Source organism: Oncorhynchus masou, chromosome 29 (assembly GCF_036934945.1).
Source record: "Oncorhynchus masou masou isolate Uvic2021 chromosome 29, UVic_Omas_1.1, whole genome shotgun sequence".
Lineage (NCBI taxonomy): Eukaryota > Metazoa > Chordata > Actinopteri > Salmoniformes > Salmonidae > Oncorhynchus > Oncorhynchus masou.
Genome location: NC_088240.1, coordinates 7,475,781 through 7,529,646, shown reverse-complemented (window position 1 = coordinate 7,529,646; position 53,866 = coordinate 7,475,781). Strand labels below are relative to the sequence as shown.

The 53,866-nt window shown below is 43.0% G+C and overlaps 2 protein-coding genes across 6 annotated transcripts in view; one reads left to right on the top strand and one right to left on the bottom strand.

Moving 5' to 3' along the window:
* Positions 1 to 8,080: 8,080 nt before the first annotated feature.
* On the bottom strand, positions 8,081 to 12,708 carry LOC135518945 (exosomal polycystin-1-interacting protein-like). Of its 4 annotated transcripts, XR_010452236.1 has the most exons (4): positions 12,552 to 12,708; positions 12,311 to 12,436; positions 8,472 to 9,365; positions 8,081 to 8,382 (listed from the first exon to the last, which is right to left on the bottom strand). XR_010452236.1 is itself a non-coding variant. In XM_064943918.1 (3 exons), exon 3 carries the CDS (start codon positions 9,300 to 9,302, stop codon positions 8,568 to 8,570), a length of 735 nt encoding a protein of 244 aa, XP_064799990.1. In that variant the 5' UTR covers positions 9,303 to 9,365; positions 12,311 to 12,436; positions 12,552 to 12,708; the 3' UTR covers positions 8,081 to 8,567. The 4 variants fall into 4 exon arrangements, 3 of the variants coding, with proteins under 3 accessions (XP_064799990.1, XP_064799991.1, XP_064799992.1); XM_064943918.1 differs by having other exon boundaries at positions 8,081 to 9,365; XM_064943919.1 differs by having other exon boundaries at positions 8,081 to 9,365; positions 12,311 to 12,403.
* Positions 12,709 to 48,117: 35,409 nt separating this feature from the next.
* LOC135518941 (CD276 antigen-like) overlaps positions 48,118 to 53,866 on the top strand; it is an 11,202-nt gene continuing 5,453 nt past the window's right edge. The window contains exons 1-7 of one of the 2 annotated variants that reach the window (XM_064943910.1): positions 48,118 to 48,378; positions 48,960 to 49,018; positions 50,442 to 50,810; positions 50,994 to 51,263; positions 51,942 to 52,031; positions 52,140 to 52,214; positions 52,333 to 53,415. In XM_064943910.1, the coding sequence (XP_064799982.1) occupies positions 48,961 to 49,018; positions 50,442 to 50,810; positions 50,994 to 51,263; positions 51,942 to 52,031; positions 52,140 to 52,214; positions 52,333 to 52,427 (957 nt within the window). In that variant the 5' untranslated portion in view covers positions 48,118 to 48,378; position 48,960 and the 3' untranslated portion in view covers positions 52,428 to 53,415. Of the gene's footprint in view, positions 48,379 to 48,959; positions 49,019 to 50,441; positions 50,811 to 50,993; positions 51,264 to 51,941; positions 52,032 to 52,139; positions 52,215 to 52,332; positions 53,416 to 53,866 lie in introns of those variants that run through there. The other variant, XM_064943911.1, reaches the window with a different exon arrangement.

The following is a 53,866-nucleotide window of genomic DNA, read 5'->3' as shown; positions in this document are numbered from 1 at the left end:
CGTGATCAGAAATCTCAATTTGCAAGCAAATCGCAGCAATGAAGAATTGAGTGCGTGCGCGTTCACGCGAATAGGGGATTCTGGCAGGGGGGAGATTTTCGGCACAACACCGGTCCTTGCTGTTATGCCGGAATAGGCGAGACCAAAAAAATTCGCCCCCGTACAAAACTCGAATAGTCCCAGTAAGCATAATGACGTTAAAGGACGTCTAAAATACGTATTTACAAGACGAAGTTAGGTTCAATTTAGGTTCTGAATGGAAGGTGAAAAGATATTTTCCATATGTTTAAATAACATTTTCCAGGATTTTGAAAAGGCATCTTTTCCAGAAAAAAACAAACATATTTTATGGATGTTGAAATCAGGTTCATTTTCGGTGCTGAATGAAAGTTGAAAATAAGTAATTTATATACATCTATGTTTGGGCCAAATCAAGAATTCTCTAGACTGGACAAAAACTGAGCCTAACATATGATTGGTTCAAATTTGGTCCAGATCAAAAATCTATGTCCGTGGACGTCGAAATCAAGGCCTGTTTGGAACTGCACCAAAAAATACACCCTCCTGTGCTAACTGAGGTCTAACTTACAATGTTGCCTAAAATTACATGTTTATGAATGCCCATCCATGTGATAAACTTAGATGTCGGCTTGTGCTTACTGGGGTGTGGCCTACAATGTCATCCAGCAATGGAATTTTATGAATGCCCATCCATGTGGTAGGCCCACCATTTGTAAAACAGGAAGTTGTATTGGCTTTATTAGTTCTGATTCCTGTGACTAATTCGTTTGTCTAAGCTCTGAAATCAGCTACCCAACTTCATCAGGAGTTCTCAAGCCTATTTGCAATGTGTTTACACATAGTGGGAAATGGAGAAGTATATGTCTTGTTTCGCTATGATCAGCTTGTCAAACATTGACCGATACAAACTTGAAACCACTGATCATGACAACGGGAGTGAAACTCCTGGACAACAGTTGTGATTGGTCCATTCCATATTGTCCATTTCACTTTGACCTGTCCTGTTTTTAGGATATGTTATTTTGTTAACATGACGTCACATTTTTTATTTGATTGAGTGCCATTTAGGTTCCGGTATTTGATCTGGAGAAACCTGCACGATGTAAAACAAAAGTGTCTGCATGCTGATATATTTTTATTTCCAGGCTGTAGGCTATAGAAAAGGCCACACTCTTTCTACCATATCCTATATCTGCTACATGATTTACGTTAGATGAATGAAAAACATTGGTGGAGCGCTTAAGAGATGCGTCCCTCCACCCTGGAGAGGTGCGCAGGGAATGGACAAGCAAAATATGTTGCAGTGGGTACTGCTTATCAAATGCGGCATAAGCACACACCTAAAAAGCCCATATGCCACTGGTTGAGAGAAATTGTAATTGTTTGTGGGCAGAATTATGTGAGGTTTTGTGTGTTGTTGTTGGAGGTGCATCTTGGTCAGTCTCGTTGATCTGTCGCAATATTCGGCCGCCTAATGCCCCATGTACACTATGAGCGTGCCCGACAAGCTCTTTATCAAAAAACGACAGGTCCCTCAGACTTTCTTTTTATTCACCCAGTGGCAGACACCGGGACACCGGGAACCAACCACAGCAGGAGACCCGGGAACCAACCACAGCAGGAGACCCGGGAACCAACCACAGCAGAGTTTTCTTCAGGTAAATGGTATTCAAACTGAACATCTGTCGTCACCCTTGAGATGACTCCTTTGACGGGTGCTCTCCAGCGAAGTTCAAAACCCAACACTTCTGTTGTTCGGATTCTTTTCAGGCTCACTGCAATCTTCCTCTGTTCTTCAGAAAAACAATGAATACATTTGTACTCCACTTTTTCTCAGCATTTTCACAATTTTCGACATCTCAAACGGGTTTCCCACATATGCATCCCAACAAGAAACGATTCATTATCATTCATACACATATCCTCCACTCCAATTTTAGCCAATTTCCTTTTTGTTACAGTTTTCACTACTACCGTTGTCCATTCAGAACATTCGTCTTCATCAACTTGGCTTGACGCGCTGCTTGATTCGAACTCAGGATCCACTTCCGCCATCTTTTTCTTTAGCCGGAACCATAGTCCACAACGAATGGACTTCTTCATCGACGATATAATGACGGTCCGCAAACCAACGTTAAAGGTGCACGCCGCCTCCTACTGGGCTGGAGTGTGTGGTCAATCACGGTTTGCAACATTTCTAAATCCTCCTACCTAACTCAGTACTTCTGAGAAAATACAAAATAACCCTACCAACTTCTAATAGACCCTCCCAATCCCACGAATGCCTTCCAACCCCCCCCCCCCCCCCAACCCCATCCGACCTCAATGACCCCACACTTCAATCTTTCCCTCTCTGCAACATACTTACAACAATATAACAACACATGCTCCACCGTTTCGCGACCATACACTTTAGACACAAACCATTTGCATGCTTGCTAACCAGTTGTAATGACGAGTTCAATGTACAATGTCCTAAGCGCTGTCGAGCAAACACCACCTCTTCCTTCCTGATCTGACCTTTGAATCTTGGTCCACCGACATTTCTTTGGAGGGCATATAAATGCCGGCCATTGGGCTCAGAGTCCCATCTCTTCTGTATCTCTCAAAATGTCTCTGATCTTACATTTGGTCTCACCTCTACCCAGTGGAACATCAATATCAATTATATCTCGTTTCAAAGCTCTTTTAGCTAACTGGTCTACAATTTCATTCCCTTCCACACCTGAATGTGCTGGGACCCAGCAGAATCTCACTATCACACCCAGTGTCTCAACTCTCCATAATAACATGAATACCTCCAATAGTAAATCCCTCCCATGACATTTTCCAGATGATAAACTATTCAATACAGACAGAGAATCTGAGCATCCTATAATTCTAACAGGTTGTACGTCCTCCACCCACCAGAGGGCAACTATTATCACCAACAGTTCAACTGAGTGTTCTGACAGTTCATCTGTTAGTCTTCTACATATCTGACCATCACATCCAGGAAGGTAAACGTCTGCTCCTGGGCTCCACTATCTGGGTTCTTGGATCCATCTGTGAAAGGCGTTAAAAAAGCATAAAAACTTCTACCAATGTAAATGTCAACCAGTTTCCCTTCATCACTGACTTCTGACCAATGTTTCCTTTTCTCTCCCAAGGTCAGATCAACAACAGGATCTGGGAGTAACCATGGAGGAACATCCCCTATCACCACAGAAGAGCCAACCTCCAACTCCCTCAAACCACTGTCATCAGCAAGCTTTCCAACTGTCCAACCAAAACCACTGCCTTGTCTACTAGTATATTCCCAACAGTCATCTAGAACAGTAGCAGTGGGATGCTCAACCTCACAGCCTTTCAACCCAATAAGCTAATGACAATTTATTACACCATATATCCAAAGGCATCTCACCTGCCTCCACTAGTAAGACACATACAGATGTTGATTTAAATGCACCAATACGTATCCTTTAAGCTGTATACCAGATTATGTCCAGCTTTGCTGCTGTTCCATAAACTATACACCTGGAAAAGGGAATGGATTTGAGTTGGTGCCCCTCAAAACATTGAATGTTTTTGTACTTTGCTGTTTGTGGAGCTCCAAGTTGCCCTCTATGGGCCATACACTGACACCTGTAAATGTGTGCGCACATCGACACAGAAATAATTGCCTTTTAGACATTGTCACTTTAATTGGTTTTAATAACATAATACTAATAATAATAATATATTCAACATTAATGGAGTGTAGACAGAGGCCATAACCCACACGCACCTATATAAACAAATTATTTCTACCTTATAAAACAGTCAATAATCTGCCTTGAACCAAATTATACACAAATCAAAGCCACCAAACTGTGATAGGTGATTTATTGATGACGTAGTAAATATGTAATTGAAGGCTTGTACCCAGAGCAATTTATACAGCCAGTCCCAACACCAGAGAGCCTGTACTTATCTATATGTGATTTATACACGTTTCTGCAAAGCATACAGTTGAAGTCGAAAGTTTACATACACTTACGTTGGAGTCATTAAAACTAATTTTTCAACCACTCCGCAAATTTCTTGTAAACAAACTATAGTATTTGCAAGTCGGTTAGGATATCTACTTTGTGCATGACACAGGTAACTTTTCCAACAATTGTTTACAGACAGATTATTTCACTTATAATTCACTGTATCACAATTCCAGTGGGTCAGAAGTTTACATACACTAAGTTGACTGTGCCTTTAAACAGCTTGGAAAATTCCAGAATATGATGTCATGGCATTAGAAGCTTCTCGTAGGCTAATTGACATGATTTGAGTCAATTGGAGGTGTACCTGTGGATGTATTTCAATGCCTACCTTCAAACTCAGTGCCTCTTTGCTTGACATCATGGGAAAATCAAAAGATATAAGCCAAGACCTCAGAAAAAAAATTGTAGACCTCCACAAGTCTGGTTCATCCTTGGGAGCAATTTCCAAACGCCTGAAGGTAACAAGTTAATCTGTACAAACAATAGTACGCAAGTATAAACACCATGGGACCACACAGCTGTCATACTGCTCAGGAAGGAGACGCCTTCTGTCTCCTAGAGATGAATGTACTTTGGTGCAAAAAGTGCAAATCAATCCAAGAATAAGAGCAAAGGACCTTGTGAAGATGCTGGAGGAAACAGGTACAAAGGCATCTATATCCACAGTAAAACGAGTCCTATATCGACATAACCTGAAAGGCGACTCAGCAAGGAAGAAGCCATTGCTTCCAAAACCGCCATAAAAAAGCCAGACTACAGTTTGCAACTGCACATGGGGACAAAGATCATACTTTTTGGAGAAATGTCCTCTGGTCTGATGAAACAAAAATATAACTGTTTGGCCATAATGACCATCGTTATGTTTGGAGGAAAAAGGGGGAGGCTTGCATTCCGAAGAACACCATCCCAAAAATGAAGCACGGGGGTGGCAGCATCATGTTGTGGGTTTGCTTTGCTGCATGAGGGAATGGTGCACTTCACAAAATAGATGGCATCATGAGATAGGACAATTATGTGAATATAATGAAGCAACATCTCAAGACTTAAGTCTGGAAGATAAAGCTTGGTCGCAAATGGGTCTTCCAGATGGACAATGACCCCAAGCATACTTCCAAAGTTGTGGCAAAATGGCTTAAGGACAACAACGTCAAGGTATTGAAGTGGCCATCACAAAGGCCTGACCTCAATCCTATAGAACATTTGTGGGCAGAACTGAAAAAGTGTGTGCGAGCAAGGAGGCCTACAAACCTCACTCAGTTACATCCGCTCTGTTAGGGGGAATGGGACAAAATTCCCCCAACTTATTGTGGGAAGCTTGTGGAAGGCAACCTGAAACGTTTGACCCAAGTTAAACAATTTAAAGGCAATGCTACCAAATACTAATTGAGTGTATGGAAACTTCTGACCCACTGGGAATGTGATAAAAGAAATAAAAGCTGAAATAAATAATTCTCTACTGTTAATTTGACATTTCACATTCTTAAAATAAAGTGGTAATCCTAACTGACCTAAGACAGGGAATTTTTACTATGATTAAATGTCAGGAATTGTGATAAACTCAGTTTAAATTTATTTGGCTAAGGTGTATGTATACTTCAAACTTCAACTGTAGCTACCTTCAAAAAATGTCCTGATATGATACAGTGAAGAAAAAAAGTGCTTGAATCAAAAGGTGCTTTAAAATCAAAGTAGCAACACTAGTTAATAAACATGACATGAAACACAAACACCCATCGCCTACTACGGAGGCTCATGGATCGTTCTGCCCGGATTGTGAGTGACTGAGATATACATTAGGGTGCAGACAGTGAGCGTGAGGAGCGACACATTTTGTGATGACCTAGCCTAAATGTTTAATCCACAGTAAATGGTTCCCCAGAGGTGTGACCTAAATTCCCCAAATGGGAAGCACTAACGTCAGATTTCTGTCTCTACAGAGAGAGCCTGTGCTTGAGAGATTGTATCCGAGATGTGTTCGCTCCTCATTAACATGACATAGGAAATGTTTTAATATTCCACTGGAATATTTCACTAATGCTATGTAACGGAATGTGTAGAATTAGAAACCATATTCAACATTCCCAGCTCTCTTAAATACATGGATCTGGTTGGGATCTGATGCATCTGAATGTTGTAGTGTCATGTCAATGTAGAATAATCTAGAAAACTTCATTTCACAAACAGACATTAGTGAGTGTGTTCTGGAGTGACCTAATCTAGAAAACTTCATTTCCCAACTGTCATTAGTGAGTGTGTTCTGGAGTGACCTAATCTAGAAAACTTCATTTCCCAACTGTCATTAGTGAGTGTGTTCTGGAGTGACCTAATCTAGAAAATACCCACCATTGCTCACCACAGGGCAGGCAGAGGAACTGAAGCGTCACGTCACCCATCTTCAACAATTAAAGACGTATATAAGAATATGCATGTACACTTGCACGCCTAGGCACACGCACACGCACACGCAGAACAGAAGTGTTGGCTGCAGTCGGTTTGTGGGGGTGGTTTTAGATGAATGATATGACTATGTCTCTCTCCAGATGTCAGCTGAAAATAAAATTTGTTTTTTTGAGTTGGAGATCAGAAAATATTTCCTAACACCTCTTGTGATGTTCCTTCTTCCCCCTCTTATTGTTATTCTTTTTTAAAACCAAGGGTAAGATGTGTTAACTTTTACTAACAAGGTCTAATCCCTGGCCAGGGTACTACTTAAAAACTAAAAGGGTACAGACATGCTCATTCTAGAACATGAGCAGAATTACATATTGTGGACCATAGGGGTGAGACCAAGGCCGTTCCAAGTGAAGCCTGTATTCTAGAACACCAGAAACACAGTGATGTAATCAATCCAGCATGGGCCGGACGGACCCAGTCACCAGAACACACCAGTCCACCAAAAGGCTTCTACGTCAGCTTCATCTTGAATTACAAACCCAACCAAGTCCAGCTTAAGGTGGGTCCACAACCGTACAGTTCAACTAAGAACAGTCTCATGACCTGACGATCCATTAGGGTTCCAACCAGGAAGACCCATTTATAGGGGAGCCATAGTAACCTGCTTCAAAACAACATGCCTTAATAGGCCATCTGCACCGAATAACTGAAGAAAAGAGCAGCTGGCAAAGCTAACTGTCAGATAGCTTGTAGGCCTGCTGTTTTGAATGCTAACTGTCTGATAGCATTCATAACAGCAGGCCTACAAGCTAACTGTCTGATAGCATTCATAACAGCAGGCCTACAAGCTAACTGTCTGATAGCATTCATAACAGCAGGCCTACAAGCTAACTGTCTGATAGCATTCATAACAGCAGGCCTACAAGCTAACTGTCTGATAGCATTCATAACAGCAGGCCTACAAGCTAACTGTCTGATAGCATTCATAACAGCAGGCCTACAAGCTAACTGTCTGATAGCATTCATAACAGCAGGCCTACAAGCTAACTGTCTGATAGCATTCATAACAGCATTCAATAACTGTCAGCAGGCCTACAAGCTAACTGTCTGATAGCATTCATAACAGCAGGCCTACAACCTAACAGCAGGCCTACAAGCTAAAGCTAACTGTCTGATAGCATTCATAACAGCAGGCCTACAAGCTAACTGTCTGATAGCATTCATAACAGCAGGCATTCAAGGCCTACAAGCTAACTGTCTGATAGCATTCATAACAGCAGGCATTCCTACAAGCTAACTGTCTGATAGCATTCATAACAGCAGGCCTACAAGCTAACTGTCTGATAGCATTCATTCAATAACAGCAGCAGCCTACAAGCTAACTGTCTGATAGCATTCATAACAGCAGGCCTTAACTGTCTGATAGCATTCATAACAGCAGGCCTACAAGCTAACTGTCTGATAGCATTCATAACAGCAGGCCTACAAGCTAACTGTCTGATAGCATTCATAACAGCAGGCCTACAAGCTAACTGTCTGATAGCATTCATAACAGCAGGCCTACAAGCTAACTGTCTGATAGCATTCATAACAGCAGACCTACAAGCTGATACTGTCTGATAGCATTCATAACTGTCTGATAGCATAACAGCAGGCCTACAAGCTAACTGTCTGATAGCATTCATAACAGCAGGCCTACAAGCTAACTGTCTGATAGCATTCATAACAGCAGGCCTACAAGCTTTCTGTTAGTCTTTAGAGCAGCAGACGGATGCCGTCCTTGTCTCGTTCTCTGTCTCGTTCTCAGTCTCTTTCCATCTCTTCTTCTCTGCCTTGCTCTTGCATTGATACTGCAAGATGCCTCCTTCTTCTTCTCAGAGATGGTTGTCTTGTCTTGTCCAGAGTCTTCTTGTGGATATTGGAATAGTGTTTTCTGCAGCGTAGAAACTCACTATATAGAAACAAATTGAAAAGCAGCATAGCTCTCTGCACATCAAGTCCATTCAGTAACATCAGGGTGAATGGAGCTCTTGCACTTACCACTTCAGTGTTATCCATCCAGCCCAGTCTAGTTTCCATAGATCTATTTAGCTGAGGGACTGACCCAGCCCTGCTCTCTGCTCAGAGTCTACAGGTCTAGTAGATGAAGGTGATGAGGCAGTCCTGTTGGGGGTCTGGGGGCTGGTCCAGAGGGGTGGAGGGGTACAGGGGCAGGTGAGGGAAGTACTGGGAGAGGGTGGGCATGGGAGGGGCGCTCACACTGTAGGCCTTTAGGGACGATAAGCCATTAAGCAACGCTACATCCAGGAAGGAGACATGGAGGATAGAAGACGAGGGGTCAGTGGAGGCTAGGGACCCCATCCCGTCTATATCCTCAGTCCCAGAGGCGATTGTGAGGACCTGCTCCGGGTGTGGGGCACCCTGGGCAGCGCTGTGGACCCTCAGCCTACGGAGACCGAACAGGGCCAGGTACTGGGTGGGGATGGCCAGGGACCCGGGTCCACAGTAGGACAGGCTCAGGTCTGGCACCACACTCCCATTCAGTAGCTCTGTGAGGACCCAAGGCTCTCTGAGCCACATGGTCAAGCTACCCTGCTCCCTCAGGCCCCCAGGGGTCAGCTCTGAGTGCGACATGGTGCGGCAGCTGCACAGCAGGTTTGCCAACGCCTCGTCACAGTCCTGGATGTGGGCGGAGCAGCTGCATTTACGCAGGCTGTTGCCGTGGGCGGCACTGTTGAAGAGCAGGGTGCTGTTGCCAGGGCCGGTGGTCGAGGCGACGGTCGTGGGGAGGAGTAGAACACACAGAGTCCACAGTAGCCACGACAACAGGGCAGGAGGGAAGCGACAAGAGGAGGCCCTGTTTAGAGACATCTCCACGGAAACCAAATGGACTACATCTTCACCGAGTGGATATCCTGAAGCCTGTAAGCAAATCTGTAGGATGGGAGGTGAAAGTTATGCAGTGTACTTTGAGATAGATTTCAACCTAATATAGACAAATCAAAAACAAAGCAAAATTAAAACCAAGACAAGTCCTACCAGTTTCTCAGATAGCCTTCTGCCTCAGAAGAACTCAATTGCTCAGAATAAATAGCTGTTCTGTCCTACTGTAACTAGGCAAGTCAGTTAAGAACAAATTCTTATTTTCAATGACGGCCTAGGAACAGTGGGTTAACTGCCTGTTCAGGGGCAGAACGACAGATTTTGTGCCTCGTCAGCTCGGGGACTTGAACTTGCAACCTTGCGTTTACTAGTCCAACGCTCTAACCACTAGGCTACCCTGCCGCCTAGCTGCTTGTTATTTAAAATTCAACTTTATTGGTTGGAGGTCCGTGAGAGACAGCCAGCTGAATTCAGCTCTTTATTTCCAGGCGCCCGTAATTTAGCCATTTTTTTTATTTTTTTTGCTCTCTAACTTTATTGGGGAGAGGTCCTTCAGGCCTTGGGCTACTGCGGATGGCATATGACTGTCTATAAAAATGCCTGCACCGTGCTGCGGTAAAGGCAGAGGCCAGCCACATTAAAACTGTCAGGAAAAATAAAACACTGCCTCTTTCTTTCCCCATTGAGGAGCAGAGGAAAAGTGCAATGAATAAAGGACTTCCAGAATAACTTTTTCCCTCTTTGTTTTTAAAGGAGAGGACTTTCCGATGTTGTGATTGGCATCACAGTTGGACAAAATGTACTTAGTTGTCTGAAACAAGTCTGGAAAAAAAAAATAGAAGGATGGATCTGGTCACAAAGAATCCTATTTATTTATCTCTTATATAACCAGCATATAGCGCTGATGATAGTCTGCCAGTCTGGCACTGTACTGAAGCGATGTAAGAGGATATGTTTGGTTGAAAACCCAGACTAACAGAGGATTCGGCTATGTCGATCCCCACTCCTCAGCCGAGCATCAAACATCTCTTATCCATCACAAAACATCAAGACATTCTCAGTCTTTAAACGGAATATACCGTAGACCTTAAACCTAAACTAGAAGCTCAGCAGCCATGACTCCATACAACACTGTGTCAACTTACTCCCACTCTGTGTTAAGGTGTCTGACTGCTCCATGTAGCCTCTGTATCCTTCAGTCACCGGATCCCTGCTAAGTACACAGACTGCAGCCCAGTCTACATTACCGGAGCCCAAGCTCTACAGACTACTGTTCTGTTCCATTCCTATACAGACCTCAGCCATGACTCACAGGTCTATAAATGACTTTAGAGCTCAGTGCAGCTTTATAGACTACTGTTCTGTTCCCTTCCTTCCCACTCCTTTACTGTCCCAGTCCAGCTTATCCCCCTCTCTTTATGTCACACCAAACTTTGCCTCTCCCTCTGTCTCTCTCCCTTTTTGCCTCCCTTGCTCCCTTCTTCCCTTCCACTCCCTTCATTAGCTTCAAGCTCCAGCTGCTGGGCCGGATGCTGAAGGAAAGGGAGACGGGGAGGGAGAGAGAGGGGAAGGTGGCTGCTGTTCCAGTCAGCTATGAGGAGCGGCGCAGGGCATTCCTCTGACATCATGTTCCGCATGCGGCCGCAAGCACCCAACCGAATCCTCCCTCTCTTTCTCTCTCTCTGCCTCTCCAAATCATCCCTCTTTCTCTCTCTCTGCCTCTCCAAATTATCCCTCTTTCTCCCTCTCTGCCTCTCCAAATCATCCCTCTTTCTCTTTCTCTGCCTCTCCAAATCATGCCTCTTTCTCCCTCTCTGCCTCTCCAAATTATCCCTCTTTCTCCCTCTCTGCCTCTCCAAATCATCCCTCTTTCTCCCTCTCTGCCTCTCCAAATCATCCCTCTTTCTCTCTCTCTGCCTCTCCAAATCATCCCTCCTCTCCAAATCATCCTCTCTCCTCTCTGCCTCTCCAAATCATCCCTCTTTCTCCCTCTCTGCCTCTCCAAATCATCCCTCTTTCTCTCTCTCTGCCTCTCCAAATCATCCCTCTTTCTCCCTCTCTGCCTCTCCAAATCATCCCTCTCTCCCTCTATGCCTCTCCAAATCATCCCTCTTTCTCTCTCTCTGCCTCTCCAAATCATCCCTCTCTCCCTCTCTGCCTCCCCAAATCATCCTTCTCTCCCTCTCTGCCTCTCCAAATCATCCCTCTCTCCCTCTCTGCCTCTCCAAATCATCCCTCTCTCGCTCTCTGCCTCTCCAAATCATCCCTCTCTCGCTCTCTGCCTCTCCAAATCATCCCTCTTTCTCCCTCTCTGCCTCTCCAAATCATCCCTCTTTCTCTCTCTCTGCCTCTCCAAATCATCCCTCTCTCCCTCTCTGCCTCTCCAAATCATCCCTCTCTCCCTCTCTGCCTTTCCAAATCATCCCTCTCTCCCTCTCTGCCTCTAACAATCATTCCTCTCTCCCTCTCTGCCTCTCCAAATCATCCCTCTCTCCCTCTATGCCTCTCCAAATCATCCCTTTCTCTCTCTGCATCTCCAAATCATCCCTCTCTCCCTCTCCAAATCATCCCTTTCTCTCTCTGCCTCTCCAAATCATCCCTCTCTCCCTCTATGCCTCTCCAAATCATCCCTCTCTCCCTCTCTGCCTCTCCAAATCATCCCTTTCTCTCTCTGCCTCTCCAAATCATCCCTCTCTCCCTCTATGCCTCTCCAAATCATCCCTTTCTCTCTCTGCCTCTCCAAAATCCTCACTCTTTTTCTCTGCCTCTCCAAATCCTCCCTCTCCTTCTTTCTCGAAATCCCATTTTCTGTCTGAGACTGTCACGTACACACACGTACACACACACACACACGTACACACACACACACACACACACACACACACACACACACACACACACACACACACACACACACACACACACACACACACACACACACACACACACGATAAATGAGACGATGTGGCTTGATTATTAAAAGTATGGCTACTCACAGGGAAGAGCGCTGGCAGCAGTCAGGGAGGCATGTGCTTCTCAGACATTATGATTCAGCTCCGCTCCAGACGCAGCAACTTAGCCTTCCCCATCTGTTGGCAGACACAGTGGAACTCCTCACCCGTCTAGCAGACGCAAGGGGGAGAAACAGTCAGCCCAGAGAGAGGCACAGAGGGGAGAGACAGAGAGAAAGAGCTGGGAAGAGTGAGAGAAGGAGAGGAGAAAGACAGACAGACTTACTCTCTGAACATGGGATAGCACGGACAGTCTTCGGTGATGATGACACGGGACACAAATAATCTGCCCATTTTCTCCTCATGTCACTCGCTTTCCTTTCCTTTCTTCCCTCCCTCTTCCTCCCCCCCTCCCTCTCTTATTTCCCTCGCTCCCTCTCTTATTTCCCTCCCTCCCTCTCTTATGTCACTCCCTCTCTCTCTTATTTCCCTCCCTCCCTCTCTTATTTCCCTCCCTCCCTCTCTTATTTCACTCTCTCCCTCTCTTATTTCACTCCCTCTCTCTTATTTCACTCCCTCTCTCTTGTCGATGTTCCTCAAGCTGCCATCTGCTGGTAGAATATAATAAAACTACTACTGAACAAATCTTTTACCATTCAGACTAATACAGACCACTTACAATATTAAAATTGCAGTATTCAAGATCATATCTATCAAATCATGTTATTTGAATACCAAACAATGAATCTGAAATGTTTTTACCCCCCCCCCACCCCCACACACACACCGTTTGTCTTCCATGGAACATTGTGACACGGGCTCATGGGTAAGGACTGACAGTGTACAGAATAGAACCAAAAAAAATCTAAGAGATTCCTTTGCTTGCAGAACCATGCATGATTTGTAGTATTCGAACCCTCTCTGCCATGACTCACTCACCAAAGCACACTAATACACTGGCTGTGTCTGAGTACCATTACTTGTGTAACAGTAGAACTTTAGACCGTCCCCTCGCCCAAACCCGGGCGCGAACCAGGGACCCTCTGCACACATCAACTCTTCACAGATGTGCTTAGTGTGAACCTGCTTTCATGTGACAGACGTGACAGTCTGGAGACGCCGTGGAGAATGTCAGTCATGTTGTGGGGTGGCTTCTCTTTGGGGGGGCCGCACAGCCCTCCATGTGCTCGCCAGAGGTAGCCTGACTGCCATTAGGTACCGAGATGAGATTCTCAGACCCCTTGTGAGACCATATGCTGGTGCGGTTGGCCCTGGGTTCCTCCTAATGCAAGACAATGCTAGACTTCATGTGGCTAGAGTGTGTCAGCAGTTCCTGCAAGAGGAAATTCCTTTTTGATACTGTCGCAAAACTAACTAAAAAGCAGCATTCCCCAAGAGAGAATGACTTTCACTTTAGCAGTGATAAAATCATGAACTTCTTTGAGGAAAAAATTATGATTATTAGAAAGCAAATTACAGACTCCTCTTTAAATCTGCGTATTCCTTCAAAGCTCAGTTGTCCTGAGTCTGCACAACTCTGCCAGGACCTAGGATCAAGAGAGACGCTCAAGTGTTTTAGTACAATGATGAAAATAATCATGGCCTCTAAACCTTCAAGCTGCAGACTGGACCCTATTCCCACTAAACTACTGAAAGAGCTGCTTCCTGTGCTTGGCCCTCCTATGTTGAACATAATAAACGGCTCTCTATCCACCAGATGTGTACAAAACTAACTAAAAGTGGCAGTAATAAAGCCTCTCTTGAACAAGCCAAACCTTGACCCAGAAAATATAAAAAACTATCGGCCTATATCGAATCTTCCATTCCTCTCAAAAATTTTAGAAAAGGCTGTTGCGCAGCAACTCACTGCCTTCCTGAAGACAAACAATGTATACGAAATGCTTCAGTCTGGTTTTAGACCCCATCATAGCACTGAGACTGCACTTGTGAAGGTGGTAAATGACATTTTAATGGCATCGGACCGAGGCTCTGCATCTGTCCTCGTGCTCCTAGACCTTAGTGCTGCTTTTGATATCATCGATCACCACATTCTTTTGGAGAGATTGGAAACCCAAATTGGTCTACATGGACAAGTTCTGGCCTGGTTTAGATCTTATCTGTCGGAAAGATATCAGTTTGTCTCTGTGAATGGTTTGTCCTCTGACAAATAATATAATATAATAATAATAATAATAATAATAAATCAACTGTAAATTTCGGTGTTCCTCAAGGTTCCGTTTTAGGACCACTATTGTTTTCACTATATATTTTACCTCTTGGGGATGTTATTCGAAAACATAATGTTAACTTTCACTGCTATGCGGATGACACACAGCTGTGCATTTCAATGAAACCATGGTGAAGCCCCAAAATTGCCCTCACTAGAAGCCTGTGTTTCAGACATAAGGAAGTGGATGGCTGCAAACTTTCTACTTTTAAACTCGGACAAAACAGAGATACTTGTTCTAGGTCCCAAGAAACAAAGAGATCTTCTGTTGAATCTGACAATTAATCTTAATGGTTGTACAGTCGTCTCAAATAAAACTGTGAAGGACCTCGGCGTTACTCTGGACCCTGATCTCTCTTTTGAAGAACATATCAAGACCATTTAAAGGACAGCTTTTTTCCATCTACGTAACATTGCAAAAATCAGAAACTTTCTGTCCAAAAATGATGCAGAAAAATTAATCCATGCTTTTGTCACTTCTAGGTTAGACTACTGCAATGCTCTACTTTCCGGCTACCTGGAAAAAGCACTAAATTAACTTCAGTTAGTGCTAAATATGGCTGCTAGAATCCTGACTAGAACCAAAAAATTTGATCATATTACTCCAGTGCTAGCCTCCCTACACTGGCTTCCTGTCAAAGACAGGGCTGATTTCAAGGTTTTACTGCTAACCTACAAAGCATTACATGGGCTTGCTCCTACCTATCTCTCTGATTTGGTCCTGCCGTACATACCTACATGTACGCTACGGTCACAAGACGCAGGCCTCCTAATTGTCCCTAGAATTTCTAAGCAAACAGCTGGAGGCACGGCTTTCTCCTATAGAGCTCCATTTTTCTGGAACGGTCTGCCTACCCATGTCAGAGACGCAAACTCGGTCTCAACCTTTAAGTCTTTACTGAAGACTCATCTCTTCAGTGGGTCATATGATTGAGTGTAGTCTGGCCCAGGAGTGGGAAGGTGAACGGAAAGGCTCTGGAGCAACGAACCGCCCTTGCTGTCTCTCGGTTCCCCTCTTTCCACTGGGATTCTCTGCCTCTAACCCTATTACAGGGGCTGAGTCACTGGCTTACTGGGGCTCTCTCATGCCGTCCCTGGAAGGGGTGCGTCACCTGAGTGGGTTGATTCACTGATGTGGTCATCCTGTCTGGGTTGGCGCCCCCCCCTTGGGTTGTGCCATGGCGGAGATCTTTGTGGGCTATACTCAGCTTTGTCTCAGGATGGTAAGTTGGTGGTTGAAGATATCCCTCTAGTGGTGTGGGGGCTGTGCTTTGGCAAAGTGGGTGGGGTTATATCCTTCCTATTTGGCCTTGTCCGGGGGTGTCCTCGGATGGGGCCACAGTGTCTCCTGACCCCTCCTGTCTCAGCCTACAGTATTTATGCTGCAGTAGTTTATGTGTCGGGGGGCTGGGGTCAGTTTGTTATATCTGGAGTACTTCTCCTGTCCAATTCGGTGTCCTGTGTGAATCTAAGTGTGCGTTCTCTAATTCTCTCCTTCTCTCTCTCTTTCTCTCTCTCGGCGGACCTGAGCCCTAGGACCATGCCCCAGGACTACCTGACACGATGACTCCTTGCTGTCCCCAGTCCACCTGGCCGTGCTGCAGCTCCAGTTTCAACTGTTCTGCCTTATTATTATTCGACTATGCTGGTCATTTATGAACATTTGAACATCTTGGCCATGTTCTGTTATAATCTCCACCCGGCACAGCCGGAAGAGGACTGGCCACCCCACATATGCTCTCTCTAATTCCCTTTCTTTCTCTCTCTCTGAGGACCTGAGCCCTAGGACCATGCCCAAGGACTACCTGACATGATGACTCCTTGCTGTCCCCAGTCCACCTGGCCGTGCTGTTGCTCCAGTTTAAACTGTTCTGCCTTAATTATTATTCGACCATGCTGGTCATTTATGAACATTTGAACATCTTGGCCATGTTCCGTTATAATCTCTACCCGGCACAGCCAGAAGAGGACTGGCCACCCCACATAGCCTGGTTCCTCTCCATGTTTCTTCCTAGGCTTTGGCCTTTCTAGGGAGTTTTTCCTAACCACCGTGCTTCTACACATGCATTGCTTGCTGTTTGGGGTTTTAGGCTGGGTTTCTGTACAGCACTTTGAGATATCAGCTGATGTACGAAGGGCTATATAAATAAATTTGATTTGATTTGAAGGCATTGATGCTATGGACTGGCCCGCCCGTTCCCCAGACCTGAATCCAATTGAGCACATCTGGGACATCATGTCTCGCTCCATCCACCAACGCCACGTTGCACCACAGACTGTCCAGGAGTTGGTGGATGCTTTAGTCCAGGTCTGGGAGGAGATCCCTCAGGAGACCATCCGCCACCTCATCAGGAGCATGCCCAGGCGTTGTAGGGATGTCATACAGGCACGTGGAGGCACACACACTACTGAGCCTCATTTGGACTTGTTTTATGGACATTACATCAAAGTTGGATCAGCCTGTAGTGTGGTTTTCCACTTTCATTTTGACTCCAAATCCAGACCTCCATGGGTTGATAAATTTGATTTCCATTGATCATTTTTGTGTGATTTTGTTATCAGCACATTCAACTATGTAAAGAAAAAAGTATTTAATACGAATATTTCATTCATTCAGATCTAGGATGTGTTATTTTAGTGTTCCCTTTAGTTTTTTGAGCAGTGTAGATCAAAATAATATAAATAATATATAAATTAACAAGAAAATATTTCCCACAGAGCAAGACACATGACATTTAACTCATGTTAATGTAACAGTATAACTTTAGACCATCACCGATTGAAACGCTATTTAGCGCGCACCACCGCTAACTAAGCTAGCCGTTTCACGTCCGTTACACTCACCCCCCTTTTGACCTGCTCCTTTTTCCGCAGCAATCAGTGATCTGGGTCACGGCACCAATGTAACAGTATAACTTTAGACAGTCCCCTCGCCCGTACCCGGGCGTGAACCAGGGACCCTCTGCACACATCAACAACAGTCACCCACAAAGCATCTTTACCCATCGCTCAACAAAAGCCGCGGCCCTTGCAGAGCAAGGGGAACCACTACTTCAAGGTCTCAGAGCAAGTGACGTCACCGATTGAAACACTATTTAGCGCGCACCACCGCTAACTAAGCTAGCCATTTCACATCCGTTACATTAACATAGCTGTCTCTTTGCTCAATGTGATGGCCAAGGCCAGTGGTAAGCAACCCTGTTTCTGGAGTGTCGAAGGTACTGAAGGATTTTGTTTCAACTCGGCACCACACCTGACCAACTGAGCTAATTGATCAGTTCAGAGATAAATTCAACACACCTGGTCTTCCAGGTTGGTGAAATGAAAAACAGGAAAAGCCTGAGGCAGTCTAGAGTTGTGTTTGAATACTGGTGTGACCTCTATCTGCCCCGTGCAGCGTCACATCTCCTTTGAGTTGGGCCTCTATAAAAAACACACAATCCTGTGGCCCAGTGGGTGATGTGGCTCCAGTGCCCCAAAGGATTCTGGGATGATGGATTCACTGAGACCCCCAAAGAGTTCCAGATTGACATCAACTTTGTACTGCATGTGGGTGTGTGAGTGCACGTGCATACATGTGTATACAGTATACACAAACTCAGCCCCCCCCCCCCCAAAAAAAACACAAACCCAAAACAGTTCAGGGACACTGTAAAGTCCATGGAGAATAGGAACACCTCCTCTCAGCTGCCCACTGCACTGAAGATAGGAAACACTGTCACTACAGATAAATCCACTATAATTGAGAATTTCAATAAGCATTTTTCTACGGCTGGCCATGCCTTTCACCTGGCTACCCCTACCCCGGTCGACAGCACTGCACCCCCCACAGCAACTCACCGAAGCCTTCCCCATTTCTCGTTCTCCCAAATCCAGTCAGCTGATGTTCTGAAAGAGCTGCAAAATCTGGACCCCTACAAAATCAGCCGGGCTAGACAATCTGGACCTTTCTTTCTAAAATTATTTGCAGAAATTGTTGCCACCCCTATTACTAGCCTGTTCAACCTCTCTTTCGTGTCGTCTGAGATTACCAAAGATTGGAAAGCAGCTGCGGTCATCCCCCTCTTCAAAGGGGGGACACTCTTGACCCAAACTGCTACAGACCTATATCTATCCTACCCTGCCTTTCTAAGGTTTTCGAAAGCCAACTCAACAAACAGATTACCGACCATTTTGAATCCCACCATACCTTCTCCGCTATGCAATCTGGTTTCAGAGCTGGTCATGGGTGCACCTCAGCCATGCTCAAGGTCCTAAATGATATCTTAACCGCCATCGATAAGAAACAATACTGTGCAGCCATATTCATTGACCTGGCCAAGGCTTTCGACTCTGTCAATCACCACATCCTCATCGGCAGACTCGATAGCCTTGGTTTCGCAAATGATTGCCTCGCTTGGTTCACCAACTACTTCTCAGATAGAGTTAAGTGAATCAAAACGGAGGGCCTGTTGTCCGGACCTCTGGCAGTCTCTATGGGGGTGCCACAGGGTTCAATTCTTGGACCGACTCTCTTCTCTGTATACATCAATGATGTCGCTCTTGCTGCTGGCGAGTCTCTGATCCACCTCTATGCCGACGACACCATTCTGTATACTTCTGGCCCTTCTTTGGACACTGTGTTAACAACCCTCCAGACAAGCTTCAATGCCATACAATTCTCCTGGCCTCCAATTGCTCTTAAATACATGTAAAACTAAATGCATGCTCATCAACCGATTGCAGCCCACACCTGCCCGCCTGTCCAGCATCACTACTCTGGGCGGTTCGGATATGTGGACAACTACAAATACCTAGGTGTCTGGTTAGACTGTAAACTCTCCTTCCAGACTCACATCAAACATCTCCAATCCAAAGTTAAATCTAGAATTGGCTTCCTATTTCGCAACAAAGCATCCTTTACTCATCATGCTGCCAAACATACCCTTGTAAAACTGACCATCCTACCGATCCTCGACCTCAGCAATGTCATTTACGAAATAGCCTCCAATACCCTCCTCAATAAATTGGATGCAGTCTTTCACAGTGCCATCCGTTTTGTCATCAAAGCCCCATATACTACCCACCACTGCGACCTGTACGCTCTCGTTGGCTGGCCCTCGCTTCATACTCGTCGCCAAACCCACTGGCTCCAGGTCATCTACAAGACCCTGCTAGGTAAAGTCCCCCCTTATCTCAGCTCACTGGTCACCATAGAAGCACCCACCTGTAGCACGTGCTCCAGCAGGTATATCTCTCTGGTCACCCCCAAATCTTCCTTTGGCCACCTTTGGCCACCTCTCCTTCCAGTTCTCTGCTGCCAATGACTGGAACGAACTACAAAAATCTCTGAAACTGGAAACACTTATCTCCCTCACTAGCTTTAAGCACCAGCTGTCAGAGCAGCTCACAGATTACTGCACCTGTACATAGTCCATCTATAATTTAGCACAAACAACTACCTATCCCCCTACTGTATTTATTTATTTTGCTCCTTTGCACCCCATTATTTTTATTTCTACTTTGCACATTCTTCCACTTCAAATCTAACATTCCAGTGTTTTACTTGCTATATTGTATTTACTTCGCCACCATGGCCCTTTGTTGCCTTTACCTCCCTTATCTCACCTCATTTGCTCACATTGTATATAGACTTATTTTTCTACTGAATGATTGACTGTATGTTTGTTTTACTCCATGTGTAACTGTGTTGTTGTATGTGTTGAACTGCTATGCTTTATCTTGGCCAGGTCACAGTTGTAAATGAGAACTTGTTCTCCACTTGCCTACCTGGATAAATAAAGGTGAAATAAATCAAATAAAAAAATACAAGGTTGTACATTAGAGAAAGGAAACCAGTAAAACAATCCTTCTATGTTCCTGTTCTGAAGAATCATGTCAAATACCAACAGTTCCCCTGACTTCATATTCACATTACATCATCATCATCAGAACGGAGAGATCTTCTGAGTCACACATTTACCTCACTCTGAAGAGGGAGAGCCCCAATCACTTTCCATAACCCAGCCTTTGATCAACTGTAAGGGCACACCTATAGCTCTGCACCAATGAATAGTCTACTTCCTCACAATTACATTAAAAACAATATCAACCGTTACTTCAACACAATTACATTAAAAACAATATCAACCTTTTTTGTTTTTCAGAATACTACAATAACCTATTTGGTGCACTAGTACCAGTTGACAAATGTACCACTTACAGTAGTCTACTTACCTGAGATGGTTTCATCAGTTTCTCAGAGATTGTTTATGGTAGTGTGTTCAAAACAACCTACATCTGTCTTTTACAAACTAATTATGACAAATGTTAAGAAAATGTTGAGCAATGTAATAAAGTAATGACTTTGCAAATATGTTATGTTACACGTTAGGTTAGGCTGTCCTTATAAACCACATAGCATATCAGTACAGCAGTATGTACCGGTATGTTAGCCAGGTACCTAATGTTAGTTGGCTACTTATACATACTGTATAAGTAATGTATAATGTATAATGTATAATGTACTGTATAATTATACAAACTTGCCAGTATATTAACTATATGCTATCTAACTACCCAACGTTTATTGACTTGATTATTCCCGTCATTCTTAGCTAAATAGTATAGTTGTTGTGTGTTCTCAACGGATATTCGGGTGCTTTTGTAAAGTAGCTCTGGCTCTCTACTCCGATTTCAGAGCACTCTCGTCTGAGTGTACCAGAGCGCATAATAATTAATTTAAGAGGGCTAAACACCAGTTGAATATAGCCAGTGTCAGTAAACCTTGGCAAAAAAAGCTTAATTAAATGGTTGCCAGCAGCACAGTTACAGTCACAAATGCACTGGATAACTGCCTCTCCAGCTCTGCTAAGCCTCTTGAAACTTTAGGGGCGCTATATCATTTTTGGATAAAAAGACGTGCCCGTTTTAAGAGCAATATTTTGTCACAAAAAGATGCTCGACTATGCATATAATTGGTAGCTTTGGAAAGAAAACACTCTGACGTGTCCAGAACTGCAAAGATATTCTCTGTGCGTGCCCTAGAACGTGAGCTACAGGCAAAACCAAGATGAGACGGCATCCAGGAAATGAGCAGGATTTTTGAGGCTCCGTTTTCCATTGTCTCCTTATATGGCTGTGAATGCGAGAGGAATGAGTCTGCCCTTTCTGTCGTTTCCCCAAGGTGTCTGCAGCATTGTGACGTATTTGTAGGCATATCATTGGAAGATTGACCATAAGAGACCACATTTACCAGGTGTCCGCCCGGTGTCCTGCGCCGAAATTGGTGCGCAAAACTCAGCTGCAAGTATTTTTCCATGGAATTCAGAGAAGAAAGCATGCTTCCACGAACGATATATCAATGAAGAGATATGTGAAAAAACACCTTGAGGATTGATTCCAAACAACGTTTGCCATGTTTCGGTCGATATTATGGAGTTAATTCGGAAAAAGTTTGACGTTGTTGGTGACTGAATTTTCGGTTTGTTTCGGTAGCCAAATGTGATGTACAAAACGGAGCGATTTCTCCTACACAAAGATGCTTTCAGGAAAAACTGGACATTTGCTATGTAACTGAGAGTCTCCTCATTGAAAACATCCGAAGCTCTTCAAAGGTAAATGATTTTATTTATTTGGTTATCTGGTTTTTGTGAAAATGTTGCGTGCTAAATGCTACTCAAAATGCTAAGCTAGCTTAGCATACTCTTACACAAATTAGTGAATTGCTATGGTTCAAAAGCATATTTTGAAAATCTGAGATGTGTTGTTAAGAAAAGGCTAAGCTTGAGAGTAGGCGCATTATTTTCATTTTATTTGCGATTTTCAGAAATCGTTAACGTTGCGTTATGCTAATGAGCCTGAGGCTTTATTCACGATCCCGGATCCGGGATGGGGAGTTTCAAGAGGCTAAGGCGAGTAAACTGGTCAGAGTTGTCTCATGTGTCTGGAAGTAGCTAGCAAGCTTAGCCAATGTTAGCTTGGGTGCTTGACTGCCTGTTGTAAGGTCAGAATGGTCAAATCAACCCTACTCCTCTGCCCGAACATCCAGTGTGCGCTCCGAGAGCCAAATGCTCAGAAATTACAAACGTACAATGCTCTGAATTTACGAGCGCACTCTGGCACTTCAGATTGATTTTAAGAACACACCCGAAGACATAAAATGTCTAACTAGTTATTTGTTATGCTAACTAGCTAGCAAGAGGTTGCCTAGGAACAGCATCGACTTCTGGGGGACAGGCGAAGAGCTCGTAAGCTCAACTGAAAGGATACTGTTAGTTTACAGACTTCTAAAATGAACTAATAATATAGTATATACACTCATTCAGTATGTACAGTATGTTAGTATGGGTATTCAAACACATGTTAGGACATTCTGGGATGGCAGGGTAGCCTAGTGGTTAGAACATTGGATTAAAAACTGGAAGGTTGTACATTCAAATCCCTGAGCTGACAAGGTAAACATCTGTTGTTCTGCACCTGAACAAGGCAGTTAACCCACTGTTCCTAGGCCGTCATTGAAAATAAGAATTTGTTCTTAACTGACTTGCCTAGTTAAATAAAATACATTTTGGGAACCTTTAAAGAACAGACTATGTGTTCTGGGAACGTTCTTGCAACATTAAGTAAATTATAAAAACATTTTATAATTAACAGCACAACGACAGTTTTTGCTTTCTGAGAACAGAACCAACCTTGGTTTCTAGTGTTTGTTCACTACTGCGTGTTCCTTCTGACCTGCGCTCTTCACAAAGCACATGGCATAAGCAATAAACAGCCTACCGCAATAACCTACATATAATATATCCTGTAATTCAATTACTGCAACGCTTCCAAGGATTTTCAAAGTCGTTCAGTTCAGATACTGTTCACCCCCCCCCTTCATCTTGGCCTTTGACCCAGTTCTGGATTCATCCCCAGGAGACTTCTAGTTGAATCAGCCCTCACCTGAAAAAATAATTAGCTCAGGGCTAATTGAATCAGCCCTCACCTGAAAAAATAATTAGCTCAGGGCTAATTGAATCAGCCCTCACCTGAAAAAATAATTAGCTCAGGGCTAATTGAATCAGCCCTCACCTGAAAAAATAATTAGCTCAGGGCTAATTGAATCAGCCCTCACCTGAAAAAATAATTAGCTCAGGGCTAATTGAATCAGCCCTCACCTGAAAAAATAATTAGCTCAGGGCTAATTGAATCAGCCCTCACCTGAAAAAATAATTAGCTCAGGGCTAATTGAATCAGCCCTCACCTGAAAAAATAATTAGCTCAGGGCTAATTGAATCAGCCCTCACCTGAAAAAATAATTAGCTCAGGGCTACCAAGGGCCAGTTGAATCAGCCCTCAGCCGAAACAAGAATTTAAAGACAAAAGATCACTTCACAAGATGTCACAAAAGAAGATCATGCTCAATTTGGTCATTAAGCAGGGTCTGTAATCACAACATCTCAGAGTAGGACCCTCTAATTATTGGGACAGTAAAGCATTTTTTCCCCCTTCTGGCTCTGTACTCTAGCACTTTGCATTTGAATTGATACAATGACTACAGATCTTAAAGTGAAGACTGTCAGCTTTAATCTCAGGGTATTTCCATCATTATCGGGTGAACCGTTTGGAAATTACAGCACTTTTTGTACAAAGTATTTGGACAAATTCAAATAAAGTTACGTCTTTGGTCCCATATTCATAGCACGCAATGACTACATCAAGCTTCCGACTCTACAAATGTGTTGGCTGCATTTGCTGTTTATTTTGGTTGTGTTTCAGATTATTTTGTGCCAATAGAAATTTATGTATAACATATAGTGTCATTTTGGAGTCACTTTATTGTAAATAAGAATATAATGTTTCTTAACACTTCTACATTAATGTGGATGGTATCATGGTTACGGATAAACCAGAATTAATTGTGAATAATGAGTCGAAAATGTACAGACAGAGGCACGAATATTATACCCCCCAAGACATGCTAACTTCTTAAGATTATTTTAATGCTACGATGTTTGAGAAACTCAGTACAGAACGTTAAGCTGAATTTTCTAAAAAAGCTAGTCCAACGTTAATTCAGTGCCAAGTGACAGCGCTCACCATGCGACCCTGACTGTAGCCAGCTAGCTAACTTTACCCAATGTTAACGTTGCTGTAACGTCAGTAGTAAGCACACCAGCAGCAACATCCTTATGATAGCCAGCAGGTCTATATAGTTCACTGCCAGTGATATTGTTTATGATGAGGTGCTCAACATTGAGAATTTAAAATCTGAGTGAACCAAAGTTAGCTAGCCTAGCTTAGTAACTAGCTAAACTTAGCCCCCTATACAGCAACTAACCGTCCAGGCAATAACTGTCACGAATATTACCGAAGGTGACTCCCCTTCTTGTTCGGGTGGTGCTCGGCGGTCGTCGTCGCCGGTCTACTAGCTATCACCGATCCGTTGTTCTGTGTTCCTTTGGTTTTGTCTGATTGGTATCACCTGTTTCTTGTTTGGTTGTTAGGGTAGGGTTATATATAGTTTGTTCAGCCCGCTTCTGTTTCGTGCGGGCTTGTTCGTCTGTTCTATGTTTGAGAGTATTTTGTTTGTATTTTGGGTTTCTCGCTGTCCGTTTATATTTCTGATCATTTGTTTCCTACTTTTGTTCATGTTATTTTTCCGCGACATTAAAAGCGTGTTTTTTCCCACATCTTTTGCTCTCTGCGCCTGACTCCACACCTCCTCACTCATTTGCCATAACATTAACACAATAAATATTACAGAGCTAGGTTATATGCCAATAAATTACTTTACAGCAACTATCGTAAAACAGTTTAGCTAGATGTGTTCTACATTTTAATGTCAGGGCACACCTTTGTATTGAACCAACGTTTACTAACTAGATATTGTTAATTATATTTTAGCATTAACATTATATGTTCAGTAGCTGTCAAAAAACATATACCCTAAATCTGGGGTACTGAACTACTAGGGTGATTCACAGCAGTATGTGGAGCCAAACATAGTCTGGGTGTATAGTGCCAGTTTCATGTGAACAGGGACATCGGCCGCCGGCAACATCTTTCCACAGAAAGTAACAGGGTCACAATCACAAGCCTGCTCCTTAATAGATACATTTTCTTGCAGCTCAATCAACTCCATCTGCAGTGAGGCAACATCTACCCATCTGAAGATCTGTTTAGCTTCTTCTGACAACTCACATTTGTGACCAAGAAGGGGTTCTGGATGAGCAGCAGCAGTTCTCTTCCAACAGTGAAGTCATCAAAGCGAGCCTTGAAGCTATCCATTCGTTTTGGATGAAATCGACATGGCTGGGCAACATCTTTGTCTCCATCCGTTTGCACCATAAGATTGGGGAAGTGGACACGTTCTCCCTGGAGATTCTTAAAAAGCAAACATTTCTGGAAAGCCTTGAACTGCTGTTATGTCCCATCCCTGCAGCTTAACATTCAGTGGATAAAGGTGTGATGTAATGTCTGTCGAAAATGCATCTGTTTCCATCTTCTCCTCATCTTCACAAAACTCAGAAAACTGAGTTGCCTTGTCACTCTTTTGCTCTGATAAGAAAGCTTTGATTTTCGCCCGAATGTCCCAAAAGTGTTTCCAAAATCCTGCCTTTGCTGAGTCATCTGACATGATTGGGCCATCTGACATGATTGGGCAGTAGTAAGTCATCAGAACTGGCATTGGCCTCTGTCAGAATACCTCGTAGCAGGCGGTGTTGTAGGGATGTTGCTCTCAAAAAAGTGGATTAGTCTCATCCTTGTTGTCATGACCTTAATACTAAACTCAGCAAAAAAAGAAATGTCCCTTTTGCAGGACCCTGTCTTTCAAAGATAATTTGTAAAAATCCAAATAACGTCACAGATCTTCATTGTAAAGGGTTTAAACACGGTTTCCCATGCTTGTTCAATGAACCATAAACAATTAATGAACATGCACCTAAGGAACAGTTGTTAAGACACTTAACAGCTTACGGACGGTAGGCAATTAAGGTCACAGTTATGGAAACTTAGGACACTAAAGAGGCGTTTCTTCTGACTCTGACAAACACCAAAAGAAAGATGCCCAGGGTCCCTGCTCATATGCATGCACTTGCCTTAGGCATGCTGCAAGGAGGCTTGAGGACTGTAGATGTGGCCAGGGCAATAAATTGCAATGTCCGTACTGTGAGACGCCTAAGACAGTGTTACAGGGAGACAGGACGGACAGCTGATCATCCTCGCAGTGGCAAAACACGTATAACATCACCTGCACAGGTTCGGTACATCCGAACATCACACCTGCGGGACAGGTACAGGATGGCAACAACAGCTGCCCAAGTTACACCAGGAACGCACAATCCCTCCATCAGTGCTCAGACTGTCCGCAATAGGCTGAGAGAGGCTGGACTGATGGCTTGTAGGCCTGTTGTATAAGGCAGGTCCTCACCAGACATCACCGGCAACAATATCAACAAAATTTAAAAAAAAGAAGAAAAAAAACGGACTTATCTTGTGCAGTCCATGAGGAGGAGATGCACTGCAGTACTTAATGCAGCTGGTGGCCACACCAGATACTGACTGTTACTTTTCATTTTGACCCCCCTTTGTTCAGAGACACATTATTCCATTACTGTTAGTCACACATCTGTGGAACTTGTTCAGTTTATGTCTCAGTTGTTGAATCTTATGTTCATTCAAATATTTACACATGTTAAGTTTGCTGAAAATAAACGCAGTTGACAGTGAGAGGACGTTTCTTTTTTTGCAGGGGTTATTTTCCTAGACTTGTACACAGGACAGATTGATGGATCATGCAGTGATATGTCAGATCAGGGTGGTACTCTTTCAAACGTGCAACCAGTCTCATCCCTCTTCCTATCATGTCTGGAGCTCCATCAGTGGTCTTCAGATCTCTCCCCTTTTTGTCATTATCCCTTTGATGACCTCATGGATATCCTCTCCCTGTATGTTTGCTTCTAGATGTGTCCAACAGCTCCTCAAAGAATTCCTTCTATGTTTCGATATAAAATCTGACAAAACACCAGAAGCTAGGCATTAGTGCCATCTGTTGATTCATTCACTGCTAATGAAACAAAGAAGTTGTGAAGTTAAATCTTCAGCTAATATTTCAGTTCTCCTCATTGCTGTGGAATCTGACAGTGGGATCTGTTTGATCTTTTCTCTGAGCGCATCTTTTTGTTTACCTTCAAGCAAGGCGTCAGCAACTTCACACATACATTCTTTTTACCATCTCAGTGTCTGAAAATGTTTTTTTTTTGTTTTCACTAAACCCAAGCTATCCTCAGTGAACAATCCATTGGTCATTGTTGGGCTGTCATGGAATTGACAAGGACTTTGGTGGACCTCTCATATTGGAATTTGAATTGGTTAAAACCTCTACAGGATCGGTGTCCCTCCACCGGGACGGTTGAGCTAACTTGCGCTAATGTGATTAGCATGATGTTTTAAGTAACAAGAACATTTCCCAGGACATAGACATGTCTTATATGGGCAGAAATCTTAAATTCTTGTTAATTTAACTGCACTGGCCAATTTACAATAGCTTTTACAGTGAAAATACCATGTTATTGTTTGAGTAGAGTGCACAACAGAACTTTTATCACGGCAACTGGTTTGATACATTCACCTCTGAAGGTAAATTATGTATTTACATTCAGTAATCTGTCTCTGATTTGTCATCCTGAGAGTCCCAGAGATAAAATGTAGAATAGTTTTGTTTGATAAAATAAGTTTTTATATTCAAATGTAGGAACTGGATTCTTAAATTTGAACCCCTGCTGTTTCTTTCTGCCTTCTTGGCCCAAGGTTCTGCAGAGGATATTTAGATTGTGATTGGGTAAGATGTGGCCTCTTGCATTCGCATATAACCACGCGATTGGATTAGACAGGGCACTAGTAGAGGTGGGTGTTGCTTCGAGAGATTGCTGCGTTAGAGGCCGCTGCGCCCGGTTGAAAAAAAAAATAATAAAAAAAAAAATAATAATAATGTATTCACTTTTATATAACAAAATACAATGTTGTACTGTCCCAATTGACCCTTCGCTAGGTCCAAACGGTGGTCCGCCAGTTCAGTTTGGCTAAATTATTTACCACAGACGTGTTCAACATTCAGGGCAAAACTTATCCTGAAAACAAAAGGTCGGCAGAAGTCTCTGCAGTGAAGTCTCTGTAGTGAAATCTCTGTAGTGAAGTCTCTGTAGTGAAGTCTCTGTAGTGAAGTCTCTGTAGTGAAGTCTCTGTAGTGAAGTCTCTGTAGTGAAGTCTCTGCAGTGAAGTCTCTGCAGTGAAGTCTCTGTAGTGAAGTCTCTGTAGTGAAGTCTCTGCAGTGAAGTCTCTGTAGTGAAGTCTCTGTAGTGAAGTCTCTGCAGTGAAGTCTCTGTAGTGAAGTCTCTGTAGTGAAGTCTCTGTAGTGAAGTCTGCAGTGAAGTCTCTGTAGTGAAGTCTCTGTGAAGTCTCTGCAGTGAAGTCTCTGTAGTGAAGTCTCTGTAGTGAAGTCTCTGTAGTAAAGTCTCTGTAGTGAAGTCTCTGCAGTGAAGTCTCTGTAGTGAAGTCTCTGTAGTGAAGTCTCTGTAGTGAAGTCTCTGCAGTGAAGTCTCTGTAGTGAAGTCTCTGTAGTGAATTCTCTGTAGTGAAGTCTCTGTAGTGAAGTCTCTGCAGTGAAGTCTCTGTAGTGAAGTGAAGTCTCTGTAGTGAAGTCTCTGTAGTGAAGTCTCTGTAGTGAAGTCTCTGTAGTGAAGTCTCTGTGGTGAAGTCTCTGAAGTCTCTGTAGTGAAGTGAAGTCTCTGTAGTGAAGTCTCTGTAGTGAAGTCTCTGTAGTGAAGTCTCTGTAGTGAAGTCTCTGTAGTGAAGTCTCTGTAGTGAAGTCTCTGTAGTGAAGTCTCTGTAGTGAAGTCTCTGTAGTGAAGTCTCTGTGGTGAAGTCTCTGTAGTGAAGTCTCTGTAGTGAAGTCTCTGTAGTGAAGTCTCTGTAGTGAAGTCTCTGTAGTGAAGTCTCTGTAGTGAAGTCTCTGTAGTGAAGTCTCTGTAGTGAAGTCTCTGTAGTGAAGTCTCTGTAGTGAAGTCTCTGTAGTGAAGTCTCTGTAGTGAAGTCTCTGTAGTGAAGTCTCTGTAGTGAAGTCTCTGCAGTGAAGTCTCTGTAGTGAAGTCTCTGCAGTGAAGTCTCTGCAGTGAAGTCTCTGTAGTGAAGTCTCTGTAGTGAAGTCTCTGTAGTGAAGTCTCTGTAGTGAAGTCTCTGTAGTGAAGTCTCTGTAGTGAAGTCTCTGTAGTGAAGTCTCTGCCGTGAAGTCTCTGTAGTGAAGTCTCTGCAGTGAAGTCTCTGTAGTGAAGTCTCTGCAGTGAAGTCTCTGCAGTGAAGTCTCTGTAGTGAAGTCTCTGTAGTGAAGTCTCTGTAGTGAAGTCTCTGTAGTGAAGTCTCTGTAGTGAAGTCTCTGTAGTGCCTAATACCGGACAGACAGTAGTGCGTGTTTGGGTAAATAGTGGAAATGACCTGTAAAGTGGTTAAACGGAAAATTTGTTGGGAAAATACAGAAGATCATCCAGTAAAACGACAAATTTCTTTTTTTTGAAGAGTACACACAATACCATGGCCCAGCAGATGATGTGGCTGAATCTCAGGAGTCTCATCAGTGCCGCAAAGGATTCTGGACTAAAGGACTCATTGAGACCCCAAGAGTTCAAGATTGACATCAACTTTGCACTGTGTGGGAGTGCGAGTGCACATGCATACAAGCAGTGGTGGATTTAGGTATAGGCGACATGGGCGGCATCCCAGGGAGGCATGTTGCTGGCGGCACGAGGCACCCGCACCAACAAATTCGGAATGGTGACATTTCCCCAATCGGTTTTTCTATCGCTCATTTGCACATTACGTTAATGATATCATGTCACCGTGTGGGACTGTGGGTCAATTAACCTTGTCGGAGTGGGCGCCCTGACTCTAGTTTGTGAGCTAGGCAGTTTATGTTGTGGAAATATACAGTCAATTATATTTCTCAAGTACCGGAGCCTGTGAGTTCAAATCGACTTTTATAAAAGTCAAGCTGGTCCATGAGTACAACTACTTTCCAGTCTTGGCTCTTCTTATCAGGGCGATAAATCAATATCAATAATTAAGCGAGGTAATTACTTCCCTCAATAACGATATAAAAAAACGCCTAGATTCATTTTCGATAATGTCGATATAGAATAATTAGGTACAGCAGTCCGTTTCACCTCTGTGACGCAGCTAGGAACGTGCGGAGAGGTGACAATATGCACGTGGAGTGGTATACGCCCACTAAAAAAAACACTTAGCACTTCGAGTGATGGAGTAGCCACGAATAACCACAAAAAAATGAGTGATGTAGGTGAAAACGGTGGCGGTGATAGCCATGGAGAAGGAGCAGCTTCCAACGAAGAAATTATTGATTAAAAAGGGTTCAACTGTTTCATTAATTTGGAAGTGGTTTGGCTTTTTGAAGTCAGACAAAGAGCAGAGCAATGCTCGGTGCAAATTGTCTAGGAGCATGTTATTTTTTATTATCTTTCATTTATACATGTTTTTATTTTATATTTTGACTTTTATCTTTGACCATCATTCTCTCTCTCACACAGCAGCTCCACTCCCACCTGTCTCTATTTCCACATACCAACCCTAAGCCCATCCCATCTATCTCTGCTGGCCACCCACTTCGGGTTTCTAGCTCAAAGGTCTTCTGCAATTAATAATTAAAACACATGGTCTGGAAAATTCTCAATAGCTACTGCCTGGGAAGGTCACCCCACTCAGAAGTAAGAGATGGGGCGGGGGTAGTTTGACCTCAGGTCTCCCCACTGGAAGTAAGAGACGGGGCGGGGGTAGTTTGACCTCAGGTCTCCCCACTGGAAGTAAGAGATGGGGCGGGGGTAGTTTGACCTCAGGTCTCCCCACTGTAAGTCTGAGGTAGGGGGAGCAGGGGAATCTATCAAATAGTGCACCTCTAACTTTGTACAGTACTAATGCAATTAGTAAAATCAGTCACACTACAAAACACTACCAAATAAACCACAATTCATTCATAATACTGTGAATATATAGTTTCATAGACACATTGTTGCTTTTTTTCTGGTTTGTGTGAAATCATTAAGAATGATATAAAACCAGTCTGCACAGCACCAAGGAGAATTGGTTTAGTCTTGACAAAAAAATTAAATAAAATTGGTTGACAAATCAAAAAATCAAATCAAATCAAATGTATTTGTCACATACACATGGTTAGCAGATGTTAATGCGAGTGTAGCGAAATGCTTGTGCTTCTAGTTCCGACAATGCAGTAATAACCAACAAGTAATCTAACTAACAATTCCTAAACTACTGTCTTATACACAGTGTAAGGGGATGCACAGTGTAAGGGGATGATTGTTAAGGCAGTGTTGCGGGATGGGTAATGTATTGATGCTTGAGGGACAAATCAACAAATTAGTTTCTATTTGTCTTTGTTACTTTTTTAAATATTTATGAGTTTTATTTTTTTGTATATTTTTGTATATTTATATAGTTTTAAATGTTATGATTATTTATGTGTGTTGTTCCTAATGTCTGAATAACAATGACTGTTAGTGCAAAATGGTGCTTTTCTTTGGTTCGGGGGCGCTAAAGGGGGGTTCATCCAGGGAGACATACAAGCTAGAACCACCACTGCTTACACGGTTGTACATTAGAGAAAGGAAACCAGTAAATAATTATTCTTTGTTCCTGTTCTGAAGAATCATGTCAAATACCAACAGTTCCCATGATGTCATATTCATATTACATCACCGTCATCAGAACTGAGAGATCTTCTGAGTCACACATTTACAGCACTCTGAAGAGGGAGATCCCTAACCACATTCCATACTACAAACTTTCCAAAAACTGTACGGGCATACCTACGCACACAGCTCTGCAACGATGAATAGCCTACGTCATCACAATTACATTTCTAAAAAACAACATTCATTTCCAGAATACTACAATAATATACTTGGTACACACACACACACACATATATATATATATATATATATATATATATATATATATATATATATATATATATATATATATATATATATATATACAGTGGGGAGAACAAGTATTTGATACACTGCCGATTTTGCAGGTTTTCCTACTTACAAAGCATGTAGAGGTCTGTAATTTTTATCATAGGTACACTTCAACTGTGAGAGACGCAATCTAAAACAAAAATCCAGAAAATCACATTGTATGATTTTTAAGTAATTAATTTGCATTTTATTGCATGACATAAGTATTTGATCACCTACCAACCAGTAAGAATTCCGTCTCTCACAGACCTGTTAGTTTTTCATTAAGAAGCCCTCCTGTTCTCCACTAATTTCCTGTATTAACTTCACCTGTTTGAACTTGTTACCTGTACAAAAGACACCTGTCCACACACTCAATCAAACAGACTCCAACCTCTCCACAATGGCCAAGACCAGAGAGCTGTGTAAGGACATCAGGGATAAAATTGTAGACCTGCACAAGGCTGGGATGGGCTACAGGACAATAGGCAAGCAGCTTGGTGAGAAGGCAACAACTGTTGGCGCAATTATTAGAAAATGGAAGAAGTTCAAGATGACGGTCAATCACCCTCGGTCTGGGGCTCCATGCAAGATCTCACCTCGTGGGGCATCAATGATCATGAGGATGGTGAGGGATCAGCCCAGAACTACACGGCAGGACCTGGTCAATGACCTGAAGAGAGCTGGGACCAAAGTCTCAAAGAAATCCATTAGTAACACACCACGCCGTCCTGGATTAAAATCCTGCAGCGCACGCAAGGTCCCCCTGCTCAAGCCAGCGCATGTCCAAGCCCATCTGAAGTTTGCCAATGAACATCTGGATGATCCAGAGGAGCAATGGGAGAAGGTCATGTGGTCTGATGAGACACAAATAGAGCTTTTTGGTCTAAACTCCACTCGCCGTGTTTGGAGGAAGAAGAAGGATGAGTACAACCCAAAGAACACCATCCCGACCGTGAAGCATGGAGGTGGAAACATCATTCTTTGGGATGCTTTTCTGCAAAGGGGACGGGACGACTGCACCGTATTGAGGGGAGGATGGATGGGGCCATGTATCGTGAGATCTTGGCCAACAACCTCCTTCCCTCAGTAAGAGCATTGAAGATGGGTTGTGGCTGGGTCTTCCAGCATGACAACGACCCGAAACACACAGCCAGGGCAAGTAAGGAGTGGCTCCGTAAGAAGCATCTCAAGGTCCTGGAGAGGCCTAGCTAGTCTCCAGACCTGAACCCAATAGAAAATCTTTGGAGGGAGCTGAAAGTTTTTCATTAAGAAGCCCTCACGTTCTCCACTAATTCTGGTGGTAGCATGAGACGGAGTCTACAACCCACACAAGTGGCTCAGGTAGTGCAGCTCATCCAGGATGGCACATCAATGCGAGCTGTGGCAAGAAGGTTTGCTGTGTCTGTCAGCCTAGTGTCCAGAGCATGGAGGAGCTACCAGGAGACAGGCCAGTAAACCAGGAGACGTGGAGGAGGCCGTAGGAGGGCAACAACCCAACAGCAAGACCACTACCTCCGCCTTTGTGCAAGGAGGAGCAGGAGGAGCACTGCCAGAGTCCTATAAAATTACCTCCAGCAGGCCACAAATGTGCATGTGTCTGCTCAAACGGTCAGAAACAGACTCCATGAGGGTGGTATGAGTGCCTGACATCCACAGGTGGGGGTTGTGCTTACAGCCCAACACTGTGCAGGACGTTTGGCACTTGCCAGAGAACACCAAGATTGGGAAATTCGCCACTGGCGCCCTGTGCTCTTCACAGATGAAAGCAGGTTCACACTGAGCACGTGACAGACGTGACAGAGTCTGGAGACGCCGTGGAGAACATTCTGCTGCCTGCAACATCCTCCAGCATGACCGGTTTGGCGGTGGGTCAGTCATGGTGTGGGGTGGCATTTCTTTGGGGGCCCCGCACAGCCCTCCATCTGCTTGCCAGAGGTAGCCTGACTGCCATTAGGTACCAAGATGAGATCCTCAGTCCCCTTGGGAGACCATATGCTGGTGCGGTTGGCCCTGGGTTCCTCCTAATGCAAGACAATGCTAGACCTCATGTGGCTGGAGTGTGTCAGCAGTTCTTGCAAGAGGAAGGCATTGATGCTATGGACCGGCCCGCCCGTTCCCCAGACCTGGATCCAATTGAGCACATCTGGGACATCATGTCTCGCTCCATCCACCAGTCTGAATCACAGACTGTCCAGGAGTTGGCAGATGCTTTAGTCCAGGTCTGGGAGGAGATCCCTCAGGAGACCATCCGCCACCTCATCAGAAGCATGCCCAGGCGTTGTAGGGAGGTCACAAAGGCACGTGGAGGCCACACAACCTACTGAGCCTAATTTTGACTTGTTTTAAGGACATTACATCAAAGTTGGATCAGCCTGTAGTGTGGTTTTCCACTTTAATTTTGAGTGTGACTCCAAATCCAGACCTCCATGGGTTGATAAATTTGATTTCCATTGATCATTTGTGTGATTTTGTTATCAGCACATTCAACTATGTAAAGAAAAAAGTATTTCATAAGAATATTTCATTCATTCAGATCTAGGATGTGTTATTTTAGTGTTCCCTTTAATTTTTTGAGCAGTGTATATACACAAAATCATCGCTGCTGCACACTGACCGGACTGACACAAACTGGAATGCTTTTATACAAAAGGCCAAGCTCTTAATTAAAACTTATGTGGGATAGGGGGCAGCATTTTCACTTTTGGATGAAAAGCATTCCCAGAGTAAACTGCCTCCTCCTCAGTTCCAGATGCTAATATATACATATTATTATTAGTTTTGGAAAACACTCTGAAGTTTCTAAAACTGTTTGAATGATGTCTGTGAGTATAACAGAACTCATATGGCAGGCAAACACCTGATAAAAAATCCAAACAATAAGTGGGAAATCTGAGATTTGTAGTTTTTGAACTCAGCCCTATCGAATACACAGTGGGATATGGGTCAAGTTGCACTTCCTAAGGCTTCCACTAGATGTCAACCGTCTTTAAAACATTGTTTCAGGCTTCTACTGTGAAGTGGGACCGGATGAGAGCTCTTTGAGTCAGTGGTCTGGCAGAGAGCCACGGGCTGGTCATGCGCATTTCACATGAGAGCGACCTGCGTTCCATTGCTTTTCTACAGACAATGGAATTCTCCGGTTGGAACATTATTGAACATTTATGATAAAAACATCCTAAAGATTGATTCTATACTTAGTTTGACAAGTTTCTTCGACCTGTAATATAACTTTTTGAACTTTTCGTCCGACTGGACCTGAATTTGTTTACCAAACGCCCTAACAAAAGATGCTATTTGGACATAAATGATGGACATTATTGAACAAAACAAACATTTATTGTGGAACTGCGATTCCTGGGAGTGCATTCTGATGAAGATCATCAAATGTAAGTGAATATTTATAATGCTATTTATGACTAATGTTTATTGTGATTTGTTACATATAAATATATATATATATAAATAAACATGCACTGTTTTGGGCTAGGAACACAAGCAAAAACATCGGCTAAATATGTGTATGTGACCAATAAAATGTGATTTGATTTGAGAAGCCAGTGTTTTGGAGGATATATTGGTAATGGGTTTGATGAATTCGAGGGCAGGCAAACCGTGTCAATATATGCTCTAAACACCGGCTTCGAGGGCAGGCGAACCGTGTCAATATATCCTCTAAACACCGGCTTCGAGGGCATATTTATTCATTTTTTTATTTATATTTATTTATTTATACAACGGGTTACCCGCATATTTAAATAATGATTGACATATTTTCATAATTTTTATTTTATTTTGATGAATTGATTCCTATTTTGTCCTTCCACAAGATATAGTCCTGACACAAATCTAGGGTTGATACCTCACCCTGCTGGTCGTTCATTCTATCGCTTCGGTTGCCAGAGACACGACCCAGTCGTTGCTCTGTCTCTCTCTGTCTCTCTTGTTTGTTCTAAATGTTCTATTGCCATACTGGCTGTCAACTTCTTATCCCTTGCTTGCTAGCTAGCCAACTACGGCTAACTTACAGTCACTTCAAAAAGTGCAGCCAGAATAACAACAAAGTAGCTGCATTTGTTTAAGCTGTTGTCTAGTGACATTTATTTGGATACATCCATACCAATGAGCTAATGAGGTGTGATTAAACCTGGCATAGAAAATGTGCTTTCTCGTCAGGACGCTGTTGTTCAGAGGAGCTAGCCAACAACACAGCTAACACAATCACTTCAAACTGAAGCTGGAAAGACTTCAAACTAACTGCACTCTGTTTCCAATTGACATTTCTCTGTATATATCCATAAAAAGGATGCCAGCTGACTCATGCTTTTGACTGTAAGAGAAACACTGTCTGTCTGTCCGTATCATCCCGACTCCCAACATGTTCATCACTATGGGACAGCTGGAGATCAAATTTGACTATTGAAACAATGTTACAAATGTCAGAGAGACAGACAGCAAGGTTCATACAAATATCTGCTGTTGAAAACTAAATATTAGACTAAAAGACGTGTGAGATAATGTCTAGATGCTTTTCATAGTGGAAATCAAGTTTATAAATTGCCTGGCTGGGCTGATGAGTTAGTGGAATAGACACCAGCTATATACTTAATTTAGTTCATGTGATGTCATGTAGGTTACAGTTTAAGCTTTAAACGTCTGTAAAACTGTAAAGGTCATATTCTGACTTGATGGTCAATTTCATTATGGGCACAATTCAAACATTTGTCCGTGTAAGTTACGTATGGTGCAAAAAGGTCATGACATTTCTTGTTGTTGGCATGTGTGCAGGATTAGGGGTTAGGGTTAGGGTAGTCTAGTGGTTAGAGCGTTGGACTAGTAACTGGAACAGTTGCAAGTTCAAACCCCCGAGTTGACAAGGTACAAATCTGTCATTCTGCACCTGAACAGGCAGTTAACCCACTGTTCCTAGGCTGTCATTGAAAATAAGAATTTGTTCTTAACTGACTTGCCTGGTTAAATAAAGGAAAAAAAAGGGTAATCCACTAAGACGAACACTGCTGTGAGACACAAGCTTAGTGTCTGTGTTGTCTATCATAATTTCTAGGAAACAAACATTTGTTGTTTTTCAACTGTAGAACAGGGTTCCTAATTTTTGTTTCTATTTTCTAAGCAGCTTCTGCATTTACAGTTACTTTCTAAATTGTTTTCAAGGACCACTGCCCTCCCCATCCACCCTCTGTGATCACTTACCATTACCGGATCATTACAGGCCTGCTGCTCTCTGTGATCCACTTACCATGACCTGATCATTACAGGCCTGCAGCTCTCTGTGATCCACTTACCATGACCGGATCATTACAGGCCTGCAGCTCTCTGTGATCCACTTACCATGACCGGATCATTATAGGCCTGCAGCTCTCTGTGATCCACTTACCATGACCTGATCATTACAGGCCTGCAGCTCTCTGTGATCCACTTACCATGACCAGATCATTACAGGCCTACAGCCCTCTGTGATCCACTTGCCATGACCTGATCATTACAGGCCTGCAGCTCTCTGTGATCCACTTACCATGACCTGATCATTGCAGGCCTGCAGCTCTCTGTGATCCACTTGCCATGACCTGATCATTACAGGCCTGCAGCTCTCTGTGATCCACTTACCATGACCTGATCATTACAGGCCTGCAGCTCTCTGTGATCCACTTGCCATGACCTGATCATTACAGGCCTGCAGCTCTCTGTGATCCACTTACCATGACCTGATCATTACAGGCCTGCAGCTCTCTGTGATCCACTTGCCATGACCGGATCATTACAGGCCTGCAGCCCTCTGTGATCCACTTACCATGACCAGATCATTACAGGCCTACAGCCCTCTGTGATCCACATTCCATGACCGGATCATTACAGGCCTACAGCCCTCTGTGATCCACATTCCATGACCGGATCATTACAGGCCTACAGCCCTCTGTGATCCACTTACCATGACCAGATCATTACAGGCCTGCAGCTCTCTGTGATCCACTTACCATGACCAGATCATTACAGGCCTGCAGCTCTATTTAATACTGATCAACATACCTAAAAGGAGGAGCTGCTGATTCTACATTTCTAAGGCATTAATAATTCTTGATCTGAAATGTTTGGTTGCATTCTAATGTAATTGTCTCTGTCTCTCTGTCTGTCTCTGTTTTTCTGTCTCTCAATTCAATTCAAGGGCTTTATTGGCATGGGAAACATGTGTTAACATTGCCAAAGCAAGTGAGGTAGATAATATATAAAGTGAATATATAAAGTGAAATAAACAATAAAAATTAACAGTAAACATTACACATACAGAAGTTTCAAAACAATAAAGACATTACAAATGTCATATTATATATACAGTGTTTTAACAATGTACAAATGGTAAAGGACACAAGATAAAATAAATAAGCATACATATGGGTTGTATTTACAATGGTGTGTGTACTTCACAGGTCACAAATCTTGCTGCTGTGATGGCACACTGTGGAATTTCACCCAGTAGATATGGGAGTTTATCAAAATTGGATTTGTTTTCGAATTCTTTGTGGATCTGTGGGAAATATGTATCTCTAATATGGTCATACATTGGGCAGGAGGTTAGGAAGTGCAGCTCAGTTTCCACCTCATTTTGTGGGCAGTGAGCACATAGCCTGTCTTCTTTTGAGAGCCATGTCTGCCTACGGCGGCCTTTCTCAATAGCAAGGCTATGCTCACTGAGTCTGTACATAGTCAAAGCTTTCCTTAATTTTGGGTCAGTCACAGTGGTCAGGTATTCTGCCGCTGTGTACTCTCTGTGTAGGGCCAAATAGCATTCTAGTTTGCTCTGTTTTTTTGTTAATGCTTTCCAATGTGTCAAGTAATTATCTTTTTGTTTTCTCATGATTTGGTTGGGTCTAATTGTGCTGCTGTCCTGGATCTATCTATCTATCTATCTATCTATCTATCTATCTATCTATCTATCTATCTATCTATCTATCTATCTATCTATCTACAGTGCCTTCTATCTATCTATCTATCTATCTATCTATCTATCCTATGAACTTTCTATCTACCTTTTGCCACATTTCAGGCTTCAAACATAAAGATATAAAACTGTATTTTTTTGTGAAGAATCAACAACAAGTGGGACACAATCATGAAGTGGAACGACATTTATTGGATATTTCAAACTTTTTTAACAAATCAAAAAGTGAAAAATTGGGTGTGCAAAATTATTCAGCCCCCTTAAGTTAATACTTTGTAGTGCCACCTTTTGCTGCGATTACAGCTGTAAGTCGCTTGGGGTATGTCTCTATCAGTTTTGCACATCGAGAGACTGAAATTTTTTCCCATTCCTCCTTGCAAAACAGCTCGAGCTCAGTGAGGTTGGATGGAGAGCATTTGTGAACAGCAGTTTTCAGTTCTTTCCACAGATTCTCGATTGGATTCAGGTCTGGACTTTGACTTGGCCATTCTAACACCTGGATATGTTTATTTTTGAACCATTCCATTGCAGATTTTGCTTTATGTTTTGGATCATTGTCTTGTTGGAAGACAAATCTCCGTCCCAGTCTCAGGTCTTTTGCAGACTCCATCAGGTTTTCTTCCAGAATGGTCCAGTATTTGGCTCCATCCATCTTCCCATCAATTTTAACCATCTTCCCTGTCCCTGCTGAAGAAAAGCAGGCCCAAACCATGATGCTGCCACCACCATGTTTGACAGTGGGGATGTTGTGTTCAGGGTGATGAGCTATGTTGCTTTTACGCCAAACATAACGTTTTGCATTGTTGCCAAAAAGTTCAATTTTGGTTTCATCTGACCAGAGCACCTTCTTCCACATGTTTGGTGTGTCTCCCAGGTGGCTTGTGGCAAACTTTAAATGGCACTTTTTATGGATATCTTTAAGAAATGGCTTTCTTCCTGCCACTCTTCCATAAAGGCCAGATTTGTGCAATATACGACTGATTGTTGTCCTATGGACAGAGTCTCCCACCTCAGCTGTAGAGCTCTGCAGTTCATCCAGAGTGATCATGGGCCTCTTGGCTGCATCTCTGATCAGTCTTCTCCTTATATGAGCTGAAAGTTTAGAGGGACGGCCAGGTCTTGGTAGATTTGCAGTGGTCTGATACTCCTTCCATTTCAATATTATCGCTTGCACAGTGCTCCTTGGGATGTTTAAAGCTTGGGAAATATTTTTGTATCCAAATCCGGCTTTAAACTTCTTCACAACAGTATCTCGGACCTGCCTGGTGTGTTCCTTGTTCTTCATGATGCTCTCTGCGCTTTTAACGGACCTCTGAGACTATCACAGTGCAGGTGCATTATACGGAGACTTGATTACACACAGGTGGATTGTATTTATCATCATTAGTCATTTAGGTCAACATTGGATCATTCAGAGATCCTCACTGAACTTCTGGAGAGAGTTTGCTGCACTGAAAGTAAAGGGGCTGAATAATTTAGCATTCCCAATTTTTCAGTTTTTGATTTGTTAAAAACGTTTGAAATATCAAATAAATGTCGTTCCACTTTATGATTGTGTCCCACTTGTTGTTGATTCTTCACAAAAAAATACAGTTTTATATCTTTTTGTTTGAAGCCTGAAATGTGGCAAAAGGTCGCAAAGTTCAAGGGGGCCGAATACTTTCGCAAGGCACTCTATCTATCTATCTATCTATCTATCTATCTATCTATCTATCTATCTATCTATCTATCTATCTATCTATCTATCTATCTATCTATCTATCTATCTATCTATCTATCTATCTATCTATCTATCTATCTATCTATCTATCTGTCTATCTGTCTGTCTGTCTGTCTGTCTGTCTGTCTGTCTGTCTGTCTGTCTGTCTGTCTGTATGTCTCTCTCTCTCTGTATGTCTCTCTCTCTCTCTATTCAATTCAAGGGGCTTTATTGGCATGGGTAACATGTGTTAACATTGCCAAAGCAAGTAAGGTAGATAATATATAAAGTGAAATAAACAATAAAAATTAACAGTAGACATCACACATACTGAAGTTTCAAAACAATAAAGACATTACAAATGTCATATTATATATATATATATACAGTGTTTTTACAATGTACAAATGGTAAAGGACACAAGATAAAATAAATAAGCATAGATATGGGTTGTATTTACAATGGTGCGTGTTCTTCACTGGTTGCCCTTTTCTCGTGGCAACAGGTCACAAATCTTGCTGCTTTGATGGCACACTGTGGAATTTCACCCAGTAGATATGGGAGTTTTTCAAAATTGGATTTGTTTTTGAATTCTTTGTGGATCTGTGTAATCTGAGGGAAATATGTCTCTCTAATATGGTCATACATTGGGCAGGAGGTTAGGAAGTGCAGCTCAGTTTCCACCTCATTTTGTGGGCAGTGAGCACATAGCCTGTCTTCTCTTGAGAGCCATGTCTGCCTACGGCGGCCTTTCTCAATAGCAAGGCTATGCTCGCTGAGTCTGTACATAGTCAAAGCTTTCCTTAATTTTGGGTCAGTCACAGTGGTCAGGTATTCTGCCGCTGTGTACTCTCTGTGTAGGGCCAAATAGCATTCTAGTTTGCTCTGTTTTTTTGTTAATTCTTTCCAATGTGTCAAGTAATTATCTTTTTGTTTTCTCATGATTTGGTTGGGTCTAATTGTGCTGCTGTCATGGGGCTCTGTAGGGTGTGTTTGTGAACAGAGCCCCAGGACCAGCTTGCTTAGGGGACTCTTCTCCAGGTTCATCTCTCTGTCGGTGATGGCTTTGTTGTGGAAGGTTTGGGAATCGCTTCCTTTTAGGTGGTTATAGAATTTAACAGCTCTTTTCTGGATTTTGATAATTAGTGGGTATCGGCCTAATTCTGCTCTGCATGCATTATTTGGTGTTCTACGTTGTACACGGAGGATATTTTTGCAGAATTCTGCGTGCAGAGTCTCAATTTGGTGTTTGTCCCATTTTGTGAAGTCTTGGTTGGTGAGCAGACCCCAGACCTCACAACCATAAAGGGCAATGGGCTCTATGACTGATTCAAGTATTTTTAGCCAAATCCTAATTGGTATGTTGAAATTTATGTTCCTTTTGATGGCATAGAATGCCCTTCTTGCCTTGTCTTTCAGATCGTTCACAGCTTTGTGGAAGTTACCTGTGGGGCTGATGTTTAGGCCAAGGTATGTATAGTTTTTTGTGTGCTCTAGGGCATCAGTGTCTAGATGGAATTTGTATTTGTGGTCCTGGTGACTGGACCTTTTTTGGAACACCATGATTTTGGTCTTACTGAGATTTACTGTCAGGGCCCAGGTCTGACAGAATCTGTGCATAAGATCTAGGTGCTGCTGTAGGCCCTCCTTGGTTGGTGACAGAAGCACCAGATCATCAGCAAACAGCAGACATTTGACTTCAGATTCTAGTAGGGTGAGGCCGGGTGCTGCAGACTTTTCTAGTGCCCGCGGCAGTTCGTTGATATATATGTTGAAGAGGGTGGGGCTTAAGCTGCATCCCTGTCTAACCCCACGATCTGTGTGAAGAAATGTGTGTGTTTTTTGCCAATTTTAACCGCACACTTGTTGTTTGTGTACATGGATTTTATGATGTCATATGTTTTACCCCCAACACCACTTTCCATCAGTTTGTATAGCAGACCCTCATGCCAAATTGAGTCGAAGGCTTTTTTGAAATCAACAAAGCATGAGAAGACTTTGCCTTTGTTTTGGTTTGTTTGGTTGTCAATTAGGGTGTGCAGGGTGAATACATGGTCTGTTGTACGGTAATTTGGTAAAAAGCCAATTTGACATTTGCTCAGTACATTGTTTTCATTGAGGAAGTGTACGAGTCTGCTGTTAATGATAATGCAGAGGATTTTCCCAAGGTTACTGTTGACGCATATTCCACGGTAGTTATTGGGGTCAAATTTGTCTCCATTTTTGTGGATTGGGGTGATCAGTCCTTGGTTCCAAATATTGGGGAAGATGCCAGAGCTAAGGATGATGTTAAAGAGTTTTAGTATAGCCAATTGGAATTTGTTGTCTGTATATTTGATCATTTCATTGAGGATACCATCAACACCACAGGCCTTTTTAGGTTGGAGGGTTTTTATTTTGTCCTGTAACTCATTCAATGTAATTGGAGAATTCAAAATGTCTCTTCAGGTTTCACCTATTAGCAACGAGAAGTCTACCTTTCTCTTTCCCTGATTCTTCTTCTTCTTCCCCTTTCCTTTCTCTTTCCCTGATTCTTCTTCTTCTCCTTTCCTTTCTCTTCCCTGATTCTTCTTCTTCCCCTTTCCTTTCTCTTTCCCTGATTCTTCTTCTTCTCCTTTCCTTTCTCTTTCCCTGATTCTTCTTCTTCCCCTTTCCTTTCTATTTCCCTGATTCTTCTTCCTTCCTCTTTCCTTTCTCTTCCCCTGATTCTTCTTCTTCCCCTTTCCTTTCTCTTTCCCTGATTCTTCTTCTTCCCCTTTCCTTTCTCTTCCCTGATTCTTCTTCCTTCCTCTTTCCTTTCTCTTTCCCTGATTCTTCTTCTTCCCCTTTCCTTTCTCTTTCCCTGATTCTTCTTCTTCTCCTTTCCTTTCTCTTCCCTGATTCTTCTTCCTTCCTCTTTCCTTTCTCTTTCCCTGATTCTTCTTCTTCCCCTTTCCTTTCTCTTTCCCTGATTCTTCTTCTTCCCCTTTCCTTTCTCTTTCCCTGATTCTTCTTCCTTCCTCTTTCCTTTCTCTTTCCCTGATTCTTCTTCCCCTTTCCTTTCTCTTTCCCTGATTCTTCTTCTTCCCCTTTCCTTTCTCTTTCCCTGATTCTTCTTCTTCCCCTTTCCTTTCTCTTTCCCTGATTCTTCTTCTTCTCCTTTCCTTTCTCTTCCCTGATTCTTCTTCCTTCCTCTTTCCTTCCTCTTCCCCTGATTCTTCTTCTTCCCCTTTCCTTTCTCTTTCCCTGATTCTTCTTCTTCCCCTTTCCTTTCTCTTCCCTGATTCTTCTTCTTCCCCTTTCCTTTCTCTTTCCCTGATTCTTCTTCTTCCCCTTTCCTTTCTCTTTCCCTGATTCTTCTTCCTTCCTCTTTCCTTTCTCTTTCCCTGATTCTTCTTCCCCTTTCCTTTCTCTTTCCCTGATTCTTCTTCTTCCCCTTTCCTTTCTCTTTCCCTGATTCTTCTTCCTTCCCCTTTCCTTTCTCTTTCCCTGATTCTTCTTCTTCTCCTTTCCTTTCTCTTCCCTGATTCTTCTTCCTTCCTCTTTCCTTTCTCTTCCCCTGATTCTTCTTCTTCCCTTTCCTTTCTATTTCCCTGATTCTTCTTCCTTCCTCTTTCCTTTCTCTTCCCCTGATTCTTCTTCTTCTCCTTTCCTTTTCTTTCCCTGATTCTTCTTCTTCCCCTTTCCTTTCTCTTTCCCTGATTCTTCTTCTTCCCTTTCCTTTCTCTTTCCCTGATTCTTCTTCTTCCCCTTTCCTTTCTCTTTCCCTGATTCTTCTTCTTCCCCTTTCCTTTCTCTTTCCCTGATTCTTCTTCTTCCTCTTTCCTTTCTCTTTCCCTGATTCTTCTTCTTCCCCTTTCCTTTCTCTTTCCCTGATTCTTCTTCTTCCTCTTTCCTTTCTCTTTCCCTGATTCTTCTTCCTTCCTCTTTCCTTTTCTCTTTCCCTGATTCTTCTTCCCCTTTCCTTTCTCTTTCCCTGATTCTTCTTCTTCCCCTTTCCTTTCTCTTTCCCTGATTCTTCTTCTTCCCCTTTCCTTTCTCTTTCCCTGATTCTTCTTCTTCTCCTTTCCTTTCTCTTCCCTGATTCTTCTTCCTTCCTCTTTCCTTTCTCTTCCCTGATTCTTCTTCTTCTCCTTTCCTTTCTCTTTCCCTGATTCTTCTTCTTCTCCTTTCCTTTCTCTTCCCTGATTCTTCTTCCTTCCTCTTTCCTTTCTCTTCCCCTGATTCTTCTTCTTCCCCTTTCCTTTCTCTTTCCCTGATTCTTCTTCTTCCCCTTTCCTTTCTCTTTCCCTGATTCTTCTTCTTCTCCTTTCCTTTCTCTTCCCTGATTCTTCTTCCTTCCTCTTTCCTTTCTCTTCCCCTGATTCTTCTTCTTCTCCTTTCCTTTCTCTTTCCCTGATTCTTCTTCTTCTCCTTTCCTTTCTCTTCCCTGATTCTTCTTCCTTCCTCTTTCCTTTCTCTTCCCCTGATTCTTCTTCTTCCCCTTTCCTTTCTCTTCCCCTGATTCTTCTTCTTCCCCTTTCCTTTCTCTTTCCCTGATTCTTCTTCTTCCCCTTTCCTTTCTCTTCCCCTGATTCTTCTTCTTCTCCTTTCCTTTCTCTTTCCCTGATTCTTCTTCTTCCCCTTTCCTTTCTCTTCCCTGATTCTTCTTCCTTCCTCTTTCCTTTCTCTTTCCCTGATTCTTCTTCTTCCCCTTTCCTTTCTCTTCCCCTGATTCTTCTTCTTCCCCTTTCCTTTCTCTTTCCCTGATTCTTCTTCTTCCCCTTTCCTTTCTCTTCCCTGATTCTTCTTCTTCCCCTTTCCTTTCTCTTTCCCTGATTCTTCTTCTTCCCCTTTCCTTTCTCTTTCCCTGATTCTTCTTCCTTCCTCTTTCCTTTCTCTTTCCCTGATTCTTCTTCCCCTTTCCTTTCTCTTTCCCTGATTCTTCTTCTTCCCCTTTCCTTTCTCTTTCCCTGATTCTTCTTCCTTCCCCTTTCCTTTCTCTTTCCCTGATTCTTCTTCTTCTCCTTTCCTTTCTCTTCCCTGATTCTTCTTCCTTCCTCTTTCCTTTCTCTTCCCCTGATTCTTCTTCTTCCCCTTTCCTTTCTATTTCCCTGATTCTTCTTCCTTCCTCTTTCCTTTCTCTTCCCCTGATTCTTCTTCTTCTCCTTTCCTTTCTCTTTCCCTGATTCTTCTTCTTCCCCTTTCCTTTCTCTTTCCCTGATTCTTCTTCTTCCCCTTTCCTTTCTCTTTCCCTGATTCTTCTTCTTCCCCTTTCCTTTCTCTTTCCCTGATTCTTCTTCTTCCCCTTTCCTTTCTCTTTCCCTGATTCTTCTTCTTCCTCTTTCCTTTCTCTTTCCCTGATTCTTCTTCTTCCCCTTTCCTTTCTCTTTCCCTGATTCTTCTTCCTTCCTCTTTCCTTTCTCTTTCCCTGATTCTTCTTCCTTCCTCTTTCCTTTCTCTTTCCCTGATTCTTCTTCCCCTTTCCTTTCTCTTTCCCTGATTCTTCTTCTTCCCCTTTCCTTTCTCTTTCCCTGATTCTTCTTCTTCCCCTTTCCTTTCTCTTTCCCTGATTCTTCTTCTTCTCCTTTCCTTTCTCTTCCCTGATTCTTCTTCCTTCCTCTTTCCTTTCTCTTCCCCTGATTCTTCTTCTTCTCCTTTCCTTTCTCTTTCCCTGATTCTTCTTCTTCTCCTTTCCTTTCTCTTCCCTGATTCTTCTTCCTTCCTCTTTCCTTTCTCTTCCCCTGATTCTTCTTCTTCCCCTTTCCTTTCTCTTTCCCTGATTCTTCTTCTTCCCCTTTCCTTTCTCTTTCCCTGATTCTTCTTCTTCTCCTTTCCTTTCTCTTCCCTGATTCTTCTTCCTTCCTCTTTCCTTTCTCTTCCCTGATTCTTCTTCTTCCCCTTTCCTTTCTCTTTCCCTGATTCTTCTTCTTCTCCTTTCCTTTCTCTTCCCTGATTCTTCTTCCTTCCTCTTTCCTTTCTCTTCCCCTGATTCTTCTTCTTCCCCTTTCCTTTCTCTTTCCCTGATTCTTCTTCTTCTCCTTTCCTTTCTCTTCCCTGATTCTTCTTCCTTCCCCTTTCCTTTCTCTTTCCCTGATTCTTCTTCTTCCCCTTTCCTTTCTCTTCCCCTGATTTCTCTTCTTCTTCTTCCACTTTCTTTTGAAACATTATTTCTCTTGTTCTCTTTCTTATCCCCCCACTTCTCTCTCTCTCTCTCTGAGTCCTACACTTCTTCTATTCCATGTTTGTTATTTCACCTTTATTTAACCAGGTAGGCCAGTTGAGAACAAGTTCTCATTTACAATTGTGACCTGGCCAAGATAAAGCAAAGCAGTGCAACAGAAACAACAACACAGAGTTACACATGGAATAAACAGTCAGTAACACAATAGAATAAAATAAAGTTCTCTCTCTCTCTCTCAATAGATTACACATATGTAATAATGTAATACATTACAGAGGAGATTTTAGTCACAAACAAAACCTGAGTGCAATGCTGTCATCAAGGCAAAGTGAGGTTACTTTGAATAATCTGTGTGGTCCTGTGTGTCCTGTGTGGCTCAGTCGGTAGAGCATGGCGCTTGCAACGCCAAGCGTTGTGGGTTCGATTCCCGCTGGGACCACCCATATGTAAAAGTAGTGGCCCCAGCCGACTTGTAAGTCGCTTTGGACAAAAGCGTCTGCTAAATGGGATATATTATTATATTATTATTATATTATTATTATAATCTAAAATATAATTTGATGTAACACTTTTTTTGGTTACCACAATGTAGAAAATAGTACAAATAACTTTGGACTGGTAGTGTATAAATGAACTGTTCTGAACTGTTTTGGATGGGAAGCATGTGGACGCCTTAAAGGGGAATTGAGTTTTGTCACGGCATCACTGCAACACCAAGCTGGAACGAGTGCATTTTTATTTCATTGGTAGAATTGGGAAGTTTCAACTTCCTGTTTTAAAAAAAGTCAGTGGTGTCGTGCTGCCTTTGCACAGCAGAGCGATGCTCTGCCACTTCTCAGAATGGTGCTCGGTTGCAAATTGAGCAGTCAGTTGACTACATTTTTTTTTACACCATTTCAGCAGCTCAAAAGATTTGAGTCTGATCCAAAATCAAAAAGCCTGGTCTTGGTGACATCCCTGGAGGAGAGGGGTGTGGCTCATTCATTGCAGTGCTATATCATCACCAAAGATCATTCGCTGTCTGCCAGTCTGTTCAATCAGGACACAGGATTATAATCTGCAAAGGCTTCAGTCTGCTGGTGAGTTCTTCCTCATGGAATTGTGTTATATGAGGATATGGGAATGCTTTAAAAAAAAACTCTTGTATGATCTTATTAAAAAAAAGTGTTTCCTTCTTTGATGAACTGAAAGCTGGCATCAAATCAACTTCCTTGTAACTTTTGTTCGTGTTTAAAATGGAACGTTTCTCTGTGAAACTCCATATCTTCTCCACATCAGCTTGTAAATCAAACTAGAAAAGGAATAACAACCCTCAGTAGTAGCTCAACAACAGTTGTGTTAATGCGTAACTTGTAGGCCGTCATTGTAAATAAGAATTTGTTCTCAACTGACTTGCCTAGTTTAAAAAAAAGGTTAGATCAAAAATACACAGTTGCAGTGTCAACATGCCAATGTGTCAAAGTTGTTGCCTCTGAGGGCGATAGCTGACAGGCTATTTGACATGGTATATACGACTGAATGTGATTGTCACTTCAGGATGAAATGGTATTCCCTTCTTTATGAAATCTCCTCCTCCCTTTCCTTTTGGATTTGCATAAACTTCCCATTTATAGACAATGTGGTTCCATTGAACTAATTTGCTACATATTTCTTCCCTTAGAATGGTCTGCATTCATCTCAAAATGGCTGTTGGGATTGTCTTAGCTGTTCTGCTGTATGGTAAGTTTCCACAGCTAAGTTCACTACTGTTTTCATCCATCAACATAGACAGCCACGAGGTTATAGGCCACCACCCGCTCTGATTTCTATCCAGTGTACACTATGAGCAGAGCACCAAGCGGCTGCACATACTGGACCCTGTAGATTACATGGTCCAAAACGGTGTTAGTAAGGACAGCCTTGTTATCAGAAAGGGAACACACACACACACACAAAAAGGAAGTCTCATTATAAAACTGGTCTTGGATTGTGAAAGTTGTTTGACGTCAATGAAGATGTCGACCGGGTGGATTTCTTCAGAACTGCTAAATCGATGTGGTGTGTCCCCACACCAAACAAATAACTGTGTGACGAATGCACAGAAGCAAATATGTGCCTTTTCATCTCAATGGAGCATCATTATTATTATTATTTATTTTTTTCTTCTTCGTACATTTGTCAATGAGCTCGGTCAGGATGTGGTACCTCTCACAGACACAGGGGCGTTAACTCCTCTGAGACAGAGTTTGGGAGTTCTGTACTACTCACTAGGAGGGTGAGAGTTGTGAACATTAACAGGTAAGGGGATACAGCCCCATGTCATCTATTACCGTATGGTGATTGACTATTGTAAGCAGAGGCAGGTCCTCTGCTGTAGCCAGGTTTACACTAGATTAGATAGCCCTACCTACACCGTGGTTACCTGGCTATTGAATTGTGACAGAACAGTAGGCCTGTATCTTATCCAGACAAATGAACACTATACATTTCTATTGAAGTCAAAATTAGTCCAATATTTGAACAGAAAGTATCCCTCAGCTGTAGCAAACATTGAAAGCATGTTTTTAAAACTAGGCAAGTCAGTTAAGAACAAATTCCTATTCACAATGCTGGCCTACCCCGGCTAACGCTAGGCCAATTGTGTGCCGCCCAGTCACGGCCAGATGTGATTCAGCCTGGATTCAAACCGACTGAAGTGTCGCCTCGAGCACTGAGATGCAGTGCCTTAGACCGCTGCGCCACTCGGGAACCCAAATGGTGTGCCACATTCTATGTGAACTTCTTTCTGTATATTCGCTAGCTACTCCTCTCTAACACAATAGTGCTGTCAGAGCGGAATCCAATGTTGAAAAAAATGGGTGAAAGGAACTTCCAGTAGAATGGCCTGAGAAGTTTCCCAACAGCAGGGTGAGCAGGGAACCACCAGCCTGACCCAACCAACTGAGTCACAACTGGCAGGAAAGTCCCAGGCTTGTAGTATACCGGGTCCAAGACCCCATATACCGGGTCTTTTTGAGCCTGCACAAAACCCGTCATCTCTTTGAGGCCTATTTCGATACATCACAGTAAAAGTTCTCCGATGAGTCAACCAGAAAATGTCATATTAGCATGGTAAATGTGGAGTTGCGTTTTAACTTAACTATTGCCTCTTATGTTTTAAAAGTTATTTCAGTAGTTTCATCAACACACCCAAAGGAGCAAACCGTCGTTGGAATCATCGGACAGCCCGTCCTTCTTCCCTGTGACCGCTCCACATTGGCAACTCCCAACTACCCAACAAAAACCCGAATATATTGGCAAGATTTAACCCCCAGAGTGCTGCATGTTTTCAAAGATGGAAACGAGGAGTATGTACACCAAAACAGTTGGTACAAAAACAGGACATCAATTAACACAGATCAGTTGGCTTCTGGAAATCTGTCACTCCTGCTCAACCCAGTTAATGTCCGAGACAATCTCCTGACCTGCAAGGTTATTCTAATAATCAATGACGTCGATTCTCAAGAGTGCCAAATCACTGTCAATGTAGCAGGTAAGCTATGGCTTAGAGAGATATTGTTAAATCTGGCTCATGTTGTTGGGTGGGACTGGAACATAATGGTGCTTTAGCTCATAATATAAATATATCCTGTTCTGGAAACATATCCATTAACTATCAATGCATCTGTCTCATAATTACGTTGGTTCTGGCTTTGTCCCATTGTGCTCCCTGCAGCAAGTTACCAAAAGCCCACATTAAACTTCAAAGACATGACGCTTGTGTGCACCACCCACGGAGGCTTCCCTGAACACCAGGTGACATGGAGGACCCATAACCGTACTCTGGAGCGTCACGAGGCTGTCACCAAGACGACCCAGGATCCTGTAACAGGAAACTACAACATCAGCAGCCGAGTGAATGTGACAGAGGGACAGAATCTAACCTGCAGTATCTACAACCCCATCCTCAATGAGACCCAGAGTAACTTTATCGTCATACCAACCTGTGAGTTCTACCATCCAGTGAATGTACAGAGACAGTGAGGCCTACTCACTTCAGTTACACTGCTGTAATTACAAAGATTTAAATCAGATTTAGACCAGTAGACGAGACCATTTCACCTCAACTAGAGTAGCTGCATTGCAGGATGTCTTTCTAGTGTATCAGGTCACATGACAAATGTGTAAATATCACAGTTCAGACAGTTGTGGAAGCAAGTACAGCTCAAACCCAATGGAGCTCAGACACCGCCCCCTAGTGGATAGGCTCAGTAAACCAAAATTATTTAGAAATACTTAACAGCATGGCACATTAAGAATATCCAATTTAAATGAGGTCCATAAATGTCTATGTTTTGTCTTTGTCAAAACCAGGATAAGCAAACGGTATACAACTAAGGGAGCATGTTAGATTAGAAGTTTCCAGGAGAGAACTAAATCGGGGCGGCAGGGTAGCCTAGTGGGTAGAGTGTTGGACTAGTAACCGAAAGGTTGCAAGTTCAAGCTGACAAGGTACAAATCTGTCCTTCTGCCCCTGAACAGGCAGTTAACCCACTGTTCCTAGGCCGTCATTGAAAATAAGACTTTTTTCTTAACTGACTTGCCTAGTAAACTAAAGATAAAATCACAGCATTAATGTTTTCTAGTTCATGTACAACATGGTCTTCACATTGTGTCTTTACAGCCAAAGAGGAAAACAATTTTCTGAAATGTTTCCTGGCGGTAGTTTGTCCATTGGTCGTATTGGTGGCTGCCGTCATTCTCTGTGTAAGATGTGAGTCTCATTCTTTTTCATTTACTTAGTGTTGTGCAACTCGTTAAGGATCAATTATGTATGTATTGTATGTATTGTAAAAGTGGGCATACTGTTCTGTTACTGCAGACCCCAACCTCAGGAAGTCATGGAGGAAGATGATCCATTGCTGTCCTGAACCTGAAAACACTGCACAAGAAGCAGGTGAGTCGTATACTGCACAGTACTACACTGCTCAAAAAAATAAAGGGAACACTAAAATAACACATCCTAGATCTGAATGAATGAAACATTCTTATTAAATACTTTTTTCTTTACATAGTTGAATGTGCTGTCAACAAAATCGCACAATTTATCAATGGATATCAAATTTATCAACCCATGGAAGTCTGGATTTGGAGTCACACTCAAAATTAAAGTGGAAAACCACACTACAGGCTGATCCAACTTTGATTTAATGTCCTTAAAACAAGTCAAAACGAGGCTCAGTAGTGTGTGTGGCGTCCATGTGCCTGTATGACCTCCCTACAACGCCTGGGCATGCTCCTGATGAGGTGGCGGATGGTCTCCTGAGGGATCTCCTTCCAGACCTGGACTAAAGCATCCGCCAACTCCTGGACAGTCTGTGGTGCAACGTGGCGTTGTTGGATGGAGCGAGACATGATGTCCCAGATGTGCTCAATTGGATTCAGGTCTGGAGAACGGGCGGGCCAGTCCATAGCATCAATGCCTTCCTCTTGCAGAAACTGCTGACACACTCCAGCCACATGAGGTCTAGCATTGTCTTGCATTAGGAGGAACCCAGGGCCAACCGCACCAGCATATGGTCTCACAAAGGGTCTGAGGATCTCATCTTGGTACCTAATGGCAGTCAGGCTACCTCTGTGCGGCCCCCCCAAAAAATGCCACCCCACACCATGACTGACCCACCGCCAAACCGGTCATGCTGGAGGATGTTGTAGGCAGCAGAATGTTCTCCACGGCGTCTCCAGACTGTCACGTCTGTCACATGTGCTCTGTGTGAACCTGCTTTCATCTGTGAAGAGCACAGGGCGCCAGTTGCGAATTTGCCAAACTTGGTGTTCTCTGGCAAATGCCAAACATCCTGCACAGTGTTGGGCTGTAAGCACAACCCCCACCTGTGGACGTCGGGCCCTCATACCACCCTCATGGAGTCTGTTTCTGACTGTTTGAGCAGACACATGCACATTTGTGGCCTGCTGGAGGTCATTTTGCAGGGCTCTGGCAGTGCTCATCCTGCTCCTCCTTGCACAAAGGCGGAGGTAGCGGTCCTGCTGCTGGTTTGTTGCCCTCCTATGGCCTCCTCCACGTCTCCTGATGTACTGGCCTGTCTCCTGGTAGCGCCTCCATGCTCTGGACACTACGCTGACAGACACAGCAAACCTTCTTGCCACAGCTTGCATTGATGTGCCATCCTGGATGAGCTGCACTACCTGAGGCACTTGTGTGGGTTGTAGACTCCATCTCATGCTACCACTAGAGTGAAAGCACTGCCAGCATTCAAAAGTGACCAAAACATCAGCCAGGAAGCATAGGAACTGAGAAGTGGTCTGTGGTCCCCACCTGCAGAACCACTCCTTTATTGGGGGTGTCTTGCTAATTGCCTATAATTTCCACCTGTTGTCCATTCCATTTGCACAACAGCATGTGACATTTATTGTCAATCAGTGTTGCTTCCTAAGTGGACAGTTTGATTTCACAGAAGTGGGATTGACTTGGAGTTACATTGTGTTGTTTAAGTGTTCCCGTTATTTTTTTGAGCAGTGTATATTATATCTGTGTAACTTATACAGATATACTCTACTCTATACTCTATGTTTAGGGTTAGAGGGTCT

Excerpts from the sequence above, each read along its gene's own strand:
- LOC135518945 (XM_064943918.1), bottom strand. The coding sequence starts at position 9,302 with ATGTCTCTAAACAGGGCCTCCTCTTGTCGCTTCCCTCCTGCCCTGTTG.